General features: G+C 46.1%; 1 protein-coding gene and 1 pseudogene across 1 annotated transcript; one reads left to right on the forward strand and one right to left on the reverse strand.

Annotated features, from left to right (window-relative positions):
* Nucleotides 1–12,970: 12,970 nt before the first annotated feature.
* LOC121055545 lies at nt 12,971–45,570 on the reverse strand (annotated as a pseudogene).
* Nucleotides 45,571–47,206: 1,636 nt separating this feature from the next.
* On the forward strand, nt 47,207–51,767 carry LOC102721229 (acyl transferase 1-like). The gene is made up of 2 exons (XM_040528287.1): nt 47,207–47,668; nt 50,601–51,767. Exons 1-2 carry the CDS (start codon nt 47,207–47,209, stop codon nt 51,594–51,596), a joined length of 1,458 nt encoding a protein of 485 aa, XP_040384221.1. The 3' UTR covers nt 51,597–51,767.
* Nucleotides 51,768–72,089: the final 20,322 nt, after the last annotated feature.

Raw genomic sequence — 72,089 nt, forward strand, 5'->3', positions numbered from 1 at the left:
ACCTTCTTTTCCGTGCTGCTTGCTGAGTACGGTGGTTTGTACTCAGACTTGCTCAATTTCCCCCTTCAGAGTTAGAAGTTGAGTCCAATGGAGGTCTGAGCTGATTCGCCGTCGAAGCGTTGCCTGTGGACTGGAGCCGTTCCAGCTGGAGCTAGTCTACGTTATCTTTCCGCTGCATTTTCGTTAGAATAAGTGTTATTTTCAGTTGTTTCTAAGAACGATGGTTGTGTAATCAACATTGTCTTTTTGTGTACCATTGCTGGTCCTGGACATAGATTTCAATACACAATTAGGTTCAAAAATTCGTGTGAGGAATTTCTGGGTGTGCCACGCGTGGGCCCTACGGGGACACGACATGCCACATGGGCCGGACCTGGACACACGGACGTGGCTAAGAGGGGAACGTTCCATCTTATTTGCCCAAGTGTGGGTATGCTGGACCGACAGGGATGTCGGGTCCTTTGAGGATGGGTGTATGTAACATCCTAGCCCAAGGCTTAATAAGATTTGATAGAATACTCATACCAAAAGTTGTAACTTCTTTTCTGGAAGCTTATCTTAAGAGAACCCCGAGGTTAAGCGTGCTTGACCTGGAGCAATCTTGGGATGGATGACCGACCGGGAAGTTATTCCCGAGTGCAAATCCTAAAGAGTTTTGTCCCACCATGAGGGAAGCATCATTGATGTCGACTACCTGTCGGAAACCTCTTCAATTGGATTACCATGATCTCATCACGAGGGGAGGGTTGATGGTATGGGTACTGTTGGATGGATAATAGTTAGGATGGATCGAAAGCACGGTACTCACGCATATGACTGAGGTAGTTGTCATATGTTGATGAACACTTGGGATTTCTCCGACATGACAACCCAGGTCGATCAGATAGTTGCTTTAGAAACAAGCACATGTCTTCCTTCAACGAGTGGTTAGTTATTCCCTAGTGCGAATCCTAAAGGGTTTTCTCCGACCCTGAGGGAAGCATCATTGATGTGGACTACCTGTCGGAAACCTCTTCAATTGGATTACCATGATCTCATCATGAGGGGAGGGTTGATGGTATGGGTACTATTGGATGGATAATAGTTAGCATGGATCGAAAGCACGGTACTCACGCATATGACTGAGGTAGTTGTCATATGTTGATGAACACTTGGGATTTCTCCAACATGACAACCCAGGCCGATCAGATAGTTGCTTTAGAAACAAGCGCATGTCTTTCTTCAATGAGTGGTTAGTTATTCCCGAGCGCGAATCCTAAAGGGTTTTGTCCCACCCTGAGGGAAGCATCATTGATGTGGACCACCTGTTGGAAACCTCTTAAATTGGATTACCATGATCTCATCACGAGGGGAGGGTTGATGGTATGGGTACTGTTGGATGGATAATAGTAAGGATGGATCGAAAGCACGGTACTCACGCATATGACTGAGGTAGTGTCATATATTGATGAACACTTGGGATTTCTCCGGCATGGCAACCCAGGCCGATCAGAAGGGGAGGATACTGAAGTGGTTGTCCTGAATAGTTGCGTTAGAAACAAGCACATGTCTTCCTTCAACAAGTGGTTTAAGAACAGAATTGCGATCAAGCAGAACTTATCCAGTGAAACACTGAAGTGGTTGTCCTAGGGTCCTGAATGGAGTGTCACAACCTGGCAAGGATATGACAACCTTTCACACGATCAAGCAAGATAGTAAATGCACAGTGCAGAATAGTGGGTTGCGCATTGAGGCCGGTAGCGACGATGGTGGTTGGCGTGATCAGTACTACGGTAGAGTAGACAAATATTGGAGCTAGACTACTTGAAGTTCAAAGTCCCATTGTTTCTTTGTCGATGGGTCAATCTTCACAATGTAAAAGTTGATACGGAAGGTTTCACCACTGTCAATCTGGCTAACAACGCCTACAGGGATGAACCTTTCGTTCTCGCCAAACAAGTTGTTCGTGTCTTCTATATACTTGATCCGTGTAACAAGAAACTACATGTTGTTCGTGATGGCAAAAGAAGAATTGTTGGAATTGACAATATCACATACGAAGATGACTACAACCAGCACGTGCATGGCATAGGTCAAGAAATACCTCTAGAACGGGAGGAAGAAGAAGATGATGTTCAACATGCCCGCGTTGACCATGAGGAAGGATTATTTTTGTAATTTATGTCCACATGCATGCATATGAATGTAATATGTTCACAAAGCTTCTACGATGATTCTGATGCAGTGGATGAATTTATGATTATTTTGATGCAGTGAATTTTGAATTAATGTGATGAAGGGGATGAATTTTTCGATGAATTTTGAATTATTATGATGAAGTGCATGAATTTTGGATAAATTTAGGATTATTTTGGTGCAGTGGATGAATTTTTCATTGAATTTTGGATTATTTCGATGCAGTGGATGAATTTTTGTTGAATTTTGAATTATAATGATGAAGTGGATTAATTGTGGATGAATTTAGGATTATTTTGATGCAGTGCATGAATTTTTCGATGTATTTAGAACTAATTTGATGAAGTGAATGAATTTTTTTGATGAATTTAGGATTATTTTGATGCAGCAGATGAATTTTTCGATGAATTTTGAATTATTATGATGAAGTGGATGAATTTATGATTATTTTGATGTAGTGGATGTTTTTATTTTACTAATTAATTAAAAAATAATGCACTGCTCGGGCAACATGGTAAAATAAAAACATGGGTCAACCTTACCTCTGACGGGCGCCGACTATGGGCTCGTCATAGGTAAACATACGTATGACGGGTTGTGACACAAGAGCCTTCAAAGGTCACAGATATCTTTGACCCCTGTTGACCTAGGGTTCGGGCTCTTGAAGGTTAACCCGAGCACTCTCTCTTTAACTCTCCACATCACTCCCCGCCATTGCCGCTACCTCCCAAACTTCCCCGCCGCCTCCCCACGCTCGCTGACTGTGCCATCACCGCCGCCGCCAGACCTCGCCCTAACATCGTCGTCGGCGCGCCTCCTCGACCTCGCCAACGGCTCTGCCTTCCCAGCCTGCGCCCTCGGCCCCGCCGGCCGAAGGCCCGTACGCGACCAGTGTGCCGGCTCCCCGACCTCGCCATCGGCGCCGCCTTCCCAGCCTGAGGCCTCACCCCCGCCGCCCTACCTCCCTGACCTCGTCGTCGGCGCCGCTTCCCCCCTCCCCCTCCCTCTCACTACAATGCACTAGATCAATCTTTGGATGAATTTACTGTAATTTTCATGCAGTGGATAGAATTTTGGATGAATTTATGATGGTTTTGATGCAGTGGATGAATTTTAGGATGGATTTAGAATTTTTTTGATGCAGAGGATGATTTTTGGATGATTTTAGAATTATTTTGATGCAGTGGATGAATTTTTCGATGAATTTTGAATTATTATGATGAAGTGGATGAATTTAGGATTATTTTGATGCAATGGATGATTTTTGGATGAATTTAGGATTAATTTGATGAAATGGGTGATTTTTTCGATGAAGTTTGAATTATTATGATGAAGTGGATAAATTGTGGATAAATTTAGGATTATTTTGATGCAGTGGATGAATTTTTCGATGAATCTAGAATTAATTTGATGCAGTGGATGAATTTTTCGATGAATTTTGAATTATTATGATGAAGTGGATGAATTTAGGACTATTTTGATGGAGTGGAGGAATTATGGATGAATTTAGGATTATTTTGATGCAGTGCATGAATTTTTCGATGAATTTAGGATTGTTACATTCTAGTGGATGATTGGTCAGTGATGAATGCTCACGAACAGATTATTTGCACTGATTCTTTTTTTCGTGCTTAAAAGTTGCCTGCTTTACGGTCAAAAATAGATTATCTGCACTTGTTCTTTTTTTCGTGGTTAAAAGCTGGCTGCTTTACGGTCAAGAATAGATTATTTACACTTGTTCTTTTTTCATGGTTAAAAGTTAGTTGCTTTATGGTCAACAACAAATTATTCTTATTTTCTAGGTTAAAAGTTGGTTGCTTTACGGTCAAGAACAGATTATCTACACTTGTTCTTTTTTCGTGGTTAAAAGTTGGCTGTTTTATTCTCAAGAATAGATTATCTACACTTGTTCTTTTGTTTGTTTAAAAGCTGGTTGTTTCATGCTCAAAAACAGATTATCTACACTTTTTGTTTGTTTAAAAGTTGGTTGTTTTATGCTTAAGAAAAGATTATGTACGCTTGTTCTTTTTTTTTAAAAAAAGTTGGTTGTTTTAACGTCGCATAATTTCTAAGCAAGTCTAAGGCCATACCTTGTTCTTAAAAATATGAAATTACATGTTCCAAAAATGATAGAAGGCTTGTAAGCATATTCAGATAAATAGACCATGACAACGCCCGCCGCATCCCCGTCCGCTGCGGTGCCACCGAGGCAATAGGCAGAACCCGACCAAGCCACAGAGGCAGTTAGGGCAATTGAACGCACGACGATGACATCAGTGCTCCAGGCACAAGAGGACCCAACTGTAGAGTCGGTCCCAGCTGGTCATCCATCGACGACGGCGGCGGCCGGACAACTCGAACCTCAAGGTAAATGATAGGACAAATTTTCAATACATGACAATTTCGCCACACCAACCTCCTGTCTATGTTATAGCTGCGCCGCATAAACAACAGACCTCGATGTTGGCGGGATTAGTGCAAGTAGGTCGAGTAGAAACCCTTGGACACAAAACAAATGGCCAACCAAGGTGCAGGTCACAAGAGAGGTAGATGCTAGTGGTAGGCCCATAGCGCTGAGACGTGTCATAGAAAGATGGTCTAACTGTTGCGGGGTGGCGACACGTGACAATTTTGGCATCCTAAACAAGGACATAGGGAAGGTCTCAGAAGCCGAGAAGGAGCGAGCTTGCACGGCTATGGAGAAATTGTTCACATTTCTGGATGAAACAAAAGACTGGCTTAAGCGGAAGGCAATCCAGAAGATGGGTAAAGCTTGGAAGAATTGAAAGTCCAAGCTCCTAAACGAGTATGTCATCCCGCCTGGCAATCGGACGCTGTTCGCTGAGTAACCTCAAATTACGAATACAGTGTGGGAGCAGTTCCACCAGCTGAAGAACACCGACGAGTTTAGGGACAAGTGAGGCACATCGCCGATTATAACAGCGGAATGAGCACTTGCATCATTTAGGCACGATCGGGTAAATCGGCAAGAAGCACATATGGGCACAATAGGATGCAGCCGCTGCAGCTGCGAATCTCCTCGCCCCATTCTCGGACATTCAGAACTAAGAGCTCGCAACTGGGCAAGGGCAAGCGTTAAGGTCAACCCGGACGGCTCCATCACATTTGAGAACAAAAGTGATGTCATCGTCTGTCAGGACCTGGTAAGATCGGACCTTAGCATAAACAATTCCCGTTTGTACGAGGTGAATGATTATTAAAACATTTCTTGCTTTTTTATAGATGAATTTGGTTGCTCAACAAGCCTCAGAGGGCGAGGTGGAGCCCGTGCCGAAGATGCGCGAGGATGACATCTAACGAAGGTGCTTGGAACCAAAGAAAATCCTGGCCGGGCGCGGGGAATCAGTGTCGATGTGCCCTAGAAACATGGCCTGCCACAGTAGAGCTCCTAGTACAGGAAACGGAAAGTCTCCAAAGAAGAGAAGGACGCTCGTTTGAAGGATGAGTTTAAGGTGGAGGTCATTCAAGAGCTACAGGCAAGCATGGATGCCAAGGTGGAAGAAAGGGTTAACAAGGTCCTGCCCGACATGAACATATCCCGATGCACACCACAAGTTGTTCATCCAACTCCTCGAGCACATCATGACGTGAGCTCTATCCATGGTAGGAGCAGTTGTGCATCCACAGAGGTGCCGGCCCCTGGTTTCCCTATCGCACCACAAGCGGTAGTGGACATAGAGGTAATTGATGTTTTACTATTCAAATATACTCCAACACTTTTGCACATTCAAATATTAATTCGGAAATTTACAAATGCAGAACGTAGCGCAATGTGCCCTATTGGAGAGGGTCCACCCAACATTCACTTAGGAAGTCGTCGAGGGCATGGCTTTCAAACCCTCGGTGACAGAAAAGGTCCATGGTGCAGCCCTGCTATCTGGGTACGCCAAGGTGTCCGTCGATTTAGTAAAAGATAACTAGTCGGCCTATCCACTGCCTGTGGCCCCCAATGATGAGATCATGACTTTGGATGATGCGTGCAAGACATTCATACAGTGGCCTAAGGAAGACAATTGTCAAGATGACTCCTCGTTGAAGTCGACAGACAGAGCTCACACCTCCCAAGTCCCCCAAGTCAAAGTTTTCTATTAAGGCTCCGCGTGGATCGGAAATCTCGTTACCGCATCCACCGGATACACCTGATATGGACTTGGCAGATGTTACTCAAACCTTAACTCCAATCAAGACCATAAGAAAGGCCGATAGCTCCCCACCAATTGTCAGGGGACCACAGAAATATGACCGCGGGGGCGGTAAAGTCAAGGGGAAGGTCGAGGAGTCAACGCCGACACCCAAAAGGAGGAGGCTACAACTTCATGGCCGGACACCAAATTGAGGAAAGTCCAAAAGACATCGGCCCAATTTGAATTAGGCAAGCCATTGGTGGACGACAATCTGTTAGTCCTGATGGGCATTGCCAAACGGAATATGAGGGACTCATCAACAATAGGACATCACGACCACCAGCCTTTCCTGTCGGTGTCCGCCTATATAACTATTGGCTTTGATGACCTCTTCGACCTGTTCAGGATTCGGAAGTTGGACACATGTCTTCTAAAATGCTACTCCTTGTAAGTGCAAACCTTACTCCTTCCGATATTAATGAATTATGTCCTACTTAAATTAGTGCTAATACGTACATGATTTAAGGTTGTGTTGGATCGAGAGTCGTCGCCTTGGTAACCAGGTTGGGTTCCTTGATCCATCGATGATCAACGAGGTTAATTTACGGCAAAGCTTCGACAACGTAGTTGAATATGTCAACCGGTGTTTATGGGCCCACCAAGACAAGGAGTACATCATGTGCGCACACAACCAACAGTAAGTACCTAATACCCTTCGTGTATATCAATTCTGGTGTTACAGTTCTTAGTACTAACGCTAGAATAACCACCCTGCAGGCAACATTGGGTTCTCTTAGTCATCATACCTAAATGGAGTAGGGTCGCCTATCTTAACTCCAATAAGACCAAGGAGTATGATTTCACTAGAATCATCAGGGCCTTAAATTTAGCTTGGGGCCCATATGTGGCAAAGGGTGGTTGGCACAAGAACGGCAAGAACAAACTTTATCATGACACCAAGTTCGCATGTGCACAATAGATCGAAGGCCAATATGGTTCCACGTGTGCCAAAATATGTCAACACTTCTAAGAGCGGTGAAAGATTTCGACCCTGAGGTTGTTGCTAATGGCAAAGCTCATTTCAACATCAATTTTATTCTTCTAAACATTTTAACCCGTGATTTATTTAACAGAAAGGTAAAGCTGGCACGAAGATGTACATATGAGGACAATACAGCTTGTCCTTGTTTTTATGTTTCTATGGTATGGAATGCAATGTAACTTACTCTCATTTGTACAATATTACGACAGTATGCTAAATTTTTGTCAGTTTTAATAAATTACTAATTACGTTGGGCTATTCAATTGGTTTCTCAATTTTAAATACGACAACCATACATGGAGGTTCACAACGACATGATATATGCAAGGTATGAATGTTTGGCTTTCATACTTTTTGCTGGGCAAATTGTTGCCATTTCAATCGTATATTTTGGGCAATATGTTGATATGGGTGTGTAATTTGTACTGCCGTATGTGAAGTTGGGCAATATGTCAACTTGGAGAGAACGTGTGAATTTAGGCAATATGTGACTTAATTACATGTGATTTTTACTGCCATGTATCTATGTTTTTTTCAGAGGGCATGGCTAACGAATCCTGAGGCTAGCCAATTTTTAGCATTTATTTTTCTAAATTTAACTCATCACTGATGGGTCGATAGTAAAATCCATCATAGGTAGTTACTCCTCTAGCGTGTTCTCACCCATGAACCGTCACTAGTGTGTTACCTATGACGCGTACTACCTTTGAGCCCGTCACAGATGTGTTACCTGTGACGAGCCGTAACCGGTCTAAGGGTACCGGTGATCAACACCTTTGATGGGCCGACAAATATAAACCCATCAGAGGTGGGAGTTACCTTTGACGGCGCCGTCAGAGGTGACTCCACTCACCAGTGACCACTGATCATTGACCATGGCCAAAACCGTCACAGGTGAGGATTTGGGCCCATCCCACGTAATAGTAATATAAATATGACATATATACATTGACTACTCATGGATGAATGGAGATAATCTAACTGGCAAAGCTCCATAGAAATTGAAATAAGAACTGGCTCATCACTATGGGACTCCTTTAGATCAACAGTCATACCATTACAACTGTGATAACTGTTGGTTTTTCTTGCGAACTGGTACTATTGTGTTGTTGATTATTCTTGATATAATCGGGAAACGATAGAAACTGAGCATCTCTGTGGTTATGAACTGGCACTAATACTTGACAGACCTTATAGTTCGTACCATCGAACCAGCAGTGGTACTTTAATGATAGTTTTTTAGGCTTTATTAACGTTTGGTATGTAGTCAAATGAAGATAGAGTCTAAATCAAAGGTGTCACGCCCGGAGTTTCATCCCAAGCCTAAATATGCAAAAGAAATTCGTAAATAACAATTGGCTTAATTAACTCAGGAAAAATCCCTCTAAAGGAATTAATTTAATTAAATCGAGATTCGCAAATCGATTAACTGGATTTAAACTCAAATTGCAGAAGTATAAATTTGGCCAAACAAATTAATTTAAAACTCGGCAAAAGTGGGGCTTTCATTTTTCCCTCCTTTTTCCTTTCTTTTTCCCTTCCTTCTCAAATTGGGCCGAAGTCCAATTTTCCTCCCTTTCCTTTTCTCTTCCCTTTTTCTTTTTCCTCTCCTCCTTCCCGGGCCGGCCCAGCCGAGCCGGCCCATCTCCCCGCTCGGCCGGCCCAGCCGAGCCAGGCCTCCCGCCCTCCCGCGCGCGCTCCCCTCCACCTGGGCTGCCAGCCGCTTGGCCCAGCTGGCCCACGCCCGCGCCGCGGCGAAGTCCGCCTCGCCTCCCTCCTCCCTTGCGCCACTGACAGGCGGGCCCCGCCTGTCAGCGACCGAACCCGGGCGCCGGCCGAGTCCGCCTCCGACCCGACTCCTCCGGACGTCGCGCCGCCGCCGCAACGGCCGCCACCGAGTCCGCCGCGTCGTCGACTCGGTCTCCACTGGCCATCTCGCCCTAGCCGGCGCCGCCACCCTATAAAGCCCCCACCTCTCCGCCCCACCGCCACTTTTCGCCTCCTCCGTACACCGCCGCTTCCTTGCCGCCGTCGATCGTTTCCGCTCGCCGGACGCCGTTCGTTGCCGCGGGACCGCATCGCCACCGCTGCCTCGCCTTCGCCGACCTTCCGCCGGCTTTCGTCGCTGCCGGTGTGCACCCGAGCTTCCTCGCCGCCTCCTCGCCCTTTTCGCCGTCGTGCCCGACTTCGTCGTCCGCGCGTCGCCGTCCGCGCTCGCGACGTCGCCGCCCCGCTCCGTTCGCCATCGCCCGTCCCTCCTCCTCGCCAACGTGCTGCCGCCTTCCATTGCCGCTGGTGAGCTCTCCTCTCCTCTCTCCCTCTTTCTTTCCTCTTCGCCGCCGCTGTCAACCTCCCTGTGCCGTCGGCAAGCGCCAGGAGCCACGCACCGCCGCCGCCGGGTCGCCGCCCGACGTCGTCGCCGTCACGCCGTCGTTGCCGTGCCGTTCGCCGTCACCGCCGTGCACCACTACTACGGTTGCGCCGTCGTCGTGCGCCGCCGCTCCGGTCGCGTCTGCCGCTCGGCCACCAAGCTGCGTCGCTGCTTGGCCGACGCCACCTCACTCCTCCCTCGTGCTCCCGTCTAGCTCCTCTGGCCGCACCAACTCACGCCACCGCCCCGCCGCCTGCTGCCTAGCCACGCCACAGCCACGCCACCTCCTCCCGCGCGCAACCATCGCTCCGCTTTCCCCGGTCGCGCCGTCGCTCGCCACGGTCGCCGCCAATCCCGCCGCCCCACTGCATCCCCCTCCTCTTCCTCCGTGCGCGCGCCGCCCAGCCGTCGCCGCCTCCCCGGCCGAACGCCGCATCCCATCCCCCTCTCCCTCTTTTTCCTCTCCGTGAGCCATCGCCAGGGATGCCGCCGCCGCCGCGCGCCTGTGCGCCTTGGTCGTCGTCTCTCCCTCCCGCGCGCCGTCGCCGTCGCCCGTCGCCTCGCGCCGGTGGTCGCTGACACCGTCGTCGCCCTCCGGTCGCCGGTCGATGCTGCCGACGTCATCGCCCTCGCGCCACCGGTCATCGCCGTCGCCACCCTCCGCCGCCGGCGCCGTCTTCTCCTTCTGGTCGGGACCGCCTCCCCCTCCTCCTCTGCTCTGGGCCACTGACGAGTGGGCCCTCGTCAGCCGTCCGCCGCCCCCCCTTCCTCTCTCTCCTCCCCGGGTCCCACCTGTCAGCCTCTCCTCTCCCCTCTCTCCCACCGACAGGTGGTCCCCACCCGTCAGCGCCTCCTCTCTCCTCCGCTGACGTCAGCAGCCCCATTAATTGCGCAATAAATCAATAAGGTTTTCTGTTTAGTTTAAAAACATAGTTAAACTTCAAAAATTCATAAGTAATTCATCTAGTCTCTGTTTAGGTCCATTCAAGTTTCATTAAATCCAGAAAAATGCCAAGAATCCATTAAAAATAGTTTCTTTCTCTGTTTCAGTAGTTTTTAGCCTGTTTTTCTTGTTTTGCCTTGTTTGTCGTAGGTTTTGACATCGTCGCAGCGCCGTTCGTTCCCGAAGTCGTCGCCGAAGTTCCTCGTGGGTCTAAGCAAGGCAAGTGGCACCCTTCTTTGATCATATTGAACCTATGTTTATAATATTTCTCGCTTTACATTCAAACATGCATTGCTTTATGCAAATGTATTTAGTTTATTTATCTATTGGGCAATTACCAATATATCCATTGATTCCCATTCATTATTATTGTCATTCCAGGGTTAATTTGACTAGACTTAGGGTTAGGCAATGCTTAGCCATGCTTAGTTCAACTAGCACACCAATTATCATTTAATCACTGTTACACATTGATAGACCATTAATAATTTCCCGATGTGGATTAATATAACTAAAATATTGCTTATGGTGGGCTGTGGGTGCATGGTTTTGAGAGTCGTGCCCATGGCAATTAAGGACCAGTTCTCAGGAAACCCTGAAGGTCTTACACGTACTAACCACAAGCCAGAATGGGCAACGGTGAGACTCGTAATCTAGCTTGTCCCTATTTGACGTACCGAGGCAAGGGTAGGCGTGATGGAGTATGGACGGGCAATCGTGGTGTAACGAAAGCCTCTGCTGCTTCCGGATCTACCAAGGCACAAGAGGGGACTGCTCGACTTGGTGTAAAGGAGGGGGTGAAACCTGAAGTGCGGTGCGATTGTCTAAGGAGGGTTAGGTGAAAGGTCTTATCATGGTTTCCGTACTGAGGTATCGTGGTGATACGTTGGGCCATGGTAACATGCTTGGCAGCCATGTCTTGTGGGTATAGTTGTACACCTCTGCAGAGTAAAACTATTCGAATAGCCGTGCCCGCGGTTATTGGGCGAACCGACAGATTCACTGGGATTAGTTGAACCATTAATAACCTGATTAATCTTGGAACTGGTTTGACCCTGCGCAATGTGGTGTAACGTTGGCAGTGGTTTGGGTCTGTCGCAACGTGGTTTAACGTTGGGCAGAGGGTTGACCCTATCGCTACGTGGTGTAACGTTCGACAGTGGTTTGGGCCTGTTGCAACGTGGGGTAACGTTGGACAGTGGATGTTTATTTTAAATGCTTACTTTACTTTTATTTCAGTCTATTTTATCTACTGTTTTGCTAAATTACTGCAGCTTTGTGCAATTTAACCTTAGCCTATCCCTTGATACCCTATTGCATTCATTATTCTCCTCTCTTGGGTGTTACTTGTTGAGTACGGTGGTTTGTAATCAGCCTTGCTTAATTTTTTCCCCAACAGAGAAAGTTCCAGAGTTCCAGTCAGAAGGTTGTTCCAAAGGTTGAAGTGAGGTTCAGTCCGCCATCGAGAATGCCTGTGGTGTGGAGCCGTCATCGCCAGCTGAAGCTGAAGATTAGATGATCTAGTCTTGTTTTTCTTTTCCGCTGCATTTCGATAGATAATTGTTTTTATTTGTTTTTAAGTCGTGGAACTGTGTATTGATTTGTCATAGTGTATACTCGGGCTGATGCCTGGACCGAAATTTAATACATGCTATTGTTCAGAAATTTGGTGTAAATTTCTGGGCGTGACAAATGGTCCCTACAAACTAGTTTGCAGCCGGCAACCTTTTTATTTGACATAGTTTACATGCATGTCCTAATGCATATTAGATTTTTTTTTTGCCAACACTAAATACTCAGTGCAGCATACTACCTCCATCTTTTAAACGAATGCTGTTCTGACTTTTACTCGCATTTGACAATTAATCTTGTTCAAAAGTAGCACAAATATTAGAAATCATATCTTGCTCTTAAAATCCCTTTAGGAATAAAATCAGGTCTCACAACAAACTAAACAAATCGTCATATTTGATATCAACCAGTCAAAGCGTCATATGTTTAAAAATGGAGGGAGTACTATTTTCAGATAACGAATGTCCCAACTAGCACAACATTTAAATTACCACAAACAATGGATAGATGTCCATAACCACAATACATAGTATTCCTTACAACAATATATAACTACATTCACTTTTTATTGTCCATGGATGTTGATCCAGATTCACAAAACGTCAAACAGTAACTGCGGCAGCGACATAACTAATTAACATTCTGCCGTGTCCACGACATTGTTACGTGCATATGTCTGATATACATGCTCGTACAAATTCCCATCCAAGTCTCAGGGAAAATTACATGCATTTGAGTGTGATCGCGACTACTTCGCCGCAGCGTACGTCGAGCGTGAGGAAGGGCCACTGGCCGTTGAAGTTACCCGGGGGGTCGTAGTTGCTCGTGATGGACACGCCGCGGTTGGCGGCGCACACGACGCGGGCGCCGCCGATGCGCACCGACTTGCGCCACACCACCTGGGTGTAGTGGCCGCACACCTTGCCGGCGTCGCAGGTGTTGGTGCTGTAGTGGTAGTTCTTCTTCTCCCCCACCCACGACGCCACCGCGTCGGCCGCGCTCCACGCCCGCGCATATTTAGACGAGAAAGGTCCTCTTTTTGACATATTTTTGGTTAAAATACCAAAATAATTTTGCACAAGTCGGATACAAAAGGCTCTAACGAGCCTTCAAGGCGTCTTGGCTACTTACAAATAATCTAATTGTCTAAGAGTAACCTGTTATCACGCCCAGAAATTTACACCAAATTTCTAAACAATAGCATGTATTAAATCTTGGTCCAGACATCAGCCCGAGTACACACTATGGCAAATTAATACACAGTTCCACGACTTAAAAACAAATAAAAACAATTATCTATCAAAATGCAGTGGAAAAGGAAAATAAACTAAACCATCTAATGTTCAGCTTCAGCTGGCGAAGACGACTCCACGCCACAGGCATTCTCGACGGCGGAGTGAACCTCACTTCAACCTTGAGAACAACCTTCTTCTGACTTCTGACTCAAGCTCTGGCACTTGCTCTGGTGGGGGAAAAATTAAGTAAAGCTGAGTACAAACCACCATACTCAACAAGTAACACCCAAGAGAGGGAAATAATGAATGCAATAGGGTATCAAGGAATAGGCTAAGGTTAAATTGCTCAAAGCTGCGGTAATTTAGTAAAACAGTAGATAAAATAGACTGAAATAAAAGTAAAGTAAACATTTAAAATAATCATCCACTGTCCAACGTTACACCACGTTGCAACATGCCCAGACCGCTGTCAAACGTTACACCACGTAGCGACAGGGTCAACCCTCTATCCAACGTTAAACCACGTTGCGACAGACCCAAACCACTGCCAACATTACACCACGTTGCGCAGGGTCAAAGCAGTTCCAAGATTAATTATGTTATTAAAGTGGTTCAACTAACCCAGAGAATCTGTCAGTTCGGCCAATAACTGCGGACACGGCTATTCGAATAGTTTTACTCTGCAGAGGTGTACAACTTTACCCACAAGACATGGCTCCCAAGCATGTTACCATGCCCCAACGTATCACCACGATACTTCAGTACGGAAACCATGATAAGACCTTTCACCTAACCCTCCCTAGACAATCGCACCGCACTTCAGGTTTCACCCCCTCCTTTACACCAAGTCGGGCAGTCCCCTCTTGTGCCTTGGTGAATCCGGAAGCAGCAGAGGCTTTCGTTACACCACGATTGCCCGTCCATACTCCATCACGCTCACCCTTGCCTTGGTACGTCGAATAGGGACAAGCTAGATTACGAGTCTCACCGTTGCCCATTCTGGCTTGTGGTTAGTACGTGTAAGACTTCTAGGGTTTCCTAAGAACCGGTCCTTATGCCATGGGCACGACTCTCAAAACCATGCACCCATAGCCCACCATAAGCAATATTTTAGTTATTATTAATCCACATCGGGAGATTAATAATGATTACAACCATTAAAGGTGTATCAAAGTGCAACAGATGATTAAATAATAATTGGTGAGCTAGTTGAACTAACCATGGCTAAGCATTGACTAACCCTAATTCTAGTGAAATTAACCCTGGGATGACAATAATATTAAATTGGAATCAACGGGTATATTGGTAATTGCCCAATAGGTAAATAAAGTAAATAAATTTGCATAAAGCAATGCATGTTTGAATGTAAAGCGGGGAATTTTATAAACATGGGATCAATATGATCAAAGAAGGGTGCCACTTGCCTTGCTTAAACCCACGAGGAACTTCGGCGACGACTTCGGGAACGGACGGCGCTGCGACGGGGAAAAACCTACGACAAACAAGGCAAAACAAGAAAAATAGGCTATAAAACTACTGAAACAGAGGAAGAAACTATTTTTAATGGATTCTTGGCATTTTTCTGGATTTACTGAAACTTGAATGGACCTAAATGGAGACTAGATGAATTACTTCTGACTTTTAGAAGTTTTCTGGGTTTTTTAACTAAACAGAAAAGTCCTAAATCAATTATTGCGCAATTAATGGGGCTGCTGACGTCAGCGGAGGGGAGGTGGAGCGCCGACGGGTGGGGGCTGCTTGTCAGCAGGTGAAAGAGGAAAAGGAGCTGACAGGCGGGCCCGGGAGGAGAGAGGAAGGAGGCCGGCTGACGAGCGGGGCCGCGTGAGAGAGAGAAGAGGGGTGGGAGGCTGACGGGTGGGGCCCATTGGTCAGAGGGAGAGAGTAGGGGAGCGGGAGATCAGCTCAGCCGGGAGAGGAGGGAGGCGACGGCCGGCGGAGCGGGCGACGGAGGGCGACGACGGTGGGGCGGGCGGCGCCGGTAGAGAGTCGGCGACGACGACGGCGTCGACCGGCAGTGTGAGGACGACGACACGCAGCGGCGAGGGCAACGCCGGGCGCAAGACGACGTGCAACGGCGCACGGCGTCGAGGACGACGGCGACGGCGCGCGGGAAGACGGGCCAATCGCGCAGGAAGATGCGCGCGTCACCACTACGGCGTGGCGGCGGCGACGTCGGGCGGCACTCCGGCGACGACGTCCGGCGGTCCACGGCGCCCGACGACGGTGCGGGTAGCCCGGCGGCGGCGTTGGGACGAGGGAGACGGGGACGCTCACCGGCGGAGGCGAAGTTGGCAGAGGGTAGGCGACGTGGGGGGACAGGGGATGATGGCTGACGACGCGGACGGTGGCGACCGGGCGGAGGGATCGTGTGCGGTGGCGGTGAGGTCGAGCGCAGTGGCAACCGGGTGGCGAGAGGAAGCGCGGGCGCTGGGGATGCCCGCCAGCGACGACGAAGGCGTGGTTGCGACGGTGGCGCAACGGGACGCGCGATGACGACCAGCGGTGACCGAAGGCGGCAGCGGCGGCGCAGATCGATCGCCGGCGGTGAGGGTGGTCGGGCGCGGCGGTGGCTCGAGCGGATGGAGAAAAACGGCGGCGGCACACGAGAGAGGAGGATTTATAGGGGAAGGTGGCGCCGGCTAGGGCGGGGCGGTCGTTGGAGACCGAGTCGCACACGCGGGCACGGCGGCGGCTACCGTTGCGGGCGTGGTGGTTGCGGCGGTGGTGGCGGGGAGGCGACACAAACTTCGGCACGGGGCACGGCGCTGGGCTGAGGCGAGGCGAACGGGTTGGGCCGGCGGCTGGCGGCCTAGGCGGGAGGGAGGAGGACGCGCGGGCAGGCGCAGCGTGCGGGAAGGCCGACTCGGCTGGGCCGGCCGAGCGGGGGAGGTAGACCGGCTCGGCTGGGCCGGCCCGGGAAGGAAGTGGGGAAAAAGAAAAAGGAAAAAGAAAAATAGAGAGGAGGAAAATTGGACTTCGGCCCAATTTGAGAAGGAAGGGAAAAAGAAAGAAAAAGGTGGGGGAAAAAGGAAAGCTCCAGTTTTGTCGAATTTTAAATTAATTTATTTGGCCAAATTTTATAGTCTGCAATTGAAGTTTAAATCCAGTTAATCGTTTTGCGAATCTCGATTTAATTAAATTAATTTCTTTAGAGGGATTTTTCCTGAGTTAATTAAGCCAATTATTATTTACAAATTTCTTTTACGAATTTAGGTTTGGGATAAAACTCTGGGCATGACACCTGTGGCACCAAGAAAACCACACGGGTTCTTTTAGAGCTAACTACACGTCGATGACCAGAAAACCCTTCGAAAGAAAAGTTCTCGGGTCGGCAAGCGCACTAAACTCCAAACTCCTTAAACTCTACTGCAAACAACTTAATTTCGTACCATTGGTTTACCTGCAGTACACAACACATCTATGGAGCTAGACACAACACGCAGTTTTGACACAACTAAAAGTCAAAATTTTGAAATCGACTCATGATGCATGCCTAACAAAGAGGGAAAACACAACTAAAAGATAGTATTTCTGATGATTTTTGCAAATCTTTCGATTAGTTTTGAAAATATTAGTTGTAAATCTGATTCTTAACGATTTCCAACCTAAACTTATAGGGTCACAACCTATGGTCAAGCCAGGCTCTGATACCACTTCTGTGGGGATATACCTGAAATAAACAGGGATCCCACACGCACAACTGTCCAGGATTCAGTTGCGCACAGAAATGGTATAAAAGCACAAGCTCAGCGAGGAAAACTTACTTAGCAGCGGAGATATGGCACATCGGCCTAGCTTTTGAAAAGACCACCCAAGCAGCAAGCAGAAGACCCAACAACATCACAGGCGAGCCTGAGCGAAGGAAGCGACCCTAAAACGAGCAACCTTGACGAAGTCCTGCTTTTCTGAACCACATTTTATGCAAGAGGTGAGTACAAACGTACCCAGCAATCCACGATCCAATAATACAAGTAGAACACATGTAAGTAGTACAAGGATATAGGGTTCATCAAGATGGATTGATAACAAGCCTATTATAAATTGTTTTTCCCTACTTTGGTAAAACAGTTTATTTATAAACATTTATAAATCGACAGTTTAAAAACATAGCAATATTAATCATCATCATTCTCATCTTATTCCAATCCAGATTTTAATTATAAAATCTACTCAAACCATAAGAAATAGGATTCACCCAATGACACATCTCCATTAACCGGGAAAACGGCGTATTCGAATACAATACGACTCTGCAGCGTCTGCCCAGCTTTACCCACATGATACCACGACTGGATCAGAGTCGAGATAACAGAACCGTTCGTTAGTCCCACTTACTACTAGCACCGCCCAGTGGGATATCCTTCGTCCTAGCAGTCGGGCACTTGCTCGGCCACAAGCAAGGCATAGTAGATCGCTGCTTTCACGAGTGCCACTGTTGTGAGATCATGTCAACTTGGCCTGCGGCCTCTTACACATGTCCACTCCTATATGCTCCTAGAGCCTCTAACAGTCGTTTATATAGTCGGACCACGTACTAGGTTAAGTCCGATTACTTGGTCTTGTGGATGGGCACAAACTATATCACTTTCCATGGCATAAGAGGGTTTATCCTTATATCCGAGGAAACAAATAAATTAACATAACATATGGATATAATAAACACAGTAGTAATACATGTTATAATATCCAGAACATCAACCTTCATCTGGAGTCACCTTCCATATCACTCAAGGCGAGTGATTTATATCAAAACAATATTTTATGTAGCCCGATAGCGTCATCATGTGACGACGGGCATAACAGATGTATGTGTATAGAAGTTTGCTGGTATTATTCACTATGGTATTAATCTGATGAGGTGTACAACCTATACTTAGGTTATCAGGGAACATGATATGGTAGTTTATGGTATTGGCAAAATAGTGAATTAAGTACAGGGCAATAACTAATATAACATGATTATTTGAAAGAATTAATACGCCAAAATAACTTTGCAAATAATTAATGCATAAAATAACTAAGTGATTCTCTACTTAGGTTCTCAAGATGATCAAAGGATGGTTTCGTGGCTTGCCTTGCAATATGTGGTTTTTTGGGAGCTTCAACGTAGTCATCTGGATCCACGTCAGCTCCTGCAATGGCTTGATAGGCTTTCTTCCATACGATCTAGTGCACGCACACAAGAACAAGCAATAAACAAAACCATAAAAATAAAAGCTATAAATAAATAAATAATGAAATAACAACAGCTAGAGCTAGAGAGAGAATAGCTGAATAGGTGATTAGAGAGATTTGGAAAGCTTTTAGATTGATCTAGGATTAAGATCAAGATTATCTATCTAGACGGTTATGATCTGGAAATAGAGTTGTGTATGATAGATATTGGAACTAAGAGAGACCGTAGGTCTATGATATTATTTTATGTGGCTTCTCATAATACGAGATTGATTTATGTACCACATAAATGAAGATTGAGTATAACTCAGAGAAAGGTTGATTAGAATAGAAAGGGAACACATATAGGTAACAACTAGTTGGAGGTTAGGGCTTGCTAAGCTATTGGATAGGAATAAGAGTTTAAACGAGGCTATGTGGTAGTGTGTCGAAAGAGAAACGATAAGTCTGGTGAGGTTATTTTGGGATAAACGATGCAAGCTTGGATTCATGAAAATGTCGATGGCTAGGTTAATGTATGAGCTGTGAGGTTATAGTCGTATGACAGATCAAAGCAGTGGTTCGAAAGAATATTGTGGCAAATTAAAGGATAGATGAATTTGAATAAGCAATAGTTGTTTCGAAGAATAAGATTAGAGCTGAAAGTCTCGGTAGTTATGGTTTAGGGCTTATAGTGCAAGACAATAACGGTGAAAACTAGAACTGAGAGGTGGGATGGTTGTGGCATGATCATGTATGGCCTTATAAGATGAGTGGGTGATTTCATGTGTTAAACATGAGCAGACTAGTGTTTAACCCAAAATATTATCATAGATATGGAAATTGATACAGATAAAGGAATATAAATGTGTTTATAGTCGGTGAATGGTTACAGATGATTAAATTGGAAACAAGATTAACTGTGTGTATTGCATACGCATTTAAAATTAAAATGCGTATTGAAAGAAAATAATTGGATCAGGTATGGTTGGCTCGAATCAAAAGAATGGTTAAACAATGTAGGTAGTCTACGGAGCTATTGAATTAAATCAATAGTTTGAATTATATGTGATTTGATGTATAAGAACAAAAGAATTTAAGAATCAAACGGTATCGGGTCAAAATGGATGATATGAACTCGACACTCTGAATGCGCATCGATATTTTGGGATGAGCTCTAGATCTGGGTAATATAATTTAGATAGATAAGGACAGTTAGCCAAAAGAGTTTCTCGGATTAAGGGTTAGACTGAAATTTGAATAGATTTAAAGTACTAAATGAATAGTAAACCCTATGATCAAAATTAGGGTTTTGATTTCGAAGTCTTGGATGGCGATGAAATCGACGCCATTGGATCCGGAATAATTCAAGAAGTTAATTTTTTTTAATATTTGGATGAATAATAACCCTAAATAGAATTTAGGGCTATGTCTTCAAAATTTTAGATGGCAAAAAAACTATCGCCGTTAAATTTGGAATGACTATGATTCGGACGACCCGATGGTTTCGGACTTTAAATCTGAACTTTAAAGTTCGAAGAATTATTTGGATAGGAGAGAATAATTTTGAATTTATTTTGAATAGAAAAAGAAATTAGGATGGACTTCAATTATTTTATTTTCTCCTTCTCCTCATATTATTATTTTTTTTCTTTTTTTCTTTCTTTTCTTTTCTTTTCTTTTCTTTTCTCTGTTTTTATTCTTCTCCTCCTCCTTTCTCTCTCTTCCTTCCTTCTTCCTTCGTTCTTTCTTTCTCGTTCTTCTTCCTTCGTTCTCCTGTGCAGGCGACAGAGGAGGGGCTGGTGGCTAGGAGGGCAGTGGGGAGGCCAAGGAGATGAGCGCTGGGGTCAGGGAGCCGAGGGGGTTCCATTCCCCTCGGTGGTGATGCCCAGGACGGCGCCGGGAGGGCCGGCGGCGGCGACCGATCCAGTCCGGCGGCGGCTGCCATGGAGGCGCCGGCTCCGGCGAGCTCCGGTGAGGGCTGCGGCCGGGGACACCCGTGGGTTCCGGCGGCGATTTGGCTCGGGAAAGTGAGGGAAAAGAGTAACACAAGCATGGCGAAGGTGATGGATACCTTGGTTTGGAAGAAGAGACAACGAGGTCGATGAATTTCCCAAGAACGGCGCCGGTGGCCGCACTGTGACCGACGGCGCGTCCTCGCGCCGGTGGTACTTGCTGGTTCAGGGAGAGGATGAGGGGATGCAAGACTTTGCTTTCTCTATGGTTGGCGGCTGGATAAGATGGACGGAGAGGAAGTAGAGGCGGCAGTGGTGAGAGGCGGTGGCGAGAAGATGATGATGAGCTCGGCTTGGAGTCGGTTCGAGATGGGGCTGCGTATCCGACAGCGACGCGTGGGCACTGGCGTGGCGAGCGGCACCGACGGCAGCACCTGCGTGGCGAGGTCGGCAAAATGGCGACGGCGTCGTCGCCCCCGGGAGGAAGTGAGAGAAACAGAGAGATGGCTGGGTGGATGGATAGATTTCATCTCAAATAAATTACACAATGTTTTAGAAACGTGGGAGGGATATAGATGGTGACCGGATTGACGGTTCGTATAATATTGATAGAGACTCTAAAATGTATGATGTCGGTATTTTAGTTTGATATGGGTTGAAATACTTGAGATATTTGGATAGAATAGGAATATACAAGATTTAAAGTTGGGCTATTTTGGCAGAGGGTGTACAGTTCGATATTTTGGTGGTGAGTAGAATGAGAGCAGTGATCAACTTCCTCTCTTGCGTGCGAGGCGGTGGCTGGGTGATACGGCGGCTGGCGCGCACGTGTGAGGACGACACATCAATGAGGACGTGGCTCCGAGCAGCCAGGTGGCTGGCCAAACGGTGGGTGCAACGTTGGCTACGTGCTCACGCGAGACAGCTGGCGAAATAGAGAAAAGAAAGAGATGGCAGATGGATGGCTGCTAGGATAGATGGTTCGGATGGATGGATAAACGAACCAAACAACGATTCGCGCGAGATCGATGGTAAATCAAAGTAAACGAATTTATGGGTATTTGATGTTAGAGATAGATTTGATATATTTGAGATATTCGGATAAAATATGAATATGAGAGATTTTGGTTTGGGCTATTTTGAGTAGATGTGTGTGGTTCAAAATTTTGGTGGCGACAATTGGATATTGAACGTTTGCGGAAAAATTTGGATTTGATGGTAGATGTTTGAGTAGACGGTGATGGCAAAAGGATAAAAGATAGAAGGAAAATAGATGCTCCAACTCAGCCAAACAATGAAGGAAACTTTAAAACATTTTCGTAAAAATTTTACCCTAAAATTTCTAGTATGTTACACTAGTGATTTTCTGAATTTCGACGCTCTGATCGACGGCACAAGAGTGGCGCAATCAAGTTAATCTTAGGAGCGGCAAAACCAGATTGGTGGCATAGAAGCGACGTAACTAGAGGTAATATCAGAAGCGGCTTAATCACAGGTAATCTTTTATTTCCGCTAAAAGATTTTTGGATTTTTTGGTTCTACCTACCATTCTTCAGGTCTATTTAAATCTGTTTCGATCCTACAAGTGGTATCAGAGCCTCGTTTGCATCTTTTTGGATTTTATTTGATCTTCGATTGCCATGGCCAATAGATTTTCAACTAAGCCACATGTTTTTGATGGTACTGATTTTTCCTATTGGTGTGATAAGATGCAATCTTATATTATGGCTGAGGATTATGATATTTGGTTAAAAGTTGTCACGCCCGGAGTTTTATCCCAAGCCTAAATCGTAAAAAGAAATCCGTAAATAACAATTGGTTTAATTAACTCAGGAAAAATCCCTCTAAAAGGAATTAAATCAATTAAATCGAGGCTCGCAAATCGACTAACAGGATTTGAATTTAAATTGCAGAAGTATAAAATTTGGCCAAACAAATTAATTTAAAACTCGGCAAAAGTGGGGTTTTCCTTTTTCCCTCCTTTTTCCTTTCTTTTTCCCTTCCTTCTCAAATTGGGCCGAAGTCCAATTTTCCTCCCTTCCTTTTCTTTTTCCTTTTTCTTTTTCCTCTCCTCCTTCCCGGGCCGGCCCAGCCGAGCCGGCCCACCTCTCCCCGCCCGGCCGGCCCAGCCGAGCCGGCCTTTCGCTCCGTCCCCGCGCGCGCGCGCTCCTCCCGCCTGGGCCGCCTCAGCCCAGCTCGCCCGCTCGTCCGCCCGCGCCGCGGCGAAGTCCGTCTCGCCTCCCTCCTCCCCTCGCGCCACTGACAGGTGGGGCCCACCTGTCAGCGACCAGGTTTCGCCAGCGCCCCCGCCTCCGCGTCGCGCCAGCCGAGTCCGCCGCCGCCCCAAGTCCTCCGCCGCGCCGCCGCTGCAACCACCGCCGCAACCGCCGCCGCCGAGTTCGCCGCGTCGTCGACTCGGTCTCCACCGGCCGCTCCGCCCTAGCCGGCGCCACCACCTATAAAATCCTCACGCCGCCGCCCCGCCGCCACTTTCCCCTCTCCGCCCGAAGCTCCCCTCCGTCGCCGTCAGCCGCCGATCTTCTTGTCGGCCGTCGGACGTCGCCGCCCACCCGCGTCACCACCGCCGCCTCGTCTTCGCTGATCTCCCGCCGGCCTCCGTCGCTGCCGGTGTGCACCCGAGCGTCGTCGCCGCCCCTTCGTCCCTCCCGCCGCCGTGCTCGTCGTCTCGACGCCGTCGGCCGATCTCGTCACCGCGCGTCGTCAGCCGCCGCGCGTCTGCGTCATCACCGCCGCCTCGCCCTCGCCGACGCGCCGCCTTCTTTGTCGCCGCCGGTGAGCGTTTCTCCTCTCCCTCTCCCGTTTCCCTCATCATCACCCCTGAGCTCACCCCCGCGCCGTCGTCGTTGGACTCCGCCGGTCGCCAGCGGCCCCTGCCAGACCGTCGCCCAGCTCCGCCGTCGTCACGCTGTCCTCGCGCCACCCACGCCTTCCCGCATGGCCGCTTCCCGCGCCCGCCCGCCGTCGCCGTGCCGCTCTGCCGTCGTCCCCGTGCGCCGCGCTCGGTCGCGCGCCACGCGCTGTCGTGGGACGCCGGTCGTCGTCGTCGCGCCGTCGTCGTCGTCGCGCCGTCGTCGCCGTCGCCGCCCGCTTGTCGCCGCCCGACGTCGTCGCCGACGCCGTCGTTGCTGCGCCGTCGCCGCCTCCCCGGCTGAACGCCGCATCTCATCCCCCTCTCCCTCGCGACGCCGTCGCTGAGCTCCCTCCTCCGCTCTGCTCCGCTGCCACCCGATCCCTCGCGCCGTCACTGGGTGTCGTGCGCTGCCGGCGCTCGTCGTCGCCCCTCCACCTGCCGTCTTCGTCCGCGCCGACTCGTCGTCGCCGTTCTCGTCACCACCTTCGCCTCCACCGACCACCAACCGCCGCTCTGCTGTCGAGCCGTCGCCGGCCGTCACTGTCCCCGCGCCGCCGTCGAGGCCGTCTCTCCTCTCCTCTCTCGCTGCCACTTGGCCGCTCCGCTCCGCCGCCGCTCAGCCACCCTCTCCCTCCGCTCTGCTCCGCCGCCGCTCCGAGCCGCGCCACCCCGCCGCGGTCTCTGCCTCCTCCTCGCCGACGCCGTCGTCGCCCTTCGGTCGCCGGTCGGTGTCGCCGACGTCGACGCCCTCGTGCCGCCGGTCATCGCCATCGCCACCTCCCCTTTCCTCCTCAGCCGTCGCCGTGCCGCCGTGCCGTCGTCGTCGTGCGCCGCGCTCGGGCGCCGCTGCTCGCGCCGCCGACGTCCTCGCTTCCCGGCCGCCGTCGCCAATCGCCGCCGTCCGCCGCATACCCGCCGGTCCGCGCCGCCGTCCGCCGGTCGTCGCCCGCCGCGCCGTCGCGCCGCGAGCCGCGAGCCGCGCGCTCTGCTCGCTCCTCTCTGTCCTCTCTCGCTGACGAGTGGGACCCACCCGTCAGTCGTTCCCCGCCAGCCCCTTCCTCTCTCTCCTCCCCGGGCCCTCGTGTCAGCCGCCCATTTCCCCTCTCTCCCACTGACAGGTGGTCCCCACCTGTCAGCCGTCAGTTCCTCTCTCCTCGCTGACGTCAGCAGCCCCATTAATTGCGCAATAATTGATTTAGGACTTTTCTGTTTAGCTAAAAAACCCAGAAAACTTCTAAAATTCATAAGTAATTCATCTAGTCTCCGTTTAGGTCCAGTCAAGTTTCATTAAATCCAGAAAAATGCCAAGAATCCATTAAAAATAGTTTCTTTCTCTGTTTCAGTAGTTTTTTAGCCTGTTTTGTTTGTTTTGCCTTGTTTGTCGTAGGTTTTGACCCCGTCGCAGCGCCGTTCGTTCCCGAAGTCGTCGCCGAAGTTCCTCGTGGGTCTAAGCAAGGCAAGTGGCACCCTTCTTTGATCATATTGAACCCATGATTATAAAATCCCCCACTTTTACATTCAAACATGCATTGTTTTATGCAAATCTATTTATTGTATTTATCTATTGGGCATTTACCTTTATATCCGTTGATTCCCATTTATTATTGTCATCCCAGGGTTAATTTGACTAGAATTAGGGTTAGTCAATGCTTAGCCACGCTTAGTTCAACTAGCTCACCAATTATTATTTAATTATTGTTGCACTTTGGTACACCTTCAATGGTTGTTATCATTATTCATTTCCCGATGTGGTTTAATACAACTAAAATATTGCTTATGGTTGGCTGTGGGTGCATGGTTTTGAGAGTCGTGCCCATGGCAATTAAGGACCGGTTCTCAGGAAACCCTGAAGGTCTTACACGTACTAACCACAAGCCAGAATGGGCAACGGTGAGACTCGTAATCTAGCTTGTCCCTATTCGACGTACCCAGGCAAGGGTAGGCGTGATGGAGTATGGACGGGCAATCGTGGTGTAACGAAAGCTTCTCCTGCTTCCGGATCTACCAAGGCACAAGAGGGGACTACCCGACTTGGTGTAAAGGAGGGGGTGAAACCTGAAGTGTGGTGCGATTGTCTAGGGAGGGCTGGGTGAAAGGTCTTATCATGGTTTCCGTACTGAGGTATCGTGGTGATACGTTGGGGCATGGTAACATGCTTGGGAGCCATGTCTTGTGGGTAAAGTTGTACACCTCTGCAGAGTAAAACTATTCGAATAGCCGTGCCCGCGGTTATTGGGCGAACCGACAGACTCACTGGGATTAGTTGAACCCCTTTAATAATTTTATTAATCTTGGAACTGGTTTGACCCTGCGCAATGTGGTGTAACGTTGGCAGTGGTTTGGGTCTGTCGCAACGTGGTTTAACGTTGGACAGAGGGTTGACCCTGTCGCTACGTGGTGTAACGTTCGACAGCGGTCTGGGCCTGTTGCAACGTGGTGTAACGTTGGACAGTGGATGATTATTTTAAATGTTTACTTCACTTTTATTTCAGTCTATTTTATTTACTGTTTTGCTAAATTACTGCAGCTTTTGTGCAATTTAACCTTAGCCTATCCTTGTTACCCTATTGCATTCATTATTCTCCCTCTCTTGGGTGTTACTTGTTGAGTACGGTGGTTTGTACTCAGCCTTGCTTACTTTTTCCCCCACCAGAGCAAGTGCCAGAGCCTGTGTCAGAAGAAGGTTGTTCCGAAGGTTGAGGTAAGGTTCAGTCCGCCGTCGAGAGTGCCTGTGGTGTGGAGCCGTCTTCGCCAGCTGAAGCTGAAGATTAGATGGTCTAGTTTTGTCTTCCTCTTTCCGCTGCATTTCGATAGATACTTGTTTTTATTTGTTTTTAAGACATGGAACCGTGTATTAATTTGTCATAGTGTGTACTCGGGCTGATGCCTGGACCGAGATTTAATACATGCTATTGTTCAGAAATTTGGTGTAAATTTCTGGGCGTGACAAGTTGGTATCAGAGCCAATCTTGACCGTAGGATGAGCCAAATGGAAACCCTAGGAGCCTTCTGTCATATGCATTAGGATTTGCAAAATTTGAGTCGTTTGCAAAAAAAAAAAAAAGAGTCGAGTCTTTTGGTTTTGAAAATTTAGCGAGCATTCTTGCTTCTCAAACCTTGATCTCTATAGATGTGTGTCATCCCACCGACGAGCCCGTGCCTTCGTCGCAGCAGTCATCAGCAACTTCAGCCGATCAAGTGTCAAGACCGAAGATTCAAGTTCTTCCCGAAGTGAAGAGTCAGGTCTGCGCTACTCCAAGCGTCGCTCTCAAGTTGAAGACAAGTCGTTCAAGAGTCAAGCTTTGCTTCTTCAGTCGTCGCAGCCGTTTCGAGCCGTAGACGTTACCCTAGCATCGTCTTTTAGTCGTTGCTTGGTAGTTTTTGTGTGTGTAGGTTTGTTTTGGGGTTAGCGGTTCACCATAGCAAGTAGTGGCGTTATGGTTGTACCACCAGGAGTTGAGTGCTCTTTTAAGTGTTTTAATCCAGATCAGAAAATTTCACTCGAGTAATTCAAGAAAAGCCCCTTTGATTTTCTCCTCTGCCTTTGTTCTCTCCTTCTGCTCTGAAGATGGTGAACACAAGGAACAGTAACCGCAACAACAATGGAGCAACTGGAAGTCAAGAAAACCATGAAGGTTCGCGCAATGGACCGCCACCGCCGCAACAAGAGGACCCGACGATTGCCCAAGTTCTAGCCAACCAGGCTCAGATGATGACCATGATGATGCAACAGATGCAACAACAACACCAACAGGTGATGCAGCTTTGGATGAATCAGCAGCAGAATCAACACCAAGGACCACCACCAGCACAGTCAAGGTTATCAGAGTTTCTTCGAGTTCGACCACCGACGTTTGCGAGCACAACCAACCCGATGGAAGCAAATGACTGGCTACATGCAATCGAAAAGAAGCTGAATCTTTTGGAGTGCAGTGATCAAGAGAAGGTCGCTTTCGCGACTCACCAACTGATGGGACCCGCCTCCGTTTGGTGGGATAACCTTCTGGCTACTCGGACTGCCACTACAGATATCACTTGGGACGGGTTCTGCAACAGTTTTCGGAAAGCTCATGTGCCGGATGGAATAGTGGCACAGAAGAAGCGAGAGTTTTGTGATCTACAACAAGGGGATATGACAGTTACAGAGTATCTCCATGAGTTCAACCGCCTAGCACGTTATGCCCCGGAAGATGTGCGCACCGATGCTGAAAGACAAGAGAAGTTTCTTGAAGGATTGAATGATGACCTGACCAAACAACTGATCTCAAAGGATTTTGCGGACTTTGAGAAGTTAGTGGACAAAGCAATCTGCCAGGAGGACCAGTGCAACCAGATGGATCGCAAGAGAAAAGCGGAACAAGTCAACACAGGAAAGAACCAGAAGCCACGTTTGCACTTTGGACAACAGCAGGGGTCTTCGACACCGATTGTTCGTCAACACCGACCTTTCAACCCAAGCAACTACAACCCCCATGACAACGACAGCAATGGAGGACCACTGCAGCCCTTATCAGCACTGCCACCGCCAAGCCAGGCAACACCAGCTCAGAAGCCAGGGGTTTGTTTCAACTGCAACAGACCGGGTCACTTCGCCAAGGAGTGTCCACAGCCAAGACGCAACAAACGAGGATTCGTGCAAGCCCAAGTCAATCAAGTCTCAGCCAAGGAAGCTCAAGCCGCACCCGAGTTTGTTCCAGGTAAGTTCTGCCAACTCTAGGCTGCTTGTCTGCACCTCTTTAACAGCTCCTCCGAATCTCGGGGACGAGATTCTGTTAAGGGGGGTGGATTTGTCACGCCCGGAGTTTTATCCCAAGCCCAAATCGTAAAAAGAAATCCGTAAATAACAATTGGTTTAATTAACTCAGGAAAAATCCCTCTAAAAGGAATTAAATCAATTAAATCGAGGCTCGCAAATCGACTAACAGGATTTGAATTTAAATTGCAGAAGTATAAAATTTGGCCAAACAAATTAATTTAAAACTCGGCAAAAGTGGGGTTTTCCTTTTTCCCTCCTTTTTCCTTTCTTTTTCCCTTCCTTCTCAAATTGGGCCGAAGTCCAATTTTCCTCCCTTCCTTTTCTTTTTCCTTTTTCTTTTTCCTCTCCTCCTTCCCGGGCCGGCCCAGCCGAGCCGGCCCACCTCTCCCCGCCCGGCCGGCCCAGCCGAGCCGGCCTTCCGCTCCGTCCCCGCGCGCGCGCGCTCCTCCCGCCTGGGCCGCCTCGGCCCAGCTCGCCCGCTCGTCCGCCCGCGCCGCGGCGAAGTCCGTCTCGCCTCCCTCCTCCCCACGCGCCACTGACAGGTGGGGCCCACCTGTCAGCGACCAGGTTTCGCCAGCGCCCCCGCCTCCGCGTCGCGCCAGCCGAGTCCGCCGCCGCCCCGAGTCCTCCGCCGCGCCGCCGCTGCAACCACCGCCGCAACCGCCGCCGCCGAGTTCGCCGCGTCGTCGACTCGGTCTCCACCGGCCGCTCCGCCCTAGCCGGCGCCACCACCTATAAAATCCTCACGCCGCCGCCCCGCCGCCACTTTCCCCTCTCCGCCCGAAGCTCCCCTCCGTCGCCGTCAGCCGCCGATCTTCTTGTCGGCCGTCGGACGTCGCCGCCCACCCGCGTCACCACCGCCGCCTCGTCTTCGCTGATCTCCCGCCGGCCTCCGTCGCTGCCGGTGTGCACCCGAGCGTCGTCGCCGCCCCTTCGTCCCTCCCGCCGCCGTGCTCGTCGTCTCGACGCCGTCGGCCGATCTCGTCACCGCGCGTCGTCAACCGCCGCGCGTCTGCGTCATCACCGCCGCCTCGCCCTCGCCGACGCGCCGCCTTCTTTGTCGCCGCCGGTGAGCGTTTCTCCTCTCCCTCTCCCGTTTCCCTCATCATCACCCCTGAGCTCACCCCCGCGCCGTCGTCGTTGGACTCCGCCGGTCGCCAGCGGCCCCTGCCAGACCGTCGCCCAGCTCCGCCGTCGTCACGCTGTCCTCGCGCCACCCACGCCTTCCCGCATGGCCGCTTCCCGCGCCCGCCCGCCGTCGCCGTGCCGCTCTGCCGTCGTCCCCGTGCGCCGCGCTCGGTCGCGCGCCACGCGCTGTCGTCGGACGCCGGTCGTCGTCGTCGCGCCGTCGTCGTCGTCGCGCCGTCGTCGCCGTCGCCGCCCGCTTGTCGCCGCCCGACGTCGTCGCCGACGCCGTCGTTGCTGCGCCGTCGCCGCCTCCCCGGCTGAACGCCGCATCTCATCCCCCTCTCCCTCGCGACGCCGTCGCTGAGCTCCCTCCTCCGCTCTGCTCCGCTGCCACCCGATCCCTCGCGCCGTCACTGGGTGTCGTGCGCTGCCGGCGCTCGTCGTCGCCCCTCCACCTGCCGTCTTCGTCCGCGCCGACTCGTCGTCGCCGTTCTCGTCACCACCTTCGCCTCCACCGACCACCAACCGCCGCTCTGCTGTCGAGCCGTCGCCGGCCGTCACTGTCCCCGCGCCGCCGTCGAGGCCGTCTCTCCTCTCCTCTCACGCTGCCACTTGGCCGCTCCGCTCCGCCGCCGCTCAGCCACCCTCTCCCTCCGCTCTGCTCCGCCGCCGCTCCGAGCCGCGCCACCCCGCCGCGGTCTCTGCCTCCTCCTCGCCGACGCCGTCGTCGCCCTTCGGTCGCCGGTCGGTGTCGCCGACGTCGACGCCCTCGTGCCGCCGGTCATCGCCATCGCCACCTCCCCTTTCCTCCTCAGCCGTCGCCGTGCCGCCGTGCCGTCGTCGTCGTGCGCCGCGCTCGGGCGCCGCTGCTCGCGCCGCCGACGTCCTCGCTTCCCGGCCGCCGTCGCCAATCGCCGCCGTCCGCCGCATACCCGCCGGTCCGCGCCGCCGTCCGCCGGTCGCCGCCCGCCGCGCCGTCGCGCCGCGAGCCGCGAGCCGCGCGCTCTGCTCGCTCCTCTCTGTCCTCTCTCGCTGACGAGTGGGACCCACCCGTCAGTCGTTCCCCGCCAGCCCCTTCCTCTCTCTCCTCCCCGGGCCCTCGTGTCAGCCGCCCATTTCCCCTCTCTCCCACTGACAGGTGGTCCCCACCTGTCAGCCGTCAGTTCCTCTCTCCTCGCTGACGTCAGCAGCCCCATTAATTGCGCAATAATTGATTTAGGACTTTTCTGTTTAGCTAAAAAACCCAGAAAACTTCTAAAATTCATAAGTAATTCATCTAGTCTCCGTTTAGGTCCAGTCAAGTTTCATTAAATCCAGAAAAATGCCAAGAATCCATTAAAAATAGTTTCTTTCTCTGTTTCAGTAGTTTTTTAGCCTGTTTTGTTTGTTTTGCCTTGTTTGTCGTAGGTTTTGACCCCGTCGCAGCGCCGTTCGTTCCCGAAGTCGTCGCCGAAGTTCCTCGTGGGTCTAAGCAAGGCAAGTGGCACCCTTCTTTGATCATATTGAACCCATGATTATAAAATCCCCCGCTTTTACATTCAAACATGCATTGTTTTATGCAAATCTATTTATTGTATTTATCTATTGGGCATTTACCTTTATATCCGTTGATTCCCATTTATTATTGTCATCCCAGGGTTAATTTGACTAGAATTAGGGTTAGTCAATGCTTAGCCACGCTTAGTTCAACTAGCTCACCAATTATTATTTAATTATTGTTGCACTTTGGTACACCTTCAATGGTTGTTATCATTATTCATTTCCCGATGTGGTTTAATACAACTAAAATATTGCTTATGGTTGGCTGTGGGTGCATGGTTTTGAGAGTCGTGCCCATGGCAATTAAGGACCGGTTCTCAGGAAACCCTGAAGGTCTTACACGTACTAACCACAAGCCAGAATGGGCAACGGTGAGACTCGTAATCTAGCTTGTCCCTATTCGACGTACCCAGGCAAGGGTAGGCGTGATGGAGTATGGACGGGCAATCGTGGTGTAACGAAAGCTTCTCCTGCTTCCGGATCTACCAAGGCACAAGAGGGGACTACCCGACTTGGTGTAAAGGAGGGGGTGAAACCTGAAGTGTGGTGCGATTGTCTAGGGAGGGCTGGGTGAAAGGTCTTATCATGGTTTCCGTACTGAGGTATCGTGGTGATACGTTGGGGCATGGTAACATGCTTGGGAGCCATGTCTTGTGGGTAAAGTTGTACACCTCTGCAGAGTAAAACTATTCGAATAGCCGTGCCCGCGGTTATTGGGCGAACCGACAGACTCACTGGGATTAGTTGAACCCCTTTAATAATTTTATTAATCTTGGAACTGGTTTGACCCTGCGCAATGTGGTGTAACGTTGGCAGTGGTTTGGGTCTGTCGCAACGTGGTTTAACGTTGGACAGAGGGTTGACCCTGTCGCTACGTGGTGTAACGTTCGACAGCGGTCTGGGCCTGTTGCAACGTGGTGTAACGTTGGACAGTGGATGATTATTTTAAATGTTTACTTCACTTTTATTTCAGTCTATTTTATTTACTGTTTTGCTAAATTACTGCAGCTTTTGTGCAATTTAACCTTAGCCTATCCTTGTTACCCTATTGCATTCATTATTCTCCCTCTCTTGGGTGTTACTTGTTGAGTACGGTGGTTTGTACTCAGCCTTGCTTACTTTTTCCCCCACCAGAGCAAGTGCCAGAGCCTGTGTCAGAAGAAGGTTGTTCCGAAGGTTGAGGTAAGGTTCAGTCCGCCGTCGAGAGTGCCTGTGGTGTGGAGCCGTCTTCGCCAGCTGAAGCTGAAGATTAGATGGTCTAGTTTTGTCTTCCTCTTTCCGCTGCATTTCGATAGATACTTGTTTTTATTTGTTTTTAAGACGTGGAACCGTGTATTAATTTGTCATAGTGTGTACTCGGGCTGATGCCTGGACCGAGATTTAATACATGCTATTGTTCAGAAATTTGGTGTAAATTTCTGGGCGTGACAAAAGTACAAAAATATCTATGAAATTCCTGGTCAGATTAATACCGGTGCTCAAAAAATTCAATTTGAAAACAATTGTAAAGCTCGTAATATTTTGTTGAATGGAATTTCTCGTTCGGATTTTGATCGAGTCTCGCATCTTAAAACTGCCCATGAGATTTGGAATGCTTTGAAAAATTTTCAACAAGGAACTACAAACATAAAAGAACTTCATCGAGATCTTTTCAAAAAGTATTATATCAAATTTGAAATGAAACCTGAAGAAGCTTTGGTTGATTATCTTGCTAGGTTTAACAAAATTTTGAGTAATCTTAGATGTGTCGATTCTGCTTATGATGTTAATTACTCACAATCTGAGATTTCTCGCCACTTTTTGAATGGTCTTGACATGTCTATTTGGGAGATGAAAGTTACAGCTATTCAAGAATTCGCTGATATCTCCTCTTTAACTTTAGATTAACTTTATACAAAACTCAAAACACATGAGATGAATATTCTTTCTCGTAAAGTTGATTCTAAATCTAGTGCTTTCGTTTCTCCCTCAACTTCATTGCAAGTTGGTGCTTCTTCGTCGAATCCTACCGTTCTTGATTTGATTAATGGCATGTCCGATGAGCAACTCGAACAATTCGAAGAGGAGGATTTGTCTTTGGCTGCTAACAAAATTTCTCGAGCTATGAATAATGTTAGATATAGGAAAAGAGGAGGTCCAACTCGTTGCTCCAAGTGTGGAGCACTTGATCACATTCATTGCGTTGTCCTAAGCTTGGGAGAGACAAGAAGGAAAACAATGGTGAAGACAAGACCAAGGACGACAAGCCTAAGTTCAAGAGCACGTTCAAGGGAAGTAAAAATAAGGAGGACCTCAAGAAGATGTTGGATCAAGTATGTGCTGCCTTTGAACCACTAAGCGATGTAGATGGAGAGAGTGAAGAAGATGAAAATAAAGGAAGGCACATCTCCGGTGTTTGTCTCATGTCGCGTGATGAATCAGATTTAGAGAGGACAATGAGGTAAGTTCTCTTGAACAAGCTATTCTCATTTTAAGTGTAAAAAATAAAAAATGTGAGAAAATGTATAAGAAACAAGAGTTTGTAATTGAATCCCTTAATGCTGAAATTGCTAGGTTAAAATCTCTTATTTCTAATGATGATGATTGTAAAAATTGTGAGGTTTTGATGCATGAAATTTCAAAAATTAGAGATGTCAATGTTTCACATGATTTGAAAACTAGATCTTCTCTTGCTCTTGGTTTTTCATTGCTTACACACACTTGTGATGAGTTGTTTTTAACTAGAAAGATGTTGAAAATATATCAAATTGCTTTTTATGCTAGTTCAATGTTTAACGTGTTTTGTGCTAAAAAAATTAAAATAACACCATGATGTTTTGGATTGCTCGACATGCACATCAAACAAGATGAAGCTAAAATATGCTTTAGCTCGTGTTGAGTACATGGAAGAAATTGTGAAAACTAATGAAGTGTTTTCTTGCCCCAAATCTCGTAATAGCAAAAGTATCAAGGTTGATTGCAAAAATTATGCTAATCTTGAAAAAGAGGTTTCTTATTTGAAAAATTCTTTGAAAAGATTTTTACTTAACATGATTTTGGATCAATCTAAAGTGACTAGTTGCAATAGGGACGTTGGTTTCAAAACTTTGACAAAACCAAGTAATGAAAAAACAGTTTTTAAGTATGCTGGATTTATGCACTCTCCTACTACAACACTAAAAGAAACAAAAACAAATATTTCAAAATCATCTATTTCTAAAGAAAAGTATAATTGCTCCTTTTGTGATAAAGATGGACCTGGTTGGTTTTTGTGTTAGACTTGCTTGAAAACAGAAAAAAGAAAGAGAAATTGCTTTTGCAAAATCAAAGTGGCAAAAATCGAATTTTCTTCTCGAAGGACGTCAGACCGACGTTGTACCAACGATCAGACCGACTACCGGTTAGACCGAATGTACACCCACAGTTAGACTGACTTCAGGCAGTTTCTTCCAACCAAAAACATGTTGAATTTTCTACTGGTTTTGCTTCTGATGATTCTTGTCGTGTGTCACAGTACTGGGTTTCTAAGTTTTTATTGTCTAACCCAAATACTTAGGCTTTGACCTCTGCTTTTGTTGTAGGTTTTTCAATTGCCTATTTTCATGGAGAATTTAGAGTTATTTGTTCTTTTGGCATCAATTGAGGGGGGTTTTTTTTTGGTTTTTGTAGTGTTTATTTCTATTTTCTCTTTTTGTTTTCATATATGGTGAAATTCTTGCATTGTGTGATATACAAAACAAAAAAAATTAAAAAATTAAAAAGAGAGCTTTGTTCTATGCTTTAAGTATATTCTTGTGCATGCTAGCAATATTTGTTAGGTTTTGTGGCTACTAGTTTCGCTTGTATGTATTTTAGTTTTGATATGAGTTATTGCTTTTACATTTAAGTGATATGATACATAACATATAATTCTTTTACTTGAATTAAATAAATATGCAATGTTGCTACTAGCACTAATTTGGATGATTGACGTTCATATATATGCTTGAGGATTTTTGCATTCATCATATGCTCTTTTAAAGTCTCAAGTGGTGAAAAAAAGAAAAAAAGAAAAAGAAAAAATGGATACCGAATCCTTAAACAGTCTTGACGACAAGGACGTATTCAATGTGAGAAAAATAATGGGTGTCGTGTAACATACCAAAGCCCGTAAACCCGAGAACTAAATTTAACTTAAATGCATCATGTGGTTAGGAGTGATTTTAATTGTTTTTGGATTTTAATCATCTCATCATCACATGCAATAATAGGCCTAGTCACAAAAAAAATTAATTTGGTATTTATATGCATCCAAAAATTCTACAAAAATTCTGAAAAATACCATGATATGTCATAAATCAACCCCCAAAGTTTCAAAATTATTTATTAAGGTTTGCTATCTCTTTGATCTATTTTAATCTCTCCAAAATCCTGAAAAACTGCTTAGTAGATTCAAACTTGCTCTCTCGGTAAAATTTATTTCAAAACCTCTTTTTGAAGTTTGGCTTCATCCAAAGTATTCTACTAACTTTCCTCTAACACCACGAGGAGTGGCACACCGTAGATCACTCTTTAACCCTTTCTTCTCTCCCTCCAAAAATCCTTTGCAGCCAACTCTACTTGACTTGGCCTCCAAGCCAGATTTCAAATTTCTTTCAATGACAAGTGGGATCCACACCCCCTAAGACCTAGATGGCAGCCTCTCAATCTCTCCTCACAGCCTCCACGCCCCCCATGGCCAATGAAAGTCCAGGAAAAACCATGATTGCACCGGCCACCTTCTCTCCCTCTCTCAGTCCTTGTAAGCATTTCGTCAAACACCTGGTGGACGTCTTCCTTGGAGTGGAGAACTGCAGCCCCTAGCTTCCCACCATGCCAAGCCGAGCCTTGTCCGCGAAGCAATGTCGTTTGTAGTCGCTGCAGGAGGATCTAGGCACCGTGTCTCCGTACCCATCGCCCACCTCGTGCCATTCTCCCCAATCACCACCCGTGTACCCCTCCATTGAAGGTAGATGAAGCCATTCCAACCAAATCTCTGCACCTAGACCAAATCTCCTCCTCCATTACTCTTCCACGGCACGCTGCACAGGTCCTGATGTCACGCCCAGAAATTTACACCAAATTTCTGAACAATAGCATGTATTAAATCTCGGTCCAGGCATCAGCCCAAGTACACACTATGACAATTAATACACAGTTCCACGTCTTAAGAACCAATAAAAACAATTATCTATCAAAATGCAGCGGAAAAAGAAAACAAACTAAACCATCTAATCTTCAGCTTCAGCTGGCGATGACGGCTCCACACCACAGGCATTCTCGACGGCGGACTGAACCTCACTTCAACCTTCGGAACAACCTTCTTCTGACACAGGCTCTGGCACTTGCTCTGGTGGGGGAAAATTAAGCAAGGCTGAGTACAAACCACCGTACTCAACAAGTAACACCCAAGAGAGGGAGAATAATGAATGCAATAGGGTAACAAGGATAGGCTAAGGTTAAATTGCACAAAGCTGTAGTAATTTAGCAAAACAGTAGATAAAATAGACTGAAATAAAAGTAAAGTAAACATTTAAAATAAACATCCACTGTCCAACGTTACACCACGTTGCAACAGGCCCAAACCACTGTCGAATGTTACACCACGTAGCGACAGGGTCAACCCTCTGTCCAACGTTAAACCATGTTGCGACAGACCCAAACCACTGCCAACGTTACACCACATTGCGCAGGGTCAAACCAGTTCCAAGATTAATAAAATTATTAAAGGGCGTTCAACTAATCTCAGTGAGTCTGTCAGTTCGCCCAATAACCGCGGGCACGGCTATTCGAATAGTTTTACTCTGCAGAGGTGTACAACTTTACCCACAAGACATGGCTCCCAAGCATGTTACCATGCCCCAACGTATCACCACGATACCTAAGTACGGAAACCATGATAAGACCTTTCACCTAACCCTCCCTAGACAATCGCACCACACTTCAGGTTTCACACCCTCCTTTACACCAAGTCGGGCAGTGACCTCTTGTGCCTTGGTAGATCCGGAAGCAGCAGAGGCTTTCGTTACACCACGATTGCCCGTCCATACTCCATCACGCCTACCCTTGCCTCGGTACGTCGAATAGGGACAAGCTAGATTACGAGTCTCACCGTTGCCCATTCTGGCTTGTGGTTAGTACGTGTAAGACCTTCAGGGTTTCCTGAGAACCGGTCCTTAATTGCCATGGGTGCGACTCTCAAAACCATGCACCCACAGCCCACCATAAGCAATATTTTAGTTGCATTTAATCCACAACGGGAGATTAACCATGATCAAAACCATTAAAGGTCTATCAAAGTCCAAGAAATAATTAAACAATATTTGGTGAGCTAGTTGAACTAAGCATGGCAAAGCTTTGCCTAAGCCTATTTCTAGTCAAATTAACCCTGGGATGACAATAATAAATGAGAATCAATGGATATATTGGTAAATGCCCAATAGATAAATAAAGTAAATACATTTGAATACAATGCATGTTTGAATGTAAAGCGAGGAATTTTATAAACATAGGTTCAATATGATCAAAGAAGGGTGCCACTTGCCTTGCTTAGACCCACGAGGAACTTCGGCGACGACTTCGAGAACAAACGGCGCTGCGACGTGGTCAAAACCTACGACAAACAAGGCAAAACAAGCAAAACAGGCTATAAAACTACTGAAACAGAGAAAAACTATTTTTAATGGATTCTTGGCATTTTTCTGGATTTAATGAAACTTGAATGGACCTAAACGGAGACTAGATGAATTACTTATGAATTTTAGAAGTTTTCTGGGTTTTTTAACTAAACAGAAAAGTCCTAAATCAATTATTGCGCAATTAATGGGGCTGCTGACGTCAGCGAGGAGAGAGGAGGCTGACGGCTGACAGGTGGGGACCACCTGTCAGTGGGAGAGAGGGGAAGTGGGCGGCTGACACGCGGGCCCGACCGAGAGGGAGGGGCTGGCGGGTGGGACCAGCTGGCCAGTCAGAGGGAAACAGAGAGGGGAGGAGAGCGCGGCCGGCTGGCGGCGAGCGGCGCGACGGCGCGGCGGAGACGGCGAGGGCCGAGGAGAAGGGGGAGGTGGCGATGGCGATGACCAGCGGCGCGAGGGCGTCGACGTCGGCGACATCGACCGGCGACTGGAGGGCGACGACGGCGTCGGCGAGCACTGGCGCGAGGCGACGGGCGGTGGCGCACGGCGAGGCAGGGGTCACGGTGAGCGGAGGGGTGGCGGCGACTGAGAAGGTGGCGATGGCGAAGGTGGTGACGAGAACGGCGACGACGAGTCGGCGCGGAGGAGGTGGAGACTGCGACGGGGTGGCGCGGCTCGGAGCGGCGATGAGTGGCGGGAGGGAAAGACGGTGACGGACGCCGGCAACGGGGCTTGGCGACCGTGCGACGATGGTGACGAAGGGCGGAGATGCGACGACGAGCGCCGACAGCGCACAACACCCAGCAACGGCGAGCGGGATCAGGTGGCGGCGGAGCGGAGCGGAGGAGGGAGAGGGCGGCTGAGCGGCGGCGGAGTCGAGCGGAGCGGCCAAGTGGCAGCGACAGAGGAGAGGAGAGGCGGCCTCGACGGCGGCGCGGGGGCAGCGACGGCCGGCGACGGCTAGGCAACAGGGCGGTGGCAGCTCGGGGAGAGCGACGGCAGTGACGCGACGAGCGCGGCGGTGCTTTGACGGTGGCGGGCGCGGGAAGCGGCCAAGCGGGAAGGCGCGGGTGGCGCGAGGGTAGCGTGACGACGGCGGAGCGGGGCAACGGTCTGGCAGGGGCTGCCGGCGACCGGCGGAGTCCGACGACGACGGCGCGGGAGAGAGCTCAGCGGCGATGATGGAGGGAACGGGAGAGGGAGAGGGGAAACGCTCACCGACGGCGACAGAGAAGGCGGCGTGTCGGCGAGGGCGGGGCGGAGGTGATGACGCAGACGCGCGGCGGCTGGCGACGCGCGGTGACGAGATCGGCCGACGGCGACAAGACGATGGGCACAGCGGCGGGAAGGACGAAGGGCGGCGACGACGCTCGGGTGCACACCGGCCGCGACGGAGGCCGGCGGGAGGTCAGCGAGGTAGCAGCGGCGGTGGTGACGCGGGCGGGCGGCGACGTCCGACAGCCGACGAGGAGATCGGCGGCTGACGGCGACGGAGGGGAGCTTCGGGCGGAGAGGGGGAAAGTGGCGGCGGGGTGGAGGCACGCGGATTTTATAGCGGGTGGCGCCGGCTAGGACGGAGCGGCCGGTGGAGACCGAGTCGACGACGCGGCGAACTCGGCGGCGGCGGTTGCGGAGCGGCGCGGCGTCCGGAGGTGTCGGGGCGGAGGCGGACTCGGTCGGCGCGGCGCTGCGCGGGCGGGGCGCGGGCGCTGGCGAAGCCTGGTCGCTGACAGGTGGGCCCCACCTGTCAGTGGCGCAAGGAAGGAGGGAGGCGAGGCGGACTTCGCGGCGGCGCGGGCGCGAGAGCGGCGAGCTGTGCCGGGGCAGCGGCCCAGGCGGAGCGCGCGCGCGGGAGGAGCGGGAGGCCGGCGGGGGGTTGGGCCGGCTCGGCTGGGCCGGCCGAACGGGGAAAGTGGTGGTGGGCCGGCTCGGCTGGGCCGGCCCGGGAAGGAGGAGAGGAAAAACAAAAAAGAAAAAAAGAAGAGGGAGGAAAATTGGACTTCGGCCCAATTTGAGAAGGAAGGGAAAAAGAAAGGAAAAAGGAGGAAAAAAAGGAAAACCTCATTTTTGCCGAGTTTTAAATTAATTTGTTTAGCTAAATTTTATTCTTCTGCAATTTGAATTTAAATCCAGTTAGTTGATTTGGAACCCGGATTTAGTTAAATTAATTCCTTTTAGAAGGATTCTTCCTGAGTTAATTAAGCCAATTGTTATTTACGGTTTTCTTTTACGATTTTAGGCCGAAACGCAAGCGCCCATGTCGGTGCCAGCGAGCCCACGTCGCCATTAATCTCTCTCTGGTGAGTCTCGCAAGAAACCGTCCGCGTCATCCTTCTTAGCATCCCTCACTGAACCCATTTTACACTTGTGCTCAGACGAAACACCACCGAGCAACGCCGCTTCTCCAACGTCCTTCACGTCAAGCACAACACCGTCGCCGCTGCCCTCACCATCATCGACGCTTTTCCTCATCGGTCGGCCGTGTTGTAAGCTCCCTGGAACCTCTAGGTACTCATTTCATGCCTCATTCTAGTCGAATCAATCAAGAATAGCAACATGCACCGTCGCCCAATCGAAGGCCGCCGCTCGCCGTCGTCGTCGGTGCTGCACATGCCATCGTCGCCGTCGCCACGACCACCATTAGATTCGCCTTGACCTCCTCTACATTTTCTCTGTTGATCACGACCCCATCCGAGCTTCGGTTCGCCAGCGGCGACCCATAGATCGAGCCAGGCATGGCTACCCCTCCTGTGAGCCCGACCAGGAACATCTTTCGGAGAATTCGACTAAAGGTAGGGGCCTATCCGAAAACTGCATAGACACATATTACTGTTGGAAGGGTGTGCGGGATGATTTCCCTATCTTCCGAGGGCCTTTTTGCAAAACGCCCCTTACTTCAGAAAACGCCATTCACTGACATGTGGGCCCGGCTGGAATTAAATTTTGAAAATTGATTTCTATTTTTTTAGCTGAGAATGAGCCGAAATTCAAAAATTTGTAGAAAATTCATTTTAACTCGGAAAATTGTGAAACCAGTTTTGTTAGATCCGTGAAACCGTGAACTATTTTAGAAAAATAGAAAACTTGGTTTTTTGTACAAACTTTTCCTTTATTTTTGTTTTGCCCTAAATGTCTCCTAGAGCTTGTTAAATCCATAACAAATTGAAAATAGCTCTAAAAATTGTGAAACCCCTTCTTTTAGTTTTCTAAAATCATGCTCTGTAACTTTGTAAAAGTAATTTTCTTCACTTATGTACAAAAATGTTGCTTAATAAAATTTAGCCCTTTTTAAACCTTTTTCATTATTAAATGCATATCTCTGTAAAACAAAGTGATAAAATAAAAATTCCTTCACTAGAGACCACCTGAGACCAGCACACACTCATTGCATAAGTCTCATGCATTTTCATGCATTTTTGTATTTATCGTATACGTGTACTTTGACTAGAGAAAAAATACGTCGAAGAAGAAGAGGGTGAGTTTGTTGAAGACCACTTTGATCCTATGTTTTATTGGGCTAAATGATTCTATTACAAACATACATACGTTAGCTAGTATTAATTTTGGTAAAAGAAATTATATAAATGTAGGAATGGTTGATATGACCTAATTGCTGCATAATCCACCTTGAAATATTGAATCCTTGTTGGTTGTAACCAAAGGGTGCTCTTGGATACAATTATTGTGTTATTTGGGATTATGCTATGCTTATATTGCCGCTATATGCTTATATTCGGTTACTGCCTTACAAATTACTCATTTTGATAAAAGTTATATGTGAAAAATGTTATTTTGATGCTGCTGGACAGAATTTTAAATGTGTGAGTATTGTAAACTGAAAATGGAGATAACTTGTTTTTAGACTTGGGCGGCGAGTGGTGTACATATGGTGGTAGTTGTGCACCGATAGGGGGAGCGTTCGCCCAGGTCAATTAAGGACCTCACTCTGTGTCACCAACTAATGAAAACAATACAAACCACATGTGTTATGTATGGACAGGCCTTAACCTATTAAGTTGTTTAGAGTTTAACCTTGCATTTTGGTAGGCTGAAGAGTATGGGCTAACGTGTTTTGGTAACTTATCGGAACTTTCTATGGTTTGTGATTTGTTGAAATTGATTAATGACATGTGGTATGTGATGATTTGAGCGGGCAGTCTGTCCAATACAACGTGCCGTGCCTCGTGAGGGATTCCGGGTAGGGTTTCTTACGGCGCTAGGTCAAAGCGTGGGCCCGCTACCTAGTGGCGCTACTTTGCTAGTAGCGTGGGTAAAACACACATCGTGCTGGTGCAAGGCTAGACAATAAACAATGTAACGGTTTCGTTATGACCTCTAGATCACACTCAGTGTGTAGAGTGTGGTGATACCGATGGGTATCGGATAAACTAGAGCAATCCATATCATGTGAGCTTAAAAGTTGTACAAACTCTACAGCGTCTAAAACTAATCGATTAGTCGTGCCCATGGTCATGAGCGGCATGGTGAAGTGTCATGAGTATAGTTTGTGATTTTGATAAACTCTTGTGAACTTAAAAAATGATTGCAATGTTTTGTTGGTGAACTTGGGTAAAGTTCGGTGAATGGTGATGATATGATGGTAAGTGGTGATGATCTCCCTTGAGGGGTAGATGTGTGTTATTTATTCATTTACATTACAAGCTTTACTTACTCTATACTATTGTTATAAAATTTTCATTGCGAAACATGTTGTGAACTAAAATTGGCATTTATGCAAAAATTTACCTATACACAGCTTATCCTTGAATATGGCCAACATGTAACATGCTAGGGTTGTCACCGACTTACCAGTACATTAATTTGATTAATGTACTGATTTCTTGCTTTCTTTTACTTGTTTTTGGCTTAGACCCTGCTGCAGGTAATGACTGTTTGCGTGAGGAGTTTGATGCAGCTTATGATTTCCAGGATGGTTCTAACTAGGGATTTACCCTAGCCGGTTTGTCTATGGACTTTTGGGTAGCACGCTTACCGCATGAACCAATATGTATGGGTAGTCGCCAAGTACTACTTAGAACTTATTAAGACTATTTATGCTTTATGCTTAGAACCACTTATGATTCGGATATCATGCTTGAGATGATTTATGTGAGACTATGTTATATTCCTGCGCGACTAGTCCCACATGAGGATGGGTTTGAAATGGTTGAGATAACCGGGGAATATGTCTTTGTTGAGATCGAATCTCTGGGGTACGCTTTTGGTTGCCACCATCGAGTGGTTGACAGGCGTATGACGTAGATCACTGGCGTAACTATTCCAATGGTTATGTCTTCTATTTCATATCCGATGGCTTAGAGCCTTTGTAGTGCCCTCTTCAAGACATGTCGGGGTCTGCGATGAGGTTGGATGGTTACCATAATTATTTGGGTTTAATTTGAGACCCTATCCATCCAGATATTTCGCGCTGGCATGTCTCGGAGCGTTGCACCACCAAAGCTTTGGGACGTCCTCACATGACGAATCCTTGGAAACAGTTTTTACGACAAGGACGTACCCGAAATATGTTTATCTTGAGAATAAGCACGTTATTTTGAGAAAGAATGTTTTAATCTTCTTGTCTATATGTGATTGTCATTCTTCTTTATTAGTCTAGGAGACATGTTGTATTATAAATCATTGAAATCATGAAACTTTAGTGTTGGTTTGATCATAATTATAATAGATATGGTTCATGTTTAAACTTGAATGCATGTTTGTTAGCTAGCTAGTCATTTTATGTACCTTGTTATTGCAACGCATGCTCTTGAATTACTTTTGGTATATTGTGCTCTCAGAAAAAAATCAAGTTAATTTTTAACAAGTTTTTTTTAATGTTGCATGGCATATACACTATCATGTTTAATATTTTTCCTTTTAAAATTCTTGATGAATCATTGTCAAAGGGGAGAAATATACAAAATGCATATTGAAAAGGGAGAAACAAACATTTTCTTCGATTTTTAAAATAGTCGATTTTGTGTTTTTGACATATTTATTTGTTTTTATTTTTCAAAAACAAATTTGCACATTGGAGTTGCATTTTGGAGTTGTTGCCAATGTGTTCATCAAGGGGAAGATCGTAAGATCCTAGTCCTTATCAATATTTTGTGATGAACAATTGGCTTGTAAATTGATATAATTTGGTTTGGAAATGATTATGGTGTTGGTGTGAGCGTGTGTGACTAATGTAGGTCAGGTTGCAATATCTGTGCCCGAAAGCGCTTGGTTTGTCTCTATGTGTGCAAGTGACTTGAGGTCAGCTGTGGTCAATGGCGAGAACCATGATTAGGTTCAGAGAGAAACTGAGGTCTAGATGGTCGGTATGTGGACCATGACTAAGTTCAGAGAGGAACCGAGGTCTGAATGGTCGGAATGTCATCTGTCATGGTTAGACTAGAGTTGTGATTCTCGAAGGTCCATATCGGTCAACGACGGTGGAATCATGACTAGGCTCAGGGAGGAGCTGAGGTCCGTACGATCAAGGGTGGCACATGGTGGAGAAACACTTTGTGGGATAGAATTATAACGGGCTTCACATGTTGTATGCGTGAGCGTCAGGAAAATCGTGGAGTAAATCCGATAAAAATCGGATAAGAAAAGAAAAGATATTTGTGATGCTACGGTGGCACGTACTGTAGACGTAGTTGGTGCTACAGTGTCGTTGGTTACTGTAGCAAGAAGAGACATATGTATGGCTGGCCGATGGCTGTAAGTATGGACTTTGCATGCGTATGTGTGTCACGCATGTGCGTGGTTGGCACGCCGGTTGAGCCCAACTCCGACACGTCTGGACGTCGTCGCGTGGATGCTTCGAATACGTGGATTTCGAGTCCGTACTGCGGCTGCGTGGGTCCCTGATGGAGTTGAATTAGGAGTAAATTTTTTAATATAAATAGGTACCGATAAGTATGTTGGGTGTGTTTTTATGAGATTTAGTTGTTCATTCTACATCGACGATTTTGAAATGAGTGTTGTTAGTGTATTTTGTAAATATCAATTGAACAATAAAGTTAAGAGAGCATTCAATCTACGTCTTCTGCTTTTATCTTCTGGTGATTTTCTGGATTTCGACGATCTGATCGGCAGCACAATAGCGACGCTATCAAGTTAATCTCAGGAGCGGCGTAACTAGATTGGCGGCATCGAAGCGGCGTAACTAGAGATAATATCAGGAGCGCCTTAATCACAGGTAATCTTTTATTTTCGCTAAAATATCTTTGGGTTTTGGTTCTACCAACTATTCACCTCCTCTATTTAACTATATTTCAATCCTACAAATACCAGTTCAATATTGTCTCATTCTGCACTTTGATCGCCATTAGACTTGAGCATAATACTTTATTTCATAATGTGGCAATGTAAGGGACTTAGGCCGCGTTCGTTTCCTACAGTACCTTACCCTCTCGTTTTTCGTGCGTATGCTTCTCGAATGGCTAAGCCGTGCACTTTTTACAAAAATTTTCCATAGAAAAGTTATTTTAAAAAATCATATTAATTTATTTTATATATTTTTAATAATTAATAATTAATTATGTACTAATTTATTATGTTTTCCGTGCAAGATAAGTTAACTTAACACACCTCTAAACGAACGCGGCCTAGGTGGGCATTTTTAGTGAGCAATTAGTATGAACACTGATTGTTTTCTTAGTTATTCAGTTGCTGGTGCCAAGGGAGAAGGTCTGGTGGCTATCTGGTACTTCAGAATTGTTGCTGCCTAGGGAATTCCATCATCTCTCAAAAATTGGAGGCAGAAATTTTTTAATCCTTTATCATGCTCAATGGTCCGTGGTTGTACCAGTGACTAGATATTTTAGTTTAGTACAGACAATCTTCGATTTCTGCCAGTATTCTTCGTCGCGTAGCTCTGGGCGAACCTGGCCACCGTGGGGTCCCAGCTCAGCGGGCCGACGCGGTGGGCGGCGCGGGCGCGGTTGTGCAGATCCGCCGTTCTGGGCGGAGGTCGCCGCCGCCGCCATGGAAATGGACACGGCGAAGACGGCGAGACCGATCTGGGAAGTCGCCATGACTGGAGTGTGTGTGTGTCGTGAAATCGACGATGCTGCGAACCATTTTATAATATGTTTCTGTGGAACGAGTCCATGGTTAGGTGATAGCAAGGAAGGTCGAAAGATAATGCGAAAATTAATTAAAATCTGTGAGTTGCTTGCTACATTTCAGTAGCTTTGCCTGCATTTTCTAGCCCGTGTGTGTAAGTTCGAATTAAGATGTAGATTGCATAATCCAAGTTCCACAAATTAACTTTTTTTTTTTGAGAACCAAGTTCCACAAATTTAATTGGTTAATGCCGAGTGATTGAAGTTGGAAGCCATTGACTTGAATTTCAGTCTATGCATGTGGATCAGCGCGAGACTTGATTGGATGGAATAGTTGAAAGCCTCAGCCACTTCCACAGGAATGGAGGCAACCACCTAATTAACAAGAGCAATTTTACCTTGAGAAGGTAAAAATTTGGTAAATCTTGGTTGGTACCTTGAGTACCAGAAGGTAGTAAATTTTATATGGAAAACAGTGGTAACTTATGGTACCTCCTGAAGGATGAGAAAAAAGCTCAATTAACAAATACTACCTCTGTTTCATAACGTAACATGTTTGACTTTTTAGTTGCAATGTTTGACCATTCGTCTTATTCAAAAATTTAGTACAAGTATAAAAAATGATAAGACATGCTTAAAGTTTTTTTATAATGAAATAAGTCACACGCAAAATAAATGATATTTGCATAATTTTTTGAATAAGAGAAATGATCAAATAATACAAACGAAAAAGTCAAATATATTACATTATAAAACGGAGGAAGTAATATATACCACTATATGGGAATATCTTTATAGCCTTCTGCCCAGACTATTGCACACTTGTCTCTTAATTATGGGTTCGTTCAGTTGACGAGAATTTACGAGGGTATATGCTCTAATTCTAAACCTTTAATCAAATTCCTCGTGAGTTGCATCATCCAATTTCAATTGGTTAGCGGTGATTTTAATAGTGACAATATTACCTATCTATCCCTATCTACTTTCTACGAGCTCTAACGTTAATTGGAAAGATCTGACCACTTATTAGAACATGGCCAATGTATATAGATTATATAATCTGTATACATGGGACTTATCACAGGTGTTATTAATTGTGCCAAACTACACAGTGTATAATGACTACTTCTAGAGAACACTGTGGAAGCCCTTGGATGTGTTGTCGTATCTCAAGCCTAGATTACACAATTTCAATCTAAAATAATACCATGGGACCGTTTTAAAGCACATCCTCAAGTTAACACGCTTCCGAATAAACCTAATTCAAGATGTCTTTTGCTTACCGTATAGTCCGTCTAATTTATTTTTGACGTCATTGACTTTTTTATTTAAGTTTGATCATTTGTCTTATTCAAAAAATTTATATAATTATTGACTATTTTATTATGATTTAATTTATTACTATTTTAAATGTGATTTATAATTTTGTATATTTAAAAAAAAATTTAAATAAAACGAAGAGTCAAATGTAAATCAAAACATAAATGACTAAAAAAACGGACGGATTATAAACCCGGCCAACAAGCTCACACATACTACGTACATACCAGCAGATCGACGCACACAACACATTAGCCTCGGTCAAAAGGGCTACCCAACGACGCCCATGGTGACCTTCACTGCGCGCCGGAGCGAGCCCGCGCTGCTCCGGCCGGCGCGGCCGACGCCGCGCGAGACGAAGGCGCTCTCCGACCTCGACGACGAGCTCACGCTGCGGTACTACGAGACGGTGGTCGGCTTCTTCCGCTGCCGCAGCGGCGACGTCAGGAGGCCGGCCGACCCGGCCAAGGCCATCAGAGCGGCGCTCGCGGAGGCGCTGGTGTACTACTACCCCGTCGCCGGCCGGCTGAGGGAAGAGATCGAAGAGGCGGCCGGCGGCGGCGGGGGAGCGGGGAGGATGGTGGTGGACTGCACCGCGGAAGGGGTGGTGTTCGTCGAGGCCGACGCCGACGTGCGGCTGGAGGAGTTCGGCCAGCCGTTGCTGCCGCCGTACCCGTGCGTCGAGGAGCTCCTCTGCGACGCGGGCGACACCAAAGCTGTCGTTGGCAAGCCATTGCTCCTCATGCAGGTACGTCCCACTAAGCCTGCCAGCGGATTGTAATCCAATTCAAATGCACTACGATCTATTTCTTTGCTAATTAGTCTAGCAAACCAACCCGTAGCAATTATTTTTTATTATGATCTAATTCAAATCAATCTAACTTTGATTTTAGCCCAACCAGCACCGACCCATTTAGTTAAAATGGATTCAACACACTAAAACAAAATAGATGCACCATTTGATATGTATAAACTCGGACTAAAATTTTAAAACCCGTGTTCACACTATAAAAGTTTATTAAATTTCACTGAAATTTAGTGGGATGATCTGTTATGTATAAAAGCAACTTTGTGCAAATTTTGGTCGATTTCTACATGTAGGCCCCACGTATGTCTATTATGTTATCCATTAGCTATCCAATTAAAGGATCCATTTACCCTCCACGGGTTAAATCCATTTAGAATCTAAAATAACCTAACCAAATTCAGTCCATACCAATCCATTTGTCTCTATAAACTAATCCAGACCATTTGAAGTTGCAATCCATTTGCACCCAACCAAACACAATCCAAATTAAAACCAACCCATTTCCATCCAACCCATTAGCAGGCCTACGTACCACTAAAGACCGTTTCTTTTGGAATTTTTTTGAGAATTAATATTGTTTTAATGATAAATCACAAAATTAGAGGTTATTGGTGAAAAATTGCAAATTAGACCCAATCGAACGGCCAGCAGTCGACTGGAGAGGATATCGGACTAGATCGCCAGTGTTGCAGTTCGACAGGGCCTGTCGAACTACCCTTGTTCGGCAGGGGGCTGTCTAACTACCGCAATTAGACATGGGGTCCTGTCTAACTTTGGCAGTTTGACAGGCCTCAGTTCGACGGGGCCGGCTGGCTCAGCAGTGAAACAGGTAGGCCTGTGGAACTACCTCGTTTGATAGGCCCTAGTCCAACTCCACCATTTGATATACCCTTAAATTTGCAATTTTCTCTGGATAACCTCTACTTTTACGATTTTCTATTAAAATAATATTAATTCTCAAAAATTCCCATTTTGAGGGATTGCCTTGAAAATCCGTCTCGGTTTATTTTAACGGGACCAAACTATAACTTATAATATAAGCAGGATGTAACTACACTTAAAATAAAGAAAAAATTTGCTACACGACATCTAACTTTGTAAAATTAGCTGAGGACACCACCAAAATCAAGTTTTGGTGGAAGAGATTACCAAAAGGTGGAAATTAGCTATAGGACACTGCCTGTCTTTTTTAATTTTTAATGTATCCGTTCCATAGGGAGATAGAAAGTAAAATTCCGATGTGAATGGACCAAAATGCCCTTGCTTGATTTAGTTCCACAACTCACTTAGCTACATCAGGCTAGAGTATTTTCGTCCATTCACATCAAATTTTCCCTACTCTCTCCACATCAACAGGCAATGCTGAACAATTAATTTTCAGTTTTTGGTAATGTGTTGCATGAAAACTTTATTTTTACCGTGTCCGCCGACTAATTTTGTCAAGCCAGATGTCCCGAAGCAGAATTTCTCTGAAATAAAATACCAGTTGTCAAATCGTTAACGTGAACATACACATTACATCGATGCACATTATTTTCCTATTTCCCACCGCCTGTACCAATCGCAACGTGGATCTGACGACCATGAACTCAGATGTTTTATCCTCAAGTTTTGTTGCGACAGTTTAGCAATTCTGTCCATTCAATCCTTTTAGAATCCATAAAACAATCTTTTAATTAGTGATATAAAAGGCAAAGAGTGAAAAATAAACTATGATGAAAAAACACTTTAAATTTAAGGTAAAAAAATTAAAATTTGATCTACAATCATTGACATAAGTAAAAAGATAAGATCTATGATGCAGTACCGAAGTAATTGGTGCAAGCTAAATGTAGTGAGATCAAGGATGTACCCATGGTTTTCGCCTACTTGAGTATGATGTTTGGCCTATTAGGGGTCGCATTCACGGTTACGTTAGGTCTCTGTAGTGTGTGTCTTGCGTATGAAAATACAAGAAAATATACTAAACAGTGAATGTTCACTACCTAAATTATTATTGCCCAACCAAATTTTAAATTTGGCCGGGCCGTAGACCTACACTGAGATTCGTGCATTCGACAACCGGATTAATTTGGTTTGGTGTCCAGGTTTACTAGGGACTAGTGACCGCAATAAAATGCAAGTTATGAAGGGAAAGTGTTTTAATCCTCTAGAGGAAGTATATCCTCACGTTTTGTTTCATATCATCAAAAATTTATGAAAAAGTTACAAAAATCGATTAGATAGATCAATATATTTTGAATATATAGCTCTAATCAATATATCAGCCCATATATACATGTGAGTTCACTTTCAATCTTTACAAGTTGTGATATATATATCTCACTCCATGCAAATATGCCTATGATATATATGTTGCAATTTGGGACGGGCCAGTGGATAAGGTTGGCAAATCAAAATGAGGCGAAAGCATTAAGCATGTACTTAATTTCATTAAAATTTCTGTAGAACTCTTCAGGTGATTCAAATTAAGCGATTCAATCCCAAAATGTAAATGAAAAAACAAGACATTTAAATGCGCTTGTATTTTTATTTGGAGTTGGCAATTTGGCACCGCCTGGCCAGCGGGTACGTAGTTAGTTACGACGTTTAATTATTAATTACTACTCTCTACGAATTTTTTACGTATTTTTTATATGACATCATTGACTTTTAAACCTATATTTGATCGTTCATCTTTTTCAAAACTTATATACAAATAAAAAAATTATAAGACATACTTAAATTTTGAATATTAATAAATCATATTATAAATAAATAATAATTATAAAATTTTTAATTAAAACCAGTAATCAATTATGGACCTATATATCAATAAAATTATATAAAAAATACGGAGAAAGTACTAATTTACATGGGGGCGGTTTGATAGGTGACGCGACTTAAATGCGGAGGATTCGTTCTCGGCCTCCACTTCTGTCACAACATCGCTGACGGCTTCGGCATGGCGCAGCTGATCATGGCCATCGCTGACCTCGCACGTGGAGCACCTGCCCCGAGCATTCTGCCCGTATGGAGGAGGGACCTACTCACAGCGCGCTGCCTACCTGTCCCGGCGACGCGCACGCCGTCGTCGTCGTTGGTGGTGGCGATGAGCCCGGCGCACGAGCCGGCGCCGCACGGTGGCGGCGCCGTTGCCCGCCCTCCCCCGGCGGCGAACCCGATGCTTTCAACCCCGCCGGACCGAATGGTTGTCGAGTACTTTCTGTTCGGACCACGGGAGGTGTCCACCCTGCGTGGCCAGCTTCCGGCGCACCTGGCTGAGTTGACGACGACGTTCGAGCTGCTCACCGCCGTCACGTGGCGCTGCCGCACGGCGGCGCTCGGGTACGGCCCCAACCAGCTGGTTCGGCTCATAATCACCATGAACGCGCGCGGGAGGTGGAACGCCCACACGCCGCTCCCGCTCGGTTACTACGGAAACGCGCACGTCTCCGCCCTCGCCGAGGCCCCCGCCGGCGACCTCCTCGTGCGGCCTCTCGCCGACACGGTGGAGCTCGTGCGGAGGACCAAGCGCGGGATGACGAGGGAGCGGATGAGCGCCATGGTGGAGACGGTGGCACGGCTGCGGGAGTGGCCGCCACCGACCATGGAGAGGGTGTACGAGGTATCCGACAGCAAGTGGATAGCGGTGGACATGCTCAAGTTCGGGTGGGCTTTTCTGGCCGGCGGCGGCATACCTCTCGCCGGTGATCTCACGTCGAAGCTTGGAAGCGACCACATGAGGTGCAGGAACGCGGCCGGTGAGCTGTCCACCGTGGTGTCAATGCTGCTGCCGAGGGTGGCCATGGCGAGGTTCAAGAAAGAGATGGCCGTTTGGTTGAACAAAGACGATGACAAGAGCTTAACCATTATGAGTTCACTGTAGTTGCCAAGCATTTCAAGCAAGGTTCACTAATGGTCCATATGGCATCAAAGAGCATTAATTTTTATCAGCATCGCCTCATCATTTCTGATAGATTGGTTGTGCATTTTTAATTTAGTGGTAAATTTAGTAGGAAAAAAATCTGTTTAGACAGTACAATATATATTCAATTATGTTCGGTTGCATACGCTATTTTTTGTTTCAAACGATTTGTTAATTGTAAAATATACAGTAACTTATACGTATCCCGCGTACTTTATTATAATATGTAATGTAAACTCTTTGTAATTTTGTTTCTCCATGTTTTGATGGAAACATTGAAAAAAAAATCTAATGCCCCTTTTGTAAATGTAAGAGTATTACAAATGTTTTGTTGTTAGAATAGAGATATATATATGCTTCCATATATTATATGTAGATAGAATGCAATGTAAACCTATCAGGCTTTAGTTAGCATGTAATATTTAAAAAGGTTCGTGTCCTAGAATAAACTCGAATGCTTCTTCAACCTAACAAAGGTCGGATAAACCGATGCACACCAGGATGCCATTTGGTTGACTACTTTCCTTGGCTATTAGCATCCCTGTTTTAAAATATACTAAAACAAAAATCGCTGCCAAATGTCACTACTACGCAACCATCCTTTTTGCCATATACCATATATTTGTGGCAGGTAGGGATTAGCAATTAATCCCTCGTAATACTGACGGTATGTCATCAAAGCCAGGTCGTACAACCGATATGGTTTGAGTACAACATGTGCACACCTACGAGGCTACGACTGGTCTATTACCCTTCACTAATGATAGGATCGTCACAGATAGAGAGATGGGAAATGATTATCGCATAACGGTTTAGGGTGTCTCCACGGTAAATGAAATCCTGGAATGGATAGGGGGCAGAGAGGGTTTTCTATCGCCGGCCAATTCTTTAAAATATTTCTTGCCGGAGGTCACTGTCTATCAGGACCCACCGACGGACTCGCGTAATTTTAGAAATTTGGTTCTGAAATTTTAGTAGAGTCATCATGATTCGAGACTCTCGGTTAAGCAATTTTAAGTTAGGACATGTTTAGCTCCAAAAATTTTTATCAAAAAAATCACATCGAATCTTTAGACACCAGCATTATGAAGTCCCAGAGAGAGCCTAGATGGGAGTGAATAGGTGTCTTAAAAATTCTTTCAAATCGCAGCGGTCAGTAAGGGCCGGACCGTCCGGACGGTGCTCTTGGGTTGGGCCGAGAGCTCTGGCTGGACCGTCCTGGTTAGAACACCGGACCGTTCGGTAAGTGAAAAATGCAGACTTGACAGTCTGCTTTTTCGGTGATGATCCTAGGAACATGATGTGATGGTGTGTTGAAAATAAAAGCAGAAAGATCGCAGGAACAAATAGAACACGGAAATCACAAGAACAAAGGCACGAGAGATTTATCCCGAAGTTCGGATCTTTCGACCCTACTCTGCATTGAGGCGCTCCTACAAGCGGGATCTCTCTCGATCCTTTCCCTCTCTTTGCTTACTTTCACAAGGCCAACACGGGTCTCCGAATTCACACCTAGGGACTAGCAACCCCTTCGATCGACCACTAAGGTAAAGATCAAGGCGGCTTGCCCAGCCCTAGGTTGTAATTCGCTCTACCCTGCAGCCTTCTATAAGAAAGCACAAGTGTCCACTATTAATCTTACCTATTTCCTTGCGGAGGTTAGGTAACAATCTTCACAACTTGCTCCCGGGCGATCCACACGAATTGGAGGCTCGCGGGCAACACCTATCCGTCTAGGAGATTAATCTCCAAGAGTAATAGACCACCTTGACTCCACATGCATCCATCAATGCCCGAGAATGAACACTCTATCACTCACTAACCTAAACACTCTTCCTAAGACATGATCCAGCGATTAATCTCTATAGTAATTGTTTTGGGTTAGTGGGAAAGCTTGAGAGGTGCTAAACTTGCCCTAGCAACCAGAGAACTCAAACAAAAAGCCTCACCAACGGCTAGATCTCAAGAGCCCCTTTTATAGGCTGGCAGATGACACTTAGCCGTTGGAAAAGTAACCTAACCGGACTGTTCGGCTAAGGGGGCGGACTGTCCGGCTAAGGGGGCGGACTGTTCGGCCGACACTTAACTCACTCACTCCGAGTAGGGGCCAGACAAGATCCGGACTGTCTTGCCACCGCACTGTCCAGCCGGGAGCCCGGACCATCCGGTCCCTGCTGCTTGCGAAAAACAGTAGCGAGCCTCTGCTCGACTTAGACTCAATCCTAACCACTCTTGGATGCATGCTTAGCTTCTGGTGACGCCTTTTAATATTACGGAGTTCCTATGACTCAAAAAACGGAAAATAAAATCTTCTTCGAGCCCCTTTGTCTTCGTACAACCGTCGCTCCGGGTCACACAAGCATCAAGTTAGTCGCATATTTCTTCAATCGAATTGATCCCTTAAACTTCTCTGCAATCACAACTCATCAGTGCACACATGTTTGTCTAGTATTACCATTAATCATCCAAAACTTCGTTTAGGGGCTAGATGCACTTTCACATTAAACATAGATGAAACGAAAAACTAATTGCCTGATTAGTCGATGATTAGCCATAAGTGCTACAGTAACCTACATATACTAATGACGGATTAATTAGGCTCGAAAAGTTCGTCTGGCTGTTTCTAAGCGAGCCGTGAAATTTTTTTTTTCATTCGTGTCTGAAAACCTCTTCCGACGTCTGGTCAAACGTCTGATATAACACTTAAAAATTTCCATTTTCCCAATTAAACACCCCCTCGTTACTTCTACAATTGAAAAATTTTCAGAACAAACTGTTTTCAACTGCAAAGTCATCTATTCAGTAAGATGAGTTGAGGCAAGGAAAAAAAAAGACCTGACGAATACACCGTCCTCATGCACAGGTGTGAGCAGCCGACGACGAGTCCAGAAGCCCGGCCGTTGTGTTCCTCTCTGTTAGCAACTAACAGCAAGAAGGAGAAGAAAATATCCCAGGAAGAAGGAGAAACAGTCAAGAACACAAGAACACGAGAGAAAATAAGAGATCACAGACAATTCCACCGAATTGCCACAGCCAGCCTTCCGATTATTTCCAAGCCAAGTTCAACTTGTGTTCTGCCAGCACATACATAGCTCACCAACCCTGCGACGCCAGCTGGCGCGTGCACACACGCGACCCTTACACGGCCCAGTTTGGCCCACACACGCGAGGGTTCGCCGTCCGAGTCCTCTTGCCACGGCCCAGCTGCTCTCTTGGTGCTGAGGCACTGTCCCCATCATTTGTCGGGTTCTTGCCGGGGCTAACAATACCCTCCCCTTGACAAGCGGCTTGCCCCCAAGCCGGTGCTGCAGGAAAACGAGCGCGCAGATCGACGGCATCCTCCCAGGTTGTTTCAGTAGTATCACCAGAAGACCAAGATACCAAAATTTGCTTGGGAACCTGATCATTCTTGCGCATCAATCTGGAGTCCATGACACGCACTGGGAAAATCAGTTTAGAAGAGTCTGACCGCAAGGTTGCTGTAGCCGATCCCTTGCACGATGTGGCCGCACGAAGAAGCGAAACATGGAACACCGGGTGAATTAAACTGTTAGGAGAGAGGTCCAAACGATAAGCCACCGACCCAACCTTGGCCAAAATCTGGAAAGGACCAAAGAACTTGAAGGCTAATTTGTGATTAGCTCTATTGGCTACCATGGATTGAACATACGGTTGGAGTTTTAGATAAACCCAATCATTCAGAGCAAACTGGCGAAAACTGCGCTTTTTATCGGCCAATTTCTTCATGTACTGCTGAGCACGATTGAGATGTTTCTTGAGTAATTGATTCATTAGAGAACGATCATGTAGCCAGTCATTCACCTCTGGAATGGCACAATCACGATCCAGAATGCCCAGGTGCCGCGGAGGATAGCCATAGAGTACCTCACAAGGAGTCTTATCCAGTGTGGAATGATAGCAACAGTTATACCAATATTATGCTAAATGAAGCCACTTGAGCCATATAGAAGGACAGGCATGTACAAAACAGCGAAGGTACGACTCCACGAATTGATTAACACGTTCGGTCTGGCCATCCAACTGAGGGTGATATGCAGTACTCATTTGCAATTTAGTGCCAGATATTTCAAACAGGTGAGTCCAAAATGAACTAGTAAAGATCTTATCCCGATCAGACACAATTGCCTGAGGCATTCCATGCAATTTGAAAACGAATTCCATGTATTTAGTGGCCACATCCTTAGCAGTATAGGGGTGAGACAAAGGAATAAAATGGGCATACCGCGAGAACTTATCAACCACCACAAAAATGCAATTGGAATGCCCAGAACGTGGTAATCCCTCGATAAAATCCATAGTCACCGTCTGCTAGGCACCATCAGGGACAGGCAAGGGTTGAAGCAATCCAGGATAGGGTGCCCGATCTGGTTTAGCTTGAAGACAGATTTGACATTCCTTCACATACTTAGCCACACATGGCTTCATTCTAGGCCAACTGAAAATTCCCTTCAGTCAGCGATAAGTAACAGGGAAGCCGGAATGACCTCCCATTGGGCTATTATGCAGGGCTTCCAGAATTTTCAGTTGCAATGGTTCATTCTGACCAATCCAAATTCGTCCCTTATGCCGAAGCAAACCATCCTTGAGAGAAAAATGTTCCCAAGTGGTGGGATGTTAGGTCAATTCAGCTAACAGTTGAGAGGTCCACTGATCTGTAGTATAACCTTGAACCACTTCCTCCAGCCACACAGGTTGACAGACTGACACAGTGAGCAACTTGACATCTCGGTCATGTTCCTTGCGAGATAAAGCATCTGCTGCCTTGTTAGTACTGCCTTTCTGATAACAAATTTTATATTGCAAACCAAGCAACTTAGTGAATGCCTTCTGTTGCCAAGGAGTGTGAATTCTTTGATCACTCAAATGCATGAGACTCCTGTGATCTGTCAGAATCACAAATTCAGCATGCTGTAAGATCTCCAATGTTCCACTGCCAACAGTAATGCCATGCATTCCTTTTCATAAACTGATAGCCCTTTGTTTCTGGGACCCAATGCCTTGCTTAAATAGGCAATTGGATGCTTGTCCTGCACTAATACCGCCCCAATGCCATCATCACTGGCATCAGTTTCGACATAAAAAGTTTTGGAAAAATCAGGCAGAGCCAGAACTGGCGTAGAGCTGAGAGCATGTTTCAATTGAGAAAAGGCAGCTTGTGCTTGGGCTGACCAGATAAAGGGAACATCTTTCCGGAGTAGGTTAGTCAAAGGTTTGCTAATAATACCAAAATGTTTAACAAATTTCCTATAATACCCTACTATTCCTAGAAATCCTCTAAGTTTCTTGATAGTTGTTGGGACTGGCCAATTCAGAATTTCTTGGACCTTCTCTGGATTGGTAGTAAGTCCATCACTACCAATCACATGACCTAAATAACACAATTGTGGTTGAGCAAAAGAACACTTACTCAACTTGACCTTCCAATCATGATTTTGTAATAGTTGCAACACATGCCTGACATGCAGAAGATGTTCCTCAAAAGTTGGGCAATATATCAGGATATCATCAAAGAAAATAAGCGCATATTTCCTTAGCACACTTTGCAAGGTATCATTCATAGCATTCTGAAAAAAAGCTGGAGCACCAGTTAGGCCAAAGGACATTACCTTGTACTCATAATGCTCTGTGTGAGTCTGGAATGCAGTTTTATGCTCCTCACCAGCCACCATTCTGATTTGATGATATCCAGCCCTAAGGTCCAACTTGGAAAACCACTTAGCAGCAGCCAACTCGTCCAAGAGCTCATCAATAATAGGCATTGGATATTTTCCCTTAACTGTAATGTCATTCAACTGCCTGTAGTCAATGCACAATCTCCAGCTGCCATCTTTTTTTCTTAACTAAAATTGCTGGTGAAGAAAAAACACTTCTACTTGGTTGAATGATTATAGAAGTTAACATTTCCGAGACTTGTTTCTCTATCTCATCCTTTTGGGCAGGGTTGTATCGATAAGGTCTGATATTAACTGGTTTAGCCCCAGGAACCAAAGGAATACTATGATCAAACTTCCTCCTTGGGGGAAGTTCCTTAGGTTCTTGGAAAATGGACTGAAATTCCTGTAACAACTGCTGAATTTCAGGTTGCATCTGTTCTTTCGGCGCATCAACAATAGAATTGACTTGAATTAAATGCATCAGGGCTCCCTTTCTATGCATACTCAACAATTGCCCTTCCTTGATAATTTCACAAGAATTAGTTTTAGCTTGGATACCTTGAATTCTGACAGGTTTAGTGTCCCTTTCAAAGTCTAACACCTTGTTGACCCAATCAACCTTCATTGGACTCCATTGCTCCAACCAATCCATACCCAAGATAGCATCATAACTGCCAAGTGGTAGAACTCTAAAAGTCGTTTTATAATTCTGACCTTGGAGCCACCACTGACAAATTGGAATTAAAGCATTGCAGGATAGGAATTTCCCATCAGCAAGTTTCACCTTGGACTGATATGAGTGAACTTGAAGATCCTTCATATTAGAGACTGCTTGCTCATCCAGAAAGGAATGGGTACTTCCAGAATCTACCAACATAAGAAGCTCAAATTCTTGCACCCATCCTTGGAGTCGAATGGACTGAATTGATTTTGTTCCTGCTATTGCCTGGGCTGAAATCATCATGAGATTTTCATCCACTTCTGCTGGTTCAGTCGGGTCCACAGGGCCCCACACATCCTCTGGTGATAGGAACTCCAACAATTCTTCCACCACATGCAGTTGGACTGTACTAGAACACTTATGGTCTCTACCCCATTTCTCACCACAAGTAAAACACAGTCCCTTAGCCTTCCTGTACGCCTTAAGTGAGGATAATTTGTCATCTCTGCTCCTCCTATCTTTAGAGAATCCAGAGTTTTGAGCTCGACGGGGAGAAAAATTATGGTTCAACAGATTTCGGTTTATTCCTTTCTGATAAGTTCCTGAATCTGTTTTTTTTACTCACCACAGCTTCCATAGCTTCTTCCTGTAACAAGGCCAGTGAGCATGCCGAATCCAAATCAATTGGATTCTGAACCATAACCACAGTTTTGATTGCTTCCTTCAAACCTTCCACAAATTGAGTAACAAAGTACACAGGAGCAGCAGTACTATGAAATGCCAGCAGTTGATGCATGATTCCATGAATATCTCCACATATTCAGATACACTTCCGGTCTGCTGGGTGTGAATCATCTGCCTAATCAGTGCTCGCTGTCTATCCTTGGTGAACCGGGAACAAACCAATTCAGTTCAATGAACCCAACTAATATTTCCCACCTTGCCCCTCACTAACTGCCACCAAAATGCTGCATTACCAGAAAAGTTCAAGGTAGCCACCTTCACCCAATTCTGCGGGTGAACACCATATACATCAAAGTATGATTCACAATTACTTCTCCAAATCTGAGGGTTAGAACCATCAAAACCCAGACAAGTCATCGGTGGAACAGCTCCCAGTATAATCAATGAACTCCCTCCCCCAAATGAGTTGTGACCCGGAGTCTCAAACGTAGGAGAATTGACGATCCTCTTCAAACTTATGCACCACGGATTGCTGCGTCTCCAACTCCTTCTGCAACCAATCCACGCGAGTCACCAATTCCCCAGTAGATGTACTGAGAGATTCCACCTTCAGCTCCACCTTCGACACCCGATCCTCCACCACCCCCTTGATATCTTGCAGTTCCTTGCTAAACCGCTCTTCCGCTCCGATTCGCCTCTTCTCAGCTTCCTCCATCTTCCGAAGCAGCAGGTCCAATTTGTCCTCCTGCTCCATGATCTTAGCAGCTTGCCTTGTCATGTAAACCGGCCTCTCCAGTTTGATCAACCCCGATCACTCTCTTCCCGAGTTCAGCCAACCACCGCGAGGGAGCTTGCGCTTTTGCAAAAATTTCCGTGAGGAATTTTCCCACCTCTTAGTGTAATTCTACAGCCAAACCAAGGAGAAATCGAGAGGATCTGGGCTCTGATATCAGATTGTTAGCAACTAACAGCAAGAAGGAGAAGAAAATATCCCAGGAAGAAGGAGAAACAAGCAAGAACACAAGAACACGAGAGAAAATAAGAGAACGCGGCTAATTCCACTGAATTGCCACAGCCAGCCTTCCGATTATTTCCAAGCCAAGTTCAACTTGTGTTCTGCCAGCACATACATAGCTCACCAACCCTGCGACGCCAGCTGGCGCACGCACACACGCGACCCTTACACGGCCCAGTTTGGCCTACACACGCGAGGGTTCGCCGTCCGAGTCCTCTTGCCGCGGCCCTGCTGCTCTCTTGGTGCTGAGGCACTGTCCCCATCATTTGCCGGGTTCTTGCGGGGCTAACACTCTCTTGGAGCCATTTCCGATCGTCTGATTCCACGATGCATGCGAGCCGAGAAAACAGAGCCGTGGCCCGTTCAGCATCGTGTGCTCGCGCCTGCAGCCGTTTGATTTCGCCTTCATCCGCGCGTCGACCATCTATGCCGGGGTTGCACAGCCTTCGGTTTGCACACAGCCGGTATGCACCATTTTTTTTTCTCGCATAGCTGCAGCACTACGCATCTAAACTATTTTTTTCGAATGGTATAACTCGAAACACACACGAACCCACACCACAACGCACGCGCACACACGCGTGCACGTCCCTGCTACACACTTAGAATTTTAGGGTGCGCACGCGTGTGAGGTGAAAATCCCCGGGTGAGACGCACGAGTTGTGATCCCAGAAATCGAACTTGCGCGAGTTGCCCGCACAATGGCTAACCACCCGAGCAAACTCTCGGTTCTCGCAACTAAATAAGTTGGACCAATCGATAAAAATCTTAGGGGCATTCATAATATTAACCAAAAATGATTCTTAGCTTTATATAGCCTATTTTACTATTGTGACGAGATATTAGCCTTTTTTACTATTGTGAACGAGATATTAGGGAATAAAATATGAGATGAGTTATTTTTAGCTATAAGAACTACCATATAAATTAAAATACATTATCTCTCTTCTCTCTTTTCGATCTCTTGTGTGAGAGGTACGACTATCGGATATGCATGATTTGTATGTATTATCTTATATCCATATCTACTTTTATACATTGTAAAAATTAAAATAACGAAAAACCATCTACATATGTTACATTTATATGGATACCCTTATCAACCTATTCTCATGCGGCACTGGGCGCGACCACACGCCGAGACCTGCACGCAAAAGGAACCGGAGGGAATGGCAGTGATCATCGCTTCGGCTTCTACGCCTGATTCAACTCCAGCTTCGACCATAACATCATAAAAATCTCTAGAGAAATCAATTATGCACCACAAATCTGGAAAGAGAGAATACTGCAGACCATGCATGGTTAGTCATATTTATTAGTCACTTAAACCCTTTTCAATTTATCTTCCGATCAGACACGCCAGCATCCATCTAGGATCCGGGTTCATGCTGACATATTAGGTATTAGCTAACACATATTAGAGCAAGTTTTATAGTATAACCAACTACTAGTTCCAATTCATATTTAGCCAACTTAATAGCTAATTCATACAACAGTTACCTAATAGTATTAATACGTGGTCCCACCTGTCATATACATATTGTGTCTTGGAGTCTATGCTACAGCTGGTTCTAAATCTGTAATCTACTGCTATTCTCTCCCTTCTTTTATCTTATTAAAATATGTTTACAGCTAACTTATAGCTTGCTATTGTACCTCTTAAGAGCAAGTACTAACTCTAATTCATATATAGTCAATTTAATAACTAATTCATACAATAGTTACCTACAAAGCATTAATATATGACCTCACATATTATACATACGCTACGTCTTGAAGCACGTGCTATAGCTAGCTATAAATTAATAGCTTACTAATCTTCTTTCTCTTCTCTTATCTGCTTATAGCCGCTATTGTACCTGCTCTAATCCAAATGAGGAGACAGGTATAACTAACCTATTCTGCTTGTGAGAAATGTTTATTTGGCAGCACTTTCCATGGTGACTGGTGAGTGCCAAGGGTAAATAAATGGCCAAGGCGCACTGCATCACTAGGTTGCCCAACTCCCACGGTCCCACCCGCGATTCACCCGGCGACCCATGCCGTAGTAGCAGCGAAACCTCACGCGTTGTGCTCTACCGCTGGGCCACTCTCCTGTGTAACGCTTTTCACCCGTTGAAAAATCTATTTATTTAAAAATCTTATTTCAAAAATCTTAATTGTTTGTTTGTATATTAGGTTTATTGTGACAAATTTCTCAGACTTCGATCGTTTCGAAGAAACGACTAATCCTATGTCCAACGCTAAATCGTTCGCTCTCTAAAATCTATATGATTAAAATTCAATTCAGAGGATTTCGTCCTACAGATAAATTCCTCACTTTCATTCGGTATTTATTTATTTCAGACTTTAATCGCATCGGTAAATACTATTCATCTTATCTATTATTCATTTAAAAAAATTCAACTATTTCTGAATTTCATTCATCCCAAAAAGAATTACTCGTTCGTCTTATCTAATATTTCTCGAGACCAATAGATCAACTCCTCTCCAATTTCCTTTTTAACCCTATTCATTAAATACTCATTTCTGCGAGATAAGTACTTCATCATTTTTACATATCATCTGCTAAAACCACCTCACCATCCTCATTTACCCGCCAAACAACATTTTCTTTCTTGTCTTTGTACTAAAGCCGTCATTTCTTTAAATATTTGATGCTCACCTGCTGCACGCATCCTCTGCACGCACCGTCGAATCGTTTTATTAACAGTCTATGTTTAATACTTCAAATTAATGTCTACACATCCGATATGACGTGGGGCTAAAACAATTTAGCCCATCTAAACAATCCCTTAGCAAACTTCTGCTCGCCATGTCCCTTTCACTCTCTCTGTGTACACGGTGCACACAGACACTGTCTTCATTCATGGCTGCGTGAGCTATCCTATCACAATTAGGTGGTGTTTAGATTGAGAAAATTTTTGGTAGAAGTGTTACGTCAAATGTTTAACCGGATTTTGGAAGGAGTTTTTGGACACGAATGAAAAAACGAATTTCACGGCTAGCCTAGAAACCGCGAGACGAATCTTTTGAGCCTAATTAATTTGTCATTAACACATGTTGGTTACTATCGTACTTATGGCTAATCATGAACTAATTAGGCTCAAAAGATTCGTCTCAAGATTTCTTTCATAACTGTACAATTAGGTTTTTAGTTCATCTATATTTAATGTTTTATTTAGGTGTTCAAAATTTCAATATGATGTTTTTGAAAAAAAATTGAGAACTGAACAAGCCCTTAGAGTGATTCGTCGTCGTCGCTGTGCGCCCGTGGCTGAGCGCCCGCATGCACTGACATCGCATACATGCGTGACTTGTCTTCTTCGTCGTCGTGTTTGTAGGATCGTAACAGAGTTAAACAGACCTACCATAGGGGGTGAATAGTAGAGAAAACCAAAACCCAAAAATCTTTCGCGGAATAAAAGATTACATCTGGTGAGCCGCTCCTACGATTACTTCTGGTAACGCCGTCCTATGCCGCCAATCTGGTTATGCCGCTCCTGAAATTAACTTGATCGCGTTGCTCTTGTGCCATCAATCAGATCGTCGAGATCCAGAGAAATACCGGTAGATGAAAGCAGAATCTGTAGATTGAATGCTCTCAACTTTATTGCTTCAACTAGTATTTACAAAGTGCAACAACAGCACTCGTCTCAAAATTGTTGATCTAGAATCAACAACTATTCAACTCTAATTTTCTAATTCTAAATCTCCAAAAGCATACCGAAGACATATCCTCCGGTACCTATTTATAAAAAAATAATATATCTCTATATTATATTTGACTCAGTCCCGAGCGCTTGCAGTCGCACCGCCGAAACCAACTCCTTAACTTTCCAGCTATCAAAAAGGACTCCATCCGATACTGACCATGTACGTACGTTGCATGTACAGACTCCATGCATGAACCAATCGATCTCTCGTACACGTACCGGACACAACCGATCAAGCCACCCAGCCACGTGACACGTGCACGCCTAGCCTCCAAACCAAAGCCACGTACTGCACACCACAGCACGGTCACGTATATACATGCTACAGTACCTCGCTGTACTGTAGCGATCATATATATATATATATATATATATATTTATATATATATATATATATATACACCTCTCCAAATTTCTTCCGTCGCGAACAGGAAGACTCCACGCACAACTTGTGAACCCCGTTACACATCCATCCCCACACAGTATCCCTTCACCATGTGTCATCTCGTATTCAACATCGTCACCCAGCATCCTCGATTGTCCGGACCTCAGCTCCTCCCTGAGCTTAGTCACGATCCCACTGCCATTGACCGGTATTGACCTCCGAGAATCACGACTCTACTCCAACCATGTCACATGGCATTTCGACCATCCAGACCTCGGCTCCTCCCTGAACTTAGTCATGGTCCGCATCCCGACCATCCAGACCTCAGTTCTTCCCTGAACCTAGTCATGGTTCTTACCAGCCATTGACCATAGTTGACCTTAAGTCACTTGCACACACAGAGAGAAACAAACCGTTTCTGGGCACAGATATCGCAACCTGACCCACATTACTCACACACACACCAACACAATAACTGTTTACAAACTAAATCTATCAATTTACAAGCCAATTGTTCATCACAAAATATAGATCATGACTATGATCTTACAGTGTTGTGCATGTCGGGAGCTTCAACTTCAAGAGCCTCTATAAAAGCTCTCTCTCTGGTGCTCACTTCGCATGGCCGTCGTCCAGAGCCGCAGCCTTCTCCCCGGCGTCCTCCTCCACCGCACCAACCTGGACGGCCCCACCTCCCCTCCACCGCGCACCTCGGAGAGCACGCCCGCTCCCAGCCGTGCCCTGCGCCGGCGCGCCTCGGTCCGGCCACCACCCGAACCGGCCGTGCCCCGACGCTGCCCGCCACCGCCAGTGCCATCCCCGGCCGCTCCTCCGACCTCACCGCCACCGCCTCGGTCGCGCTGCTTGTTCCAGCTGCCGTACCGCCCCGCGCCGCTTCTTCCCGGCCGCACCCTGCCCTGCCGCCGGCGCTGACCGCTTCTACCGTGCGCCCGGCCTCGGCGTCCAGAGCGCCGACCGCTTCCACCGTGCGCCCGGCCTCGGCGTCCAGAGCGCCCCCCATCTGCTCGCCGCTGACGTCCTCCCCTTCACGGCCGGCCACTCCCCCCTGTCGCCTCCTTGAGACGAAGAAGAAAGAAGAGAAGAGAAAAGAAAGAAAGGGAGGAGACCATGAGAGCGCGTGAGGAACAGAAGAGAAAGAGAGGAGAAAAAAAAAAGAAGAGAAAGAGAGAAGAAAAAAAAAGAAGAGAAAGAAAGGAGAAAAAAAAGAAAGAAAGAAAGAGAGACACGAAAAAGAAACAAGAAGAGGGCGCACCTGTGGGACCCATTTCGGCCCCACCATCTCTTTCATCTATCTAGTAAAGTCTAATATTAGTCCTCCATACCTTTATTCAGGTCAATGCCTATGAAGTTATCATTTTTCCTCCCAAAAAGTTTAACATAGCCCTCCAGTTTTCTTTGGGCCAAAACCCATTAACCACCATCATTTCCCCCACCAAAAGTTTATTCTACATTCCTTCTATCTTCTCGGGCTGCATCTGAAGCCTACTAAATAAAGTTCATTTTATATCCTCCAATGACATTAGACCAAAGCCCATCAATAATCATTCTCTATAAGTCTGTCATACCTCCCTTGACTAGACTTGTGAACCAAGCCTCCATGTATAAATTCCAAAGTCTGTTTGCACCCCTCCAGAATTATTACTTTTTTAATAATTCTTTTTCCTAAGATGAGAAATTCCGTAAATCTTCTGAAATTCATATCTTCTCAACTGTAAGTCCGTTTTCCTCCATTGAACTTTCACATTATCTCTAACAATATCTTTCACCCCATGGCACTATTAGTTAACTATAATTGTATTTTAATTTAGGTCTTGTGTGTTGTTTCTTTCACCTTTGAGATTATCGATCACCGACAGGTTTTGCCGTTTCAGGCTTCATCGTTATCATACATGTTCGGGAGAAGCTTATCTTCGACCTTGAGACCCGTAATTCCCGCTAACCAAAGATCCAGGCAAGCTACCTTTTATCATATTGCTCCTACTGTTTTATAAATGTTTTTAATTGTACAGATGCATGTTTAGCGTACACGTTATTTTGATTGGTCATCGGTCTATCTACACATGAACGAAAGACCTGTCCATTATAGAAATTATATCTTGTAGGATTTCGCTGAACCTATCCTTGTCGTTCCACCATATTTATACCATGATACTTTCGGCATCTAAGTACTACCCTTTTTACTTGCTGCCATTTATTCATAGATGTTTTTTATATATCTATATATGCTTTGAATGAGTGGTTGTGGAAAGGGTATGATTTGCGAAAGATTGACAAAACCTAACTCGGGGAGTCGGGTCTCGGGGATTTTTGGAAAAACAAAATGTTTTCATGAGTAAACTTGTGATGTGATTCCACTCCTGTGTGGTATGCTTTCGTAGTCACGCACAAGGACCATTTTCTTTGGGAACTTTATCTGATCATTATACAGTGCGACCAAATGGGTAGTATGGGATGCTCCTAGTTGAGTAAATAGCTAAAATGCCTAGCAAATTAGGAGTTGAGGCATGTCAAGATAGGGAAACTAAGGCATTCTCTCGAGACGGGGGTTTGGCCTAAGCCATGATATACGGTCCCTAGACTGGTAGACTCAGAAGACACATACGCCTAAAGCAAAAGTAGGATAACAGCGATGACAAGCGCAAAACACATGACATAAACACAAGACAACTAACTTAAACCCACGAATCATGCTTGGGAAATAGGAATGAATCCCTAAGAAGTTAAATATAAAACTGCTCCTGGTGGTGCTCTCTAACCGAGGCGTCAAGATACTCGTCTTCTAACTCTATATACATAAATAAGGGTGAGTACTAATGTACTCAGCAAACCGATAATAAATCATGACATGTAAGCTAAAACTAAGGTACCGATATGGCCATTTTTGGCATCAGTTGTTAAAATATTTGTTTAACAAATGCTAGTGAATCAAGTTTGAAAACCAATTAATAATCCCATAAAAGTATATAGATTAAATATAACAATCGTGTCATCTCGGCACACCCAAAAACCATCTCAGCCAAATTATGATTTTAAGGAAAATGAAAAATGATTTTTCTTTTGTTTAATTATTGTGGGATAATTTATGAGTCTGCGTGACTAGGGGTGTTTGCACTAAATAGAGGATTTAGCGGAGATGGCCATGTGTCGAGCAGTGGTGATGAAAAAGATTTCTTTGGGTGTGCCAGATGACACGATGGTTATGTTTCATCTATATAGTTTTATGGGTTTCTTGTTTGGTTTTCAAATATGATTCACTAGAATTTTTTACATAAATATTTTAGTAACTCATTGCAAAATAACCATGTCCCTACCTTGATTTTAGCATGCATGTCATTATTTGTTATTGGTTTTCAAAGTACATTAGCACTCACCCTTGGTTATTTATGTATATAGAGTTAGTGGACAAGTACCTCTATCCCTCGGTCGTAGAGTCCTACCAAGAGCAGTTGGAGTCTGGCTTCTTAGGGTTTCAAGCCTAGTTCCCAAGCATGATCTATAGGCTTGTGTTAGTTGTCTTCTGTTTGTCATGTGCGTCGCGCTTGCCACCGCCTTTATCTTGCTTATGCCTTAGGCATATGTGTCTCATGAGTCTCCTAGTCTAGGGGTTGTCTATGATGGTAGAATATATGAGACAACCATAAGGGTTGAAATAAAATTTTGTATCATCTAGTTTCCACTGTTATTCTGTGAGTTACCATTTTATGGTACTATGATCATGGCTAATAATGTGACCCTTAGTCTAGGTGGGTTCCTTGTAAACCGACATAGCCTGGGACGCAATAGGGTGATATCAGAGCAAAGCTTGGCCCTAGGACAAAACACTAGTTTGAACAACCTTGATTCTTATTTTCAAAACTCGTACGCTTGTATATGTTTGTATACATGTGATACGTACGGTGGCGTGTTTGCGAAACCATAGTTGTATCTTGCTCTTAGTTTTTTTTAAAAAAGTATTGTCTTGATGATTCTTCTTCCGTTTAAGAAATTTGTATAGATGACTACCCTGCACACAACGAGAATGGAAGATACGTCGACCTTTCACCTCTGGCCTTCAAAGGACGATTCGAGTGGTCCACTCTAACTCGCTACCACTTTAAGCTCTACCTTGTTCCTTGCTACCCTGGGCTCCACCACGACTGCTACGCCATCATCCGCCCCCATCCCCACTTAGCTTATCATGAGGTTTCATTCATTGACATTCGACGTCTTTGTTACACCTACCACCACCTCGCGTAGAGTCATTATTGTTGGCTTCCCCATTTTTACCCTTGTGTTTTAGGAAGTAATTACCACAATATCACCCATTCTCCATCACTCTGCGATCTGATGATTTTCTCCTATTGCATGGATGAGAAGTACCGCATAGTTGCCGCTCCCAGAGAGTCATGTTGCCACTCATGAGAGGGTGACCCCTCTCCTCCCACCACCTCCTCGTTCCCCCTCTCACCTCCTTTGGAGCCTTGTGAGGAGGGCCCCTCACAACACTCTTCGCTATCTCCGCCTCCACCCACCCGCTCCACACGACGCACTCGTTGCATAACCGTTCATGAGTACCTTTCTGATGTAGGCAAGGGTTTCCAATCTTTCGAAAGGTTATGATAAACAATCGATTTAGTGGATTCTTGACTCATGCTAATTTAAGAACACAAACAAGAATAAGAAAGACTACAACAAAGTTACAGATGAATAATTAAACTTATAAGTTGGGGTCTCATAAATCGAAAGATCAGCGAAACTGTTCTTGATCAAATAATCCAAGGAAAACCCCTAAACCCTAACTATAGCGGTGGGTAGTAACACAGAGTTTAGGGTCTTTTAAAAACCCCTTGACACCAGCCTAATAGGCTCCAACACGATACACGGCCCAAAGGCCAAAATTCGACGATGTAACACAGGAATAGATAATGGACATTAACTTGTTCAGTCCATTCTTGATGACTTGTAATGAATTTGTACGTGAGGTCATAACCATTGGAAATGTTATCTTCTTAGCTTTCCATCCGTATAAAGAGTACTCGAATTCAAACACGTATGTGACCTGGGTGCACATTTTAGTGCAGATTGGTCCTAGAGTCCGAATCGTACTTGAAGTTGACTTGGTTTGGGCCTCCATCTTGACTTGGACATCCTTGCTTGTCCTACACATCTCGAAGTCCCTTTCTAAATATCTCTTTGTTCTCTCCATTGTTCGTAAACATAATATAATCATTACGTAGTAATCTATTCTCAAAATCATATAAAGAAGAACTTAGGAACGAGCTCACCTATAAATCAATTGTTGCATGAGAGCTCTTGTGATTGGACCTTGAATGACTACTAGAGGATTGTTGTGTATATCCGAAGGAGTGAAGTTCTCATCACTTTCCCTATTCTAAGTTGTCGCTAGTCCAACCCTTTTTAGATCACATCGTCTCCCCTACACCGCCGAATGCTGGCACCTACTCTCCAGGACCCTCCACTAGATTCACTACTGCCTGGATGATCAATAGTGATGAACAGGAGCCGAACATCAAGGTCTACCACTAGTGTAGTGTGTTGCCATGAGTCATTACCTATAAAATTACCGGATTGAATAAAGTAGTCTCGTAAGGCAGTGACTAGTGTAAGGTTGGATGAGATCACCTCTAGCTATCATTTTGGTGGAAGTCGTAGTGTGTTGTTGGCTAGTGAACCCTAGGTGTTGTGGTTTAGTGTAAGGCAGTGAGGAGTCTCGTTCCTTGTGTGTTGTATTGTACTTAGCATCTTGTGGAATGTATTGTAATGTGTGGCAAATTTTTGCTTGAAAGTGTGCCTCCTAGTTAAGGACTTTCCCCCTGTGTATCCTTGCAGCAAATAGTTGGATGCCCTCGCCGCAACATCTGTATTCCTTTCGATTTCTAGGATGACGAGGAGAGTCCCATCCCTGAACTGGAGCAGGATCAGGGGTCTGAGCACATGTGCACCAACTCACATGAAACTAGGGCTACCACCTTCGGAACACCACCTCATCCACCTCCCCTCAACCCCTGAGACGTCCTAGCCTTGCAGAATCAGATTCTATAGGGCATAGCTCGGAACCTGACTGGTCCTCGATCAGCAATCACGTCATGATCCCGATGGACGCTCCAAGCTGAATGAGTTCCTAAGGACTCGACTCCTAGAATTCTCCCATACCTCTAAACTAGTGGAGGTATAAGATTGGTTAAAGGATGTGGCAAGGAACTTAGAGTTGGTGCAGTGCACGCCAAGGGAGAAGGCACTTTATGCAACCCATCAACTCAAAGGACCTACAGTCGACTAGTGGGAGAACTATTGTAACATCCATCAGGACCCCACCACCATTGATTGCGTTGAGTTTGCAGACGCTTTTTGGACTGCCTATGGTCCTGAGAGCACTGTCGACTTCAAAAGGGAGGAATTCAATAAACTTAAGCAAGACAACTCCACCATCAACGAGTACCTCAGTAAGTTCAACCATGTCACGCCCAGAAATTTACACTAAATTTCTGAACAATAGCATGCATTAAATCTCGGTCCAGGAATCAGCCCGAGTACACACTACGACAAATTAATACACAGTTCCACGACTTAAAAACAAATAAAAACAATTATCTATCGAAATGCAGCGGAAAAGGAAAACAAGACTAGACCATCTAATCTTCAGCTTCAGCTGGCGATGACGGCTCCACACCACAGGCACGGACTGAACCTTACTTCAACCTTCGGAACAATCTTCTTCTGACACAGGCTCTGGCACTTGCTCTGGTGGGGGAAAATTAAGCAAGGCTGAGTACAAACCACCATACTCAACAAGTAACACCCAAGAGAGGGAGAATAATGAATGCAAAAGGGTAACAAGGATAGGCTAAGGTTAAATTGCACAAAGCTGCAGTAATTTAGCAAAACAGTAGATAAAATAAACTGAAATAAAAGTAAAGTAACATTTAAAATAATCATCCACTGTTCAACGTTACACCACGTTGCAACAGGCCCAAACCACTGTCGAACGTTACACCACATAGCGACAGGGTCAACCCTCTGCCCAACGTTAAACCACGTTGCGACAGACCCAAACCACTGCCAACGTTACACCACATTGCGCAGGGTCAAACCAGTTCCAAGATTAATAAAATTATTAAAGGTGTTCAACTAATCCCAGTGAGTCTGTCAGTTCGCCCATTAACCGTGGGCACGACTATTCGAATAGTTTTACTCTGCAGAGGTGTACAACTTTACCCACAAGACATGGCTCCCAAGCATGTTACCATGCCCCAACGTATCACTACGATACCTCAGTACGGAAACCATGATAAGACCTTTCACCTAACCCTCCCTAGACAATCGCACCACACTTCAGGTTTCACCCCCTCCTTTACACCAAGTCGGGCAGTCCCCTCTTGTGCCTTGGTAGATCCGGAAGCAGCAGAGGCTTTCGTTACACCACGATTGCTCGTCCATACTCCATCACGCCTACCCTTGCCTCGGTACGTCGAATAGGGACAAGCTAGATTACGAGTCTCACCGTTGCCCATTCTGGCTTGTGGTTAGTACGTGTAAGACCTTTAGGGTTTCCTGAGAACCGGTCCTTAGTTGCCATGGGCACGACTCTCAAAACCATGCACCCACAGCCCACCATAAGCAATATTTTAGTTATATTAATCCTCAACCGGATATTAATAATGATTACAACCATTAAAGGTCTATCAAAGTGTAACAGTAATTAAATAATAATTGGTGAGCTAGTTGAACTAAGCATGGCTAAGCATTGCCTAACCCTAAGTCTAGTCAAATTAACCCTGGGATGACAATAATAATAAATGGGGATCAACGGGTATAAAGGTAAATGCCCAATAGATGAATAAAGTAAATACATTTGAATACAATGCATGTTTGAATGTAAAAGCGGGGGATTTTATAATCATAGGTTCAATATGATCAAAGAAGGGTGCCACTTGCCTTGCTTAGACCCACGAGGAACTTCGGCGATGACTTCGAGAACAAACGGCGCTGCGACGGGGTCAAAACCTACGACAAACAAGGCAAAACAAGCAAAACAGGCTATAAAACTACTGAAACAGAGAAAGAAACTATTTTTAATGGATTCTTGGCATTTTTCTGGATTTAATGAAACTTGAATGGACCTAAACGGAGACTAGATGAATTACTTATGATTTTTAGAAGTTTAACTGTGTTTTTAAACTAAACAGAAAAACCTTGTTGATTTATTGCGCAATTAATCGGAGGCATGACGTCAGCGCAGGAGTGAGAGGAGGCTGACGGCTGGGGCCCATTTGTCAGTGGGAGAGAGGAGAGATTGA

The sequence above is a fragment of the Oryza brachyantha genome, chromosome 10 (assembly GCF_000231095.2).
Source record: "Oryza brachyantha chromosome 10, ObraRS2, whole genome shotgun sequence".
In the NCBI taxonomy this organism is placed as follows: Eukaryota; Viridiplantae; Streptophyta; class Magnoliopsida; order Poales; family Poaceae; genus Oryza; species Oryza brachyantha.

What these genes read in the sequence shown, in the direction of transcription:
- LOC102721229 (XM_040528287.1), top strand. Translation starts at nt 47,207, where the DNA reads ATGGTGACCTTCACTGCGCGCCGGAGCGAGCCCGCGCTGCTCCGGCCG. An exon ending in AGCCATTGCTCCTCATGCAG is followed by an intron (nt 47,669 to 50,600) that starts GTACGTCCCACT and finishes GCGGTTTGATAG; the next exon opens with GTGACGCGACTTAAATGCGG.